Source organism: Trematomus bernacchii, unplaced genomic scaffold (genome assembly GCF_902827165.1).
Source record: "Trematomus bernacchii unplaced genomic scaffold, fTreBer1.1, whole genome shotgun sequence".
Lineage (NCBI taxonomy): Eukaryota > Metazoa > Chordata > Actinopteri > Perciformes > Nototheniidae > Trematomus > Trematomus bernacchii.
The window spans coordinates 3,065,951-3,129,288 of NW_022987625.1; the positions used below are offsets into that span (position 1 = coordinate 3,065,951).

General features: G+C 42.2%; 4 protein-coding genes across 4 annotated transcripts; 2 read left to right on the forward strand and 2 right to left on the reverse strand.

Moving 5' to 3' along the window:
* Positions 1 to 2,777: 2,777 nt before the first annotated feature.
* On the reverse strand, positions 2,778 to 23,702 carry LOC117484427. Its single transcript, XM_034132889.1, has 7 exons — positions 23,157 to 23,702; positions 15,367 to 15,590; positions 15,172 to 15,273; positions 14,634 to 14,735; positions 6,599 to 6,712; positions 5,025 to 5,133; positions 2,778 to 4,433 (listed from the first exon to the last, which is right to left on the reverse strand). Exons 1-7 carry the CDS (start codon positions 23,278 to 23,280, stop codon positions 3,109 to 3,111), a joined length of 2,100 nt encoding a protein of 699 aa, XP_033988780.1. The 5' UTR covers positions 23,281 to 23,702; the 3' UTR covers positions 2,778 to 3,108.
* Positions 23,703 to 23,759: 57 nt separating this feature from the next.
* On the forward strand, positions 23,760 to 28,164 carry pdf (peptide deformylase, mitochondrial). The gene is given in 5 exon segments (XM_034132890.1): positions 23,760 to 23,889; positions 24,803 to 24,995; positions 24,997 to 25,494; positions 26,458 to 26,461; positions 27,602 to 28,164. Coding segments are annotated over 4 exon segments (786 nt in total). The 5' UTR covers positions 23,760 to 23,889; positions 24,803 to 24,857; the 3' UTR covers positions 27,748 to 28,164.
* A 12,197-nt stretch (positions 28,165 to 40,361) lies between these two features.
* On the reverse strand, positions 40,362 to 46,999 carry spata2l (spermatogenesis associated 2-like). Its single transcript, XM_034132904.1, has 5 exons — positions 46,934 to 46,999; positions 45,908 to 46,021; positions 44,053 to 44,409; positions 42,719 to 43,003; positions 40,362 to 41,813 (listed from the first exon to the last, which is right to left on the reverse strand). The coding sequence occupies exons 3-5, from the start codon at positions 44,395 to 44,397 to the stop codon at positions 40,827 to 40,829; spliced, it is 1,617 nt and encodes a 538-aa protein (XP_033988795.1). The 5' UTR covers positions 44,398 to 44,409; positions 45,908 to 46,021; positions 46,934 to 46,999; the 3' UTR covers positions 40,362 to 40,826.
* A 537-nt stretch (positions 47,000 to 47,536) lies between these two features.
* si:dkey-238o13.4 (uncharacterized protein LOC560780 homolog) lies at positions 47,537 to 53,365 on the forward strand. Its single transcript, XM_034132936.1, has 6 exons — positions 47,537 to 47,713; positions 48,725 to 48,832; positions 50,051 to 50,190; positions 50,280 to 50,376; positions 51,194 to 51,318; positions 52,926 to 53,365. The coding sequence occupies exons 1-6, from the start codon at positions 47,629 to 47,631 to the stop codon at positions 53,100 to 53,102; spliced, it is 732 nt and encodes a 243-aa protein (XP_033988827.1). The 5' UTR covers positions 47,537 to 47,628; the 3' UTR covers positions 53,103 to 53,365.
* Positions 53,366 to 63,338: the final 9,973 nt, after the last annotated feature.

Sequence of the window (63,338 nt, forward strand, 5' to 3'; positions counted from 1 at the left end):
TCCTACGCAAGGCGTTATAAATGAGGCCCCTGGAAGGTATTGAAGCAATATGCTCATTTTTCCATCAAAATATTAATATAAAAATATTTAGAGGGTGAAAATGCAATAAAAAGAGGTGTGTCCTATGCATCAAGTGTAGTTATTTAATTCATAGCTGATTTTGAGTGATTAGGTCACATGACCTGGAAGGTATTGAAGCAATATGCTAGATTTCCCATAAAAATATGAATATAAAAATATTTAAAGTATTAAAATGCAATAAAAAGAGGTGTTTTATACAGCACTGATTTTGAGTCATTAGGTCACATGATCTAGAAGTTATTGAAGAAATATGCAAATGTTTCCATCAAAATATTAATAAAACGTATTTAAAGTATTAAAATGCAATAAAAAGAGGTGTGTTCAACAAATGTATGCTCTAGAGTGAATTTGCTTCACATTCACACGATCGGGAAGCTGTCGATTTATTAAAAAGAACATTTTTCTTGTGTAATTGAAAAGTCTGTTGATGAAAGTGAAAGCCTCGTTTCGCGGAGAAGATCTCCCCGTCGTAATACAGCCAGCAGCAGGGGAAACTGACGCTGCTGGCTGGTCCGCGAATGTCTGTCGAATATTCAACCTAAAACTAACTTCACCACGGTCAATGGAGTAAGAAAAAAACAAGAAGGCTCGGCCAAAATGCCAGACCTTGAAGCTTCAAAACCGTAGTCCAGAAACCAATGGGTGGTGTCGTATTGTATACAGTCTATCTGATACGTTTATTTTTAACTGGTAATGTATTTAAATTGTGTAACATGTGTGAGGAATGATTTAAATGCTAATGTGAAAATGGTTTACATGCTTAGGAAGTAGCTTCTATGTACTTTGTTTAAAATAGAATTTAAAATGATGACAAAGTGTTGGTATTCTGATTCTGATCTGTGATCTACTAGATTGTCTTAATCAAGGGTCCTGAGATCCATTGCTTTTGACTACAACCACATATAAGGATTTGTGGTTTCTCTGTGGGTGTTTCTCAATCGCGAGTAAAGCTGCTGCAGAGCCACTATTTCAAGCATACTACGTCATCGAGTGCCGCCGAAGTACTGTTCCAATCTCCAGCATACTTGGAAATCTACCGAGCCCGGCGTACTCCGTTTGGAGAAATATCGAGGCTGCACATGAGTAGACTCCGCGGTCTTAAAATCCCCACAATGCTTTGCGCACGGACCAATTTCCAAAATCTGTGGCGGAAGATGTAAGGCGGGGGCCTCTCATATGACGCACACCTGCACACTTGCTAGCCTGTTCCACTCTTCGTTTTCCGAATGTCAGGAAGTATTCTTGGCTCGCTTCTGAAGCAAGATGCTCGGCAGACATGTGCTACCAAGCAAGCGTACTCGCGAATGAGAAACACCCAGTATTTCCCTCACTGGAGTAAATGTTTTCGCTGAGGAAACGCCATTTTGAATCTTGATTATTCCTCCCAATATAAAAGGGACATGTACAGTATAGATCCAATAGAGTGGCGAAGTCCCTCCCACTTACTTCCGGGGTATGGGACCTTATTCCGGAAAAGTTATGCATTGAAGTCAATGGGGAGAGAAAACTTATCTTTCGATCCCGTTTGAATTGTGCCATGAATTACACATATGATGTTTGTCAATCTTAAAAAATCATTTCCATGTCAAAAAAGTCACAGTTTGTCGTAAAACTGTTGAAATATAAGACTATGAAAAATACGTAACTAGAAAGACTACAAATCCCAGAGTCGCGTAAGTGATGTCACAATTGTTTACCTCCACCATTCAGATACCTAAGATCAGCGCAATATAGATATAATCTATCTATATGGCGCTGGCTAAGATAAGATAACTTTAACAAGATGCCTGTGTGCTTAGTACCAGGTTGTTATTATACCAGCAATGGGTCTTGCTCGTTCTTTTGCTTCCCGTCTGATGAAACGACCAGGAGTGGCTTGATCAAGTTAGCTACCTAGCTAGTAGCTAGCACGTTAGTTAGCATTACAGCCTTGTCATTTTTATTAGCCTTAACATGAAGTAACATTAAGTAACCCAAAATGTTAAACAGTAAGAGTAGTAGTCATATTTCGTGAACCCTTTGAATAGTACTGTCACCGGTGTGATCATTCTATAATACACCATTTAATTCCGGGGGAGAAATGCTAACGCTAACGTTAGCATCGGCGATCTTTTCTACTTCATGCTATCTGCACAAATGGTTGACATTAAACATTAAAACGACCAGGCAGTTCAGAGAGAATCAAAGGAAGGCAGGCTTTGCATGACATTCTTCAGGACGTGTTTCATTGTGGTGATAGTGAGAGTAGTCAATCGTTTGTTGACAAGACAGTAGTGACGGCCATCTTGGTGACGTGTGTGGTTGACCAGAGATGTAGTTCATTGAGCGTTTCACACAAACAAATGTGTTACTTCACAGTTTTACGACACATTTTAATTTTTTTGACTTGCAAATTATCTTTTAAATTGACAAACATCATATGTGTAATTCGTGGCACAATTCAAACGGGATCGAAAGATAATCTTTCTCTCTCCATTGACTTCAATGCATAACTTTTCCGAAATAAGGTCCCATGGGGCTCAACCGGAAGGGGAGGGACTTCGCCACTCTATGCTGCCTGACAGTGCGCAAATGGCTTTATATAAATCAATCATTTTTATTTTTAATTCACAGAACAGCCATACTTTTATAAATGTCATCAATCCATTCAACACTTTTAGTCTGGAGTTGGAAGACTGAAAAACAAAAGTCACATCTCTGGCCCCACTGGATTATTTATTCTAATTTGTCAACAGATCAACACCATTTTCTGTTGTCACAAAACACCCACACATTTCAGACACATCTGCCAGAGGGATATGCTACAATAATAATTAACAAAGAATTAAGAAACAGTGTCACCATTTCATATTTTATACAAAGGATGTTGATATTTACAGTGTAAAATGTACAAAGTCACAATTTTGTTTATGTTAAAAATGTACTCTTTGCTAATATTTTGTTGCTTTTTTAAAAGTCAAAATATTGATATCATTAATGTCAAAAAGCAAGTTTGCATCCGGCTATAGTCCATATATTTAAATGTGTTTAAGTATGATCCATGGTCCTTGCAGTTTCATATTCTAAGAGCAGTCTTCTCTTCTTCAAGCAAGGTTTGTAATCAGGGTCGCAGTCCATGGAGTCGTCAGCACTACTTGAAGAATAACTGGAATAAAGAATGTTCGGATCAAAGGAACCTTCATCTTCTTCTTCCTCCTCCCCGTCCTCCTCCTCCCTCCTGTTTTCATCATTTCTGCCTCGTACCCCCGGCTCTGACCCTCTGCTGGAGGATCTCCACCCTGTCATTCTGTAGCACTCCTGAGCGCTCAGTCTGCTCAGAGGCACAAAGGGCTGCAGCAGCCTGGACTGCAGCAGCACGGCCTGGCTGTGCAGAGACAACCTCAGCCCGTCTCTCCGGACCCTGCTGCTCTCCACCCTGACCACCGGGGCCTCAGAGGGGGAGGGAGAGGAGACGACAGTGGAATATGATGGTTGAAAATGAATGGTGTTTTGTGCAGGAGGTTTGAAGGAGTTCTGAGGGACAACTGGTTGAGATGATGAAGTAGATAAAGGGAATTTGTAGGAAAGAGTCCCTGAAGGGGACGCAGCGGTAGAAGCATCTTCTGTAGGAGGCAGAGGAACGCTGAGTTCTGGTACGGTCAAACAAGTGTTTTGATTCAATAAACTTGATTCGACCGGCGTCAAATGGGGGGGCAGCTGAGTGTCTCTGGGCGACGGCAGCAGAACTGGATCCGCTGATGATCCCGGTGATGCAGAACTCTGCTCAGGGTTTGCTGGCTGAGAAGCTGTCTGAAGATGGGTGAAGGTCTCTGAAGGTGGTAGTTGTTGGTCAAAGGGGGAGGGGATGAGACCAGAGGGGGTGAAGTCCTGTGATGTAGTGGTGGATGAGGGCGACTGGAACAGTAAAGGAGACAAAGAGACGTTGTCCTGGAGCTCCTCTGAGCACTCCTCAGGACACTGCTGCAGGATGCTCTCCACCCAGCGCCGGTGCTTGGAGCAGAACTGAGGGGAGGGGGGGGCTTCCTGAACGCCTCCTCTGCTGCTCCAACTCATTTCCCTGTCACTGATGTCTTCACCCACCCTCATGACGAACTCAACACTCTCCTCTGTTTGTCGTCTGCTAACATCTGTATCATCTTCATTCTTCAACGACACAGCGCTGTCTTCTTCAGCCCCCCCTCGCTGAAGAACCACTGGAGGGTTCTGAAGGGACGTTTTGGCCTCCATGGACTCGTGGAGATCTTTTGAAGCACTGACATGCAGAACAGACCCTGAGAGTTTGGAGCTTTCCATCCCATTCTTTCCATGTGCTGAGGACTGAGGAATCGTGGCCCGACGACACAAAGCAACATCTAAAGGAACAGAGAGGAAGTGCATAGTGAGTAACAAATATGTCATTATCATCAGAAGATTTGATTAGTTGCTAAATATAAAAGCAATCTTTCTTTGCTAATGCTTCAAAGACAGCATTTTTAAAATACAAGGACAAACAAAGTACAAGTCAGAGTAGATAGATCCAGCCCTATCTTGAATAAGAAGAAATATGTGCACATACAAAGACAATTATTTCAAATAATTTCACTTGAGCTGCCATTTGCTGACGCTTTATGTCTGTATGTTACTGTATATTGATATTTTAAGGGATTATTCAAACAATACTGTGCTTAGAGGTGTCCTAATATTAGAAAATAGGGGATAAGATGCCTTGTTCATTACTTTCATACATCACGACAAATCATGTCATGAAAGACCTCCGATGATTATTTAATACTCAGAATGCAGTTTGATGAAACTGCAGTGCTGTTGAAGGTGAAAAACAAACAATTGAAACAGTAAATAAATAAAGGTAAGACTCTAATTCAAAGCAAAGAGATATGCTCCAGCTCTCCATACATACATGAGTTGATTAGGGGAATAAACATGTACGCTGTTTTTGGAGTTACCACAGTGCAGCAGTTTCTTCAGAGTTGCTGCGATGTTCTTGGAGTCAGAGGTTATCACTTCCAACAGCAGCTTCTCCTCCTCGGTCACAGGGCTTTCTTTCTTCAGAATCTGCCTCACACATTAGAATATGGAAAAAAATCAATCACTGAGTGAAGTATTCCTGATATCAGAGGCGATTCAGGTGAGTCATCCGTGCAGTCCTTAAAGTTCTACTAGCTAGATTGTGATAGTTTGTGACTACTAGAGGCAACACTGCGGAGCAAATTCACAAAGAATCCTTTCCATCAGTGTCGTGTCAAGGTCTGATTCACAAAACTCTAATGACATTAGAGCAAAAACTGTCGAGTTTTGCAGGTCACTGCAATTTGGATTTTTTTGCAGAAAGAAAAAGGGAAATAAATGTATTTTATTATAAAAACCTTTTTTTAATTCTCATATCATTTCAGAAAAAGGACATGGTGTTTTTGTGCCTTATTATTCATTATACCACTGTCCTTTCCACTGTCCCCTCCATGTGAGGTCGGCCCAGACCCTAGGGGTTTTTAAATCTACACTAAAAACACACTTCTTCTCTCTGGCCTTCTAGTTAGAGCGGAGCACGACTCCTGACTTTTCCTTGTGTTTTATTTTTAATTTTGTTTTTTTATATATATCTGTTGTAATTTATTGTCGTTTATTGTGATTGTAGTAATGTGTTTTTATTACATGTACAGCACTTTGGCTCGACCAAAAATCGCTTTTAAATGTGCTATATAAATAAAACCTGATTTGATTTGATTTGATTTGATTTGAATGCTTCCCAAATCAAATCATTCCACCGGCTACAATCACTGCTACCGTGATCACTGGGAAGTCATGGCCACCTTATAAATGTCTTCAGTTACCACCAACTCTCTAAGGACGCTCACTATTTCACTGGTACTGCATCAGGTCATGAGCACATCTTTATGAGTTACACTGTTTTTAGCAATTAGGCACATTTGCACAGAAATGGGCTGATTATACAGGAAACATCGGTATGCTACCCATATGTACGTGCAAATAGCAAACTTATATTCAAAGCGTCCTCTTTGAATTTCTGCACAGCTTTCCACTTTTCGTAACAATACTGCACATATTTTATTTTATTTTATTTTATATTAATATAACGAGTTTTTTGCATATTATACTGTGCGTAGTTTTTTGGTATATCTATATTTAATGTAAATATTTCTCTATATTTAAATGTTATAATAGTTATTTTTGTTATAGTTAAAAAACTTTTGTAGTCCTTTTCTTACAATGTATCTTCTTGAACTGTGTTTACGTCTGCACCACATACACCAATTCCTCGTCTGTGTAAACCTACTTCCCGTTAAACCGGATTCTGATTCTGGTATAGTTATTGCAGGAATGATTGAACTACTTCTTAGATAAGATATTATCCAGGTTTCACGTTTGATAAAACTGAGTGTAAAAAAAATTATCACAACATTTTGTGCATCTCATCTACCAATTCATGTTGAAGAAAACTCTGAACACGGGACCAAACAGCGAGCACACATTGAAGCAGTAGCTGCCATAGAACACACACCTTATCAATGTGTGTGTCTCCTGGTAACACGGTCTCCAGCTGCTGGAGGTAGTGCAGCAGTCTGTCCTCTACTTTCTGAGCGTAGTGTTCTCCGTACTGCTCCTCCATGTGATTCTGAAACAGTGAAACATCCTCAGTCAGACTTTCTACAGGTGGCACGCAGTTCAATACTTTGGCTTTCATTTCATTTCAAAATCTAGAAAGACCTAAAGTTCAAGTATCATTATTAAATGATAAATTGGGTTATGTTATCAAGGCTTGTTTAATGTAGTGCACAGAATAAATCAGTCATGGTGTCCAATTGTTTGTTCACTTTTTGGCAGAGTGGACTTAAATCCTGAGTTCCAGAGGTTTCTAACTCCCCAGCACCATCTAAACCCTCTCTGAAGAACTTTCGAGCATGTTCCCTCAAAGTGTACAGCTTTATTTGATCTGGTTGACCACAAGGAGAAAAGGTGCTGCATTCACCATTCCTCGTGACATCACTTTAGGCTCTTCTGAGTACTTATACAGCTCCATATGTGTATGGTATGCATAGCGTTTATAAACAGTTGCAATCAAAATTATTCAACCCCCATTGCACATTAGATTTATTGGCAAAATAAACAATTTCCCAGCTGTTTGCAATAAACATATTACACAAGAACTGTTTAAGTAGCTCAATTAAACTAATATTACAGGGTGTTTTGTGTTCTGTATTAGGCGCGTTCACACCGGAGTACTTTTCCCACAATAGTTCATCAGAACTACGATATATTTGCGTTCACACCAAAAAGCCCCAGGAACTAAAGTAGTTCAAATTAGTTCATCTGACCTGCTTTTCAGTCCCTGCTAGAGAGCAGGGACTGTCGTGGGAGAAAATAGTTCATACGTCTGATTGGCTGTGCGGAACGCAAACAACGCCCCGTGAATCTCTCGAATCTTTTTTGAAGGCCGCCATTGTATTTGCTCGCATTAAGCTCAGCACAGCCCACCAACGAGTGGATTACTTTTGTGAAAGCAGTTATTATGGCAACACTAAATAAATCATCGGAGCGGTGGAGTGATGAGGATGTGTCGGCGCTTCTGGCGATTTACTTGGAGGACGCGAAGCGCCGCATTCAGAAGCTTCTACTGAATGCAGTTTCCGTGGCTCAGCAAAGTTAGCAGACCTAGCAAAGTCATGACGAAGGTAAACTAAAATACATGCACTGCACTGTTTTAATCTGCACAATACTGGTCTCAGATGTTATCTTTTATTTGCTCAGTAGATCGAGCTAGCCATGCTAGAACTGGCTAACATAGGTCCAAGTTGGCTAACAACATCTAGCTAGCTAGCTAGCTATTCTCAGCCGTGCCCACTATGAACACGTTTTGACTTGTGAATAAGTGTGCAATGTTCTGTAATTTGCTTCACTAACTCATGGCACTAATCGTGTGTTTCAGGCGAGGTGTTTCTCTCTGGATTAGAAACTAGTTTTCCCCTCTGGGATAAAACGATAATATAACGTTAGCAATTAGCATGCTAGCTGGACATAATGCTACCTCTAACAATACATTGTAGTTGCTATAATTTCATCATTTGCAACATTCATTCTACATGTTAATGGTAAAAGCTTAAACAGTTGATTACCTGCATGCCACAAAGACTGATGTTCTAATATTTTGCACATTTAAGTAGAAATGTAATTGAAATTCAATTTATTTTTCCTTTTTTTTTTATTGATTGTTATAATTGTACTCAGCCATGTTATGTTAGATGTCAATCCACTTACACTGTAACTACTCTGGCCTTGAAAGAAGGCTACGCATCTAACTGATGTCCACTAATCCCTATAAAACAAAGTTCAAGCATACATTAAGCACAAAACAATAAATAAGGGCACTTTGATATTTATTTGATATTATTTGATCCTATCTTATCTTCTACTTTACACATGCATTGTGTACACTGTCCCTGCCTGCCCCATGTCCTATGTTGTCTCTGTTGACAACCTACTAGGCGATTAAACTGATCTTGTATCTTGCTTATTTCTCCTTAGGAAAGCGGGCACGGGATGACAGCTTCCTTGACACCATCATGGCGATGGACCGCCGTGCCATGGTCAGCAAGGAGAATGAGGACCTGCGTGCCAAGGAGCTGCACGACGAACGGCTGCTGCATTCACACAAGGCCAAGGAATCGAGGCCCACTGCTTCTGGCAGTGCTAAGCGAGCTGATTAAATCCAACAGGCCTTCAATAAAAAAATAAAGAAAAACTTGTCGTCGTTGATAAACTGTACAATGACTTGTTGGGAGGCGTGTGGTGCAGTGGTCTGGTGCGTTAGTGTTCGGATCAGGGGAGCACAGGTTCAAACCCCACTGCAGTCAGCATGTCGTTGTGTCCCTGGGCAAGACACTTCACCCCAAATTGCCTACACCTGGGACAGTTCATTTTGTATTATTGTGATTATATATATGCCACTGTTATTAATACTGACACTTCACTTTGCACTAAGGTGTGTCTGCTGCTGAGCCTACCTATTGTTATTATATTGTTATTATATATATATATATGTTTTGATACTACTGACACTTTATTTTATATTGAGAATATATCTATTTACATGCATACGACACACCTGGGACAGCGTGATGCTGTTATTGATATTGTCTTGAGTGTGCAATAAAAGAGAACCTACATGGCGATTAAACAGAGCCTGTATCTTACATTTTTCATTACATTTCATGTAACTAAGCTTGCTTATTTCTCCTCTGACACTTTATCTTTACAGTGACCTGTGTAGCATCCTATACATCACATGTAAGTGATTATTCTGATACCATCATGTTTCATCGGTTATAAACTGGCGAAGCTTTATTTATTGTGGCTTTCAAAAAGATAATTTCATTGTATTTCAAAATGGCGTCCAACACAAGCACTATTTATTTATAGAAAGAGAAATGGTTAAGTTTGTTATTACCAGTGTTGTGAGTTCAATATTTTTAATTAATTATAGTAAGGGAACATCTTAGGAGTTAGTGTAGTGAGTTTCAGAGCAGTGTAATAATTATTTGACCTAAAACTAAATGTTTTTATGAACATGGGGATTTGCTAACTTTTGATTTCCCCCATTTTACACGACACAAATGGAGGCCACTATGGGCCACAACTAACACGTAGGTTTCTGTAGGGTTCATGGCAGACGGATGCAGTTGCACTCAGGAGGATATATAATAAAGGTGTGTTAGCTGCTGAGCCTATTTAGTGTGCATACGACACACCTGGCACAGTTTATTCATTTCACACGTAGCGTAGCGCGTGCATGTCGTCGTCCAATCCTTTTGTCAATCCTTCTTAACCGCCTTCGCTTCCGAATCAGCATTGCTATTGCATTTGACTGGTCGACGATCTGTATTTGTGTTTGCTTAAATAACGCAGACGAAGCTCATGTCTGAGGTCGGAAGGTAAACAGACGCCTCATTTACAGCAAGTGGGCGCGGGAGGTTTTTCTTCTTCTTTTTCTCTCGGTTTTTTGGCGGATTGCAACTTTAAGGTGCATACCGCCACCTACTGTACTCGCCGTGAAGTTGTTTGCGGCCTGCCAGTAAACCCAAAGCAGAAGAAGAAGAAGTGACGTCAGCGGCTTCATTTTCCTAATCCACCCCCAGGAACTCATTTTGGTGTGAACGCGATCTGCTTTAGTTCATCAGAACTAAAAGAGCTCTCATGAACTAAAGTTCTCATGAACTATTGTGGGAAAAGTACTTGGTGTGAACGCGCCTATTGTCTCTTTGCACTGCTAATAGCTTTCCGGAGTTCATACCTAGATTTCTTGTACTCATCTGAATCTCCACCTCTGTGTGCGATTGTGCGCGCTTTCAGCTTGGTACGCACCTCGCTGTTTATCCAGGGCTTTTGATTTGGGAATGTTCGTACAGTAACCTTCGGTTCCACGTCATCGATGCATTTCCCAATGTAGCAGATGACCGTGTCCGTGTTTGTGTTGATATTGTTGTCCTCAAACACACTCCACTCAGTAGATTCGAAGCAGTGCTGCAGAGCTGAGTCTGACTCCTCACTCTAGCGCTGTATAGTCCGTGTCACCGGTCTGTCCCGTTTCAGTTTCTGCTTGTCAGCAGGCAGCAGCAGCAGAGAGATGTGCTCTGATTTGCTGAAGGGAGGGCGAGGGAGAGCTTTATATCCATGTTGAAAAGGGGAATAAACATGGTCCAGTGTATTTCCGCCTTTGAGGTGTGCTTGGGATCATTGTCCTGTGGGAAGGTCCAATGACGCCCAAGCTTCAGCTTCCTCACAGACGTTTTTTTCCTAAGATCTCCTGACACTGAATCGTGCCCTGCACACGCTGCAGGTTTCCAGTGTGTGCAGCCCCAGAGCATCACTGAGCCACCGCCATGCTTCACTGGAGGCAGGTTGTTCTTTTCAGCATGTGCTTCATTCTTCTTCCTCCACACATACCGCTGATCCATAGGCCCCAAAAGTTCCAGTTTTGTTTCATCGCTCCACAGAACAGAATTCCAAAACTTCTCTGGCATATTTCTATGGTTTTGAGCATATTAGACCCAAAAAGCAGTCAGTTCAGTCGTGGGGCACGTCTTGGAGTCCGGGCATGGAGCCCTTCAGGGTCTTGCTGCAGGGGTTTTGCAGTCACTCGAGGGTTTTGGACCACTTGCCTCCTCGGTGGCAGTCGCTGATAGCTTCCTCTTTCTGCCACGTCCAGGAAGTGTAGCCACTGTTCCTTTAACTTTGAACTGGCAAACTATGCTTCCACCTGTATCTCTAGGAACATTCTGTGCTTTTGCTATCTTTTTCTTTTCTTTTCCTTGTTTGTGCAACCAATGATCTCTTTGAACTTTTTAGACAATTATTTTGCATGCAATCGAAGGTCACTCAACTAACCCCTAGCCAGTCCAGGGGCCTCATTTATAAAGGGATATACGCTCAAAAAATGGCGTACGCCAGTTTCTACGCAATGTTTGCGATTTATAAAATACTAACTTGACGGGAAAATGTGCGGTCCTCCACGCAAACTCTAACCCATGCGTACGCACTAAGCACAACAACGGGAGAGACGAGAAACTGCGACACCGTTGGCAGAAGGAAGAATGGAGAGAAATATGTGGAAATAAATAAAATGTTACCTCTCATTTATCATATGAAGAATTCATTTTCAAACATTGATTAAAGCCAATCTTAAAATGATTAAACAAACGCCTGTTTGAGACTCCTCAGTGCACACAAAAACATAACTTGGAGAAATAAATAAATACGGATATGTTATTTAAAACCACCTCGAATATGTTGTGTTAATGTTATGAAATGTTTTCTCATAAATGATGCGGTAAGCAGGGGGACAGAATTACGTCTAAACTGACGCCGTTTTGCATTTCTATAGGTTGTAGATACGAGCATGGTTTTATATACTATCACGTTTAATCGTGTTTTATGCCGTTTGCCAAGACTTGATAAGTCGCTCGTAAAACACAGGAGGTATGGAAACTAAGAACACCTATGTGGTAAATTGTACAGCTAATATAACACAACACATTAGTTGTATTTCCTTTAACTGGTGGATTATGGATATATAGTTGCTGATCGACAGCTGGAACACAAACCACCAAATATAACAAAATAATTCAGATCCAGTCGTCATGACTCCACTCCGGAGGGATTCCCCGATCATTTCTTAGAGTTTCTCATCAAGGGGGGGTCTCCTGTCCCCGGGACAAACACACTGCATGAAGAAGGTTATGTGTATTTTTTTTGTCATTAACTTTTTTCGGACCACTTATTTATTTATTTTGGTGACGATCCGACCTCCATGCTGCTACTCTGGTTCAAACTGCATCCACCAAACAATATGATTTATCTCAAGCTCCCCAAAATAACCTAAATCTGACACGGTGTGAGATGTCTTTTTTAGCTGTTCGGTCGTAATTTCCTGCGATCTTCTTCATGCAGTCAGTCAAAATGAATGAATGAATGGGCGTTTCTTTGACTATTTATAGGCAAATATGGGCGTTACGTGAAGCCTGCAAAAGCTGCGCCGCATTTCGAGTCGATTGTGATTTATAAAGGGAAACAGGCGTAGGAAGTGCCGGTACGCACTTCCCTCGCCGGTACGCAATGTTTTGTGAATCGGAAAATGTCGGAAAATTTCTGTACCTATTTTTTTGCTTTGTACTACGTAAGCAACCTTCTCACGTCAATCCTACGCAAGGCGTTATAAATGAGGCCCCAGGTATTTAAGTGTTCTGTCTCAAGCCCACCTGAACTAATGAAGCCCTTGATTAGTTGCACCAGGTGTGCTTGAGACAGGGGGCAGAATCATTTTGAGACTGGAGTAGTCATTACAAATAGCATTTTGTGTTGAATTTGTATTAAAAAAACCTTGTAATATTAGTTTCATTGAACTACTTTCATTGAAATAGTTCTTGTGTAATTTGTTTATTGCAAACAGCTGAGAAATGTATATTTTGCCAATAAACCTAATGTGCAATGGGGGTTGAATAATGTTTGATTGCAACACTATAAATGTGGACCTGCAGCGCCCTCTGCTGGAGGGCGCTGCAGAGAGAAACCTGCTGTGTTTTATTCTCACTGACTACATGCATGATAACTTGAGACAACAGTGACTCAGCATCCTCTCATCATCCATACGACTGTTTTCATCACCCGTTTGATTTATTCCACTTTGAACTGCAAAAGAGAGAGCCAGCAAAAATGTAATTGCACAAGAGTATAATTTACCTTCAGTAAATAATTGACCTTGTATATATTGAACAAACAATATTGAGAAGATGTGGAATAATGTCTTTCTTTTTTTTTTTTAAAGAATAACTGAAGTTCATATATTGGAACATATTAAAATATGAGTCACACTTTCTTTTGTTCTGTAAATACTAAGATGATCTAGAATGTCAATGTCCATGACATTTCAATACAACTCATGATCCCAGGATGAAACATTTGAATGGGTGCTTGATTTTAAAGGTGGGGTAGGTAATTTTGGAGAAACCAGCTTGAGTGTGCTAGAATTAGAAAATACACAACCGGAAAAAATCTGCCACTTCCTTACAGAGCCCCTCCTCCAACACACACGAACGCGCACATGACCAATGAGGGCACGAGATAAGTTTGTGCACAGATGGAAGGCTGACAGGCAGGTAGGCCATCCAGTTATTTTAGCCGGGCCGGCTCAATTTAACTATTTTAACCTGCTTTATTTGGGGGTGGACCTCACCTCCTCTAGGGGGGTCCGGGGGCATGCACCCCTGGGAAGATCTTTTTTAAATGTTGAAGTTAAATGCATCAATCTGGTGCACTTTGAGCACAACATGAATTGATGGATACAGCTCTCAAAACTCAAAGGGAGCTGTATACTTTTCAATAATCCAAACATCTTTAGAATATGATCACAACCAATAACAAATCATTTAAACTTGTTTATTCTTATCTTATGTTACCTAGTTAGCATTCTTTCTTTTTGCTTAACTTCCCGACTGCAACGCTGGTGTGTGTGTGTGTGTGTATGTGTGTGAGCATTTCACATGTGTGTATGAGAGATTTTTACATAATTTATGTCTGTAAATGATTTTGGTTTCAGTTGTGTGTGTGAGCAGGCTCGGATTGGCCATTGGGAGATTCGGGACTTTGGTAGGCCGCTGGCTCTGGCATAGGTGGGCAGTGGACTTTCACAGCGCTGCGGTCCAAAAAATGTATTTAAAAAAAAAAATAATAATAATAATAATCTCCCGTTCATCGCGACCCACCTATCACATATCTGCGCCCCGCCCCACACTTTGAGAAACGCTGCAGTTGGGCAACATTTTGGATAGAAAGCCGATTAGAGAGGTGAGCCAAAAACAGGGCAAATAACACAATTTCACGGCTCTCAGGATACACATTAAACCTGACAAGTTTTACAGCAGCTTAACCCTAATCATGCATCACCTACTGAGGAGAGGTCAGTGTGAGCCGGCTCTTTGAACACACTCGTATCCTCTCATGCACCGGCTGTTACTGTGTTAGACACTGTGTGGAGGGAAACATACCTTAATGTGATCTTCACGTTTGTCCTTGTCCATAGCAAGAGTCTGAGCCAGAGCCTTGAACTCCACATGGTTCTTCCTCATGAGGAACATCTCATGTTGGCTCTGTGCAAGATGCAGGACACAAAACATGGTAAACAAATGTTTTTCATATAAATGTTAGTCAGGCACAGAGCAGCCAGACTTAACTGGACAATGATGTAAAATACATGCTTTTATGATTATTTTAATGAATTAAATGTAACAATTTATTAATGAGACATAATAAATAATAGCTGATTAATAACAATATCCAGACAGTTATTGCTAAATGTTGCCCTCCAATATTTAGGTGAAATAACACTCTCTCACCTCATACATCTAAAATGGCTAATGTTAGCAGCTGTCTGTTTTGTGTTGCTCTACTCACTAATCAGTGAATTGTGCAGCTTTAGATGAAATGGTTGCCTCTGAATGAATACCACACAAGACTGAAATCAACTGAGCAAAAGTAAAAAGTGTTCACAATATATGTTTTAATCCCAGAGCAGATTACACTTACACACTGATCCTGGTACTGAGGGAGTTTACTTGGAAAGAATTTGCTGATTTTACACACAGTTTCAACCATTCCTCGCCTCTCTCTGAGCATCCACATGATGAGCTGGAAGAAGAGACATTCAAAGAGATGGAGATTAACATAAACAACTGGAGATGGATTTCCCTTGCATGTTGAATGATGCGACTCGTCTCTTACCAGGGTCTTGAGGCCGAACATGACCTTCATGTGTTTGATGGGAGCCACCAGGCTGGGGAGAAGTCTGTGTGTGTCTTCCAGAAAGTTCAGCACTCTCTCAAAGTGCTGCATGTCTCTGCTCTTCACGATGGAATAAACCTGAGCAGAGGAAACACGCAGCCTCCACGGGTCCTCCACGCTCAGAGGCTGAGAGCCCACATCCGGCCAAGAGGAGGGGTCCACAACTGTGAGGAACATCAGAATCAGATTCAGAAACAGGTTTGTTACCAGGTTGACACGTACGAGGAATTTGACTTGGTGTCGTGGTGCATACATAAAAGTAAAACAAAAATTAAAAACACAGATAGGGAACTATTTTAAGAAAACTATAATAACATTAAAAAATAATAAAACTATAGCAGTATTTACATTGCGGTGCCCCCACAAATAGAATCAAATTCTGTGGGAAACACTGGTATCACAACACACACAGTCCCACACACACACACACACACACAGTCCCACACACACACACACACACACAGTCCCCCACACACACACACACACACACACACACCACACACACACACACACACCCACACACACAGCACACACAACACCACACACACACACACACACACACACACACACACACACACACACACACACACACACACACACACACACACACACACACACACACACACACACACACACACACACACACACACACACACACACACACACACACACACACACACACACACACACACACACACACACTCCAGAGTTGGGTGTAACGCGTTACTGTAATAATATTACTTTTGTCGGTAACGGAGTAGTGTAACGCGTTTACTTTTATAATTCAGTAATCACACTACAGTTACTAACATTGCCCCGACACGCGTTACTTTGTTACTTTTATAAAATCAGTCATAATCACACTGACAGACAAGAGGGGTTTCCGCCGCAGGTTTATATGTACGTAATCTGCGCGACTTGCACGTCCACATCTCCTGCAGTGCTGCATAAACATGGCTAAGTCAGCGATAACTTTCGAGGGGTGGAGGTATGCCCATTATTTTGAGTTCGTCCGAAGAATAGACAGGAATGTGACGGTGAGGTGCAAACTGTGTCCAGGCCAGAAGCTGTTATCCACTGCTGTAAACACCACGTCAAACCTCAACAAACACCTGCAAAGAACACATGCTAAGCTGTCTTGCAAGCTTGTTGTGGTAGGCTGGTAGCCTATTTGATTAAAGAGCATATAAAAAGAAAGACTTGTGTTATGTCTTCCTTATTGTAATAGTAATTGGGGGTGCAGGTGGAGTCTCGCAGAGGCAAAACTGTGGCGCGCTTACACTGTAGGTGCACCGCAGTCTGCGTGATCTGCCTGTAGGGAGGGGCGGGCCGGCCCTGCGAGTAAAGTAACGAGTTACTTTATGTAGAGAGTAACGAAGTAGTGTAATATATTACTTTTTTAAAAAAAAGTAATATATTACTATATTACTTTTATTTAGTAACGACCCCATCTCTGACAGTCTCACACACACAATCTCACACAATCTCACACAGTCTCACAGTCTCACAGTCTCACACACACACACACACACACACACACACACACACACACACACACACACACACACACACACAACACACACACACCAGCACACACACACACACACACACACACACACACACACACACACACACACACACACACACACACACACACACACACACACACACACACACACTACACACACACACACACACACACACACACACACACACACACAATGTATATATATATATATATAGTTACTTTTTAATCACTGAATGCATCATTGATCTGTTTTTATTTATTTATTTATTTTATTGCTTTTTATTAATTTTGTTCATGCTCACTGCTTGTAGCACTTCGGGATTTGAAATCAAATATGAAGTGCTTTATAAATGGAACCCATTATTATTATTATTATGATCTTTTGATAAATCAACAAAACACATACTACATCTACTACAAACAATCATCACCATATCTGAACGTCTTTGTTTGATTTGCATCTGCATTTATGCTACATATACGAACGGTTGATATCATTTTAATGGTACAAAACGATACGGAACAAGCCCTATACAGTCAAAGCGTTGAGGTAACAGGAGAACAGAGGCCAGAGGCCTGTACTACGAAGCCAGATTTTCTCTTAGCCGGCTGACTTCAGGGAAAACTCGGGCTTTCCGGTCCTACGACGCTGGTTCTCTTTTTAGCAGGCTAGATCTCCATGGTAACTTATGCTGGACGGCTAACCTCCTCGGGAGGAGGTTAGGTTGCAGGCTAAGAGATCAACTCAGTGAAAGCACCGCCTGCTGACCAATCAGAGCTCCGTGTGCGGAGTTTAAAGCGATCAAGTCATATTACAGGATAGAGGAAATACAGAAAAACTGCCGTTGCAGGAAAGACGGCCGGCCAAAATCAACTGACTGTGTGAACGTGAAAATGAATAGAATATCCCCTCCCATCTTCAGAGCAATCTGACTATTATAACATTAGCGTTAAGAAAGCTTACTTAAATATCTGCCACAACATAAGTAACCGGATCAGAGTAACATTAAGTACAGTCCGCGGCACTGTGAGTGCAGACGTCGATGTGTCCCATTATCATTCATATCATATCACATCATAATGTATCATATATTTCCTTATCTGAGTCAGCTGAGCCGTATCTGGCCGTGCAACACTCACAGTGTCACATACTGTATGCAGAAGTATTATTTTAAGCAACACATTAAGTTGACGAAACACTCGAGTCAAATGTAATTAAAGTCAGATCGTGTCTTGGACGGGGCAGTGATTTCATAAACCTGTTAATGTACGCATTCAAACGCTTTTTCTTTTACCAGCTGTATTCACCTTGCAGGTGCAGCTATGTGGCTTTGATCCTGGATAAAGTGTTTAAGTCATGGATGTTTAAAGTTTAACTTCTTCATATTTGACTAATATTAAAGTTCACTTTTCATTCAGGAAGTATGACGCTGCGCTGTCAGTACGCTTGTCCATGTTTGTGATTGGTAGAATGCTCCAAATACCTCCCCTTTCATGTGAACGCGCACCTAACTAGATAGGACACGGCTGGCTTGAGCGATCCACTTGATAACCAGCGTCGTAGTACAGTTTAGCCAGAGCGCGTATGTTTTGGATTAGGCCAACCGGCTAACTCAAACATATCCAGGTTAGGAAAATCCGGCTTCGTAGTACAGGCCTCCGGTCTGTTGAATTATGAAATGTAATATATGAATTTGTTTATTTAATACTCTTATACTAATCACTTCCTGTATTCCCGTGATAAAAGGGACATGCGCAATAAAACGTGTCACTTCCGGTTGAAGCACAGCGTGCTTCAGGTGTATGTGTGTATTTATTCCTCTGTCACGTTAAACTATGTTCACGGTATTCCTGCCCTAAGATCATGGCATCGCTAACAGGTTATGGGCCCAGGAGGGACCATGGAAGCCGGTGGAACCGTTTGTGTTTCGACGGAGATGAGAAGAACTACGAGTTATGGGAGACAACGTTTTTGGGTCACCTGCGACTGCTAGGATTGAAGGCTGCCATCCTAGAGGAGCCAGGTGAAGAGGATGAGGCTGATGATCAGAAAAACGAAGAAGCCTATGCGGAATTGATCCAGGTACTGGACGATAAAAGCCTTTCACTGATCATGAGAGAAGCAGCGGACAACGGAAGAAAAGCGTTACAAATATTGAGGGACCACTACGCTGGGAAAGGGAAACCACGGGTGATCAGCCTCTACACTGAACTAACGTCGCTGCAGAAAGCCGCTAATGAGAGCGTCACTGACTATTATTCGTGCCGAAACGGCAATTACAGCACTGAGAAATGCTGAAGAGACTCTTAGCGACGGGCTGCTGATAGCCATGATTTTAAAGGGACTGCCAATCTGTTTTAGGCCGTTTGCCATCCACATTACACAAGGGGATGAGAAGCTAACTTTTGGTGAGTTCAAAACAAAGTTGAGGAGCTATGAAAGCACCGAAAAATACAATGCCAACTTGAGTGAGGAATCTGATCATATTATGAAAGCGAGTGGCTGGGTGAAGTGGAGAGATGGCCCCAATATCACCTGCTACAACTGCGGTCAGAAAGGGCACCGGGCTCGTGAGTGTCGAAGTGCGAGTAGCAGCAACAACAAAGACCAGAGACAGTGGTGCAGTTTTTGCAAAGATTCCACACATATAGATGCAAACTGCAGACGCAAAGAGAGAGACAATGCTAAACAAGCAACTGACGTTGAGGACCACTCATTTGTTTTTAAAGTACGTGACAGTCCAGTAACCGGAGTTACACATAAAGGGCTGATGGTCGACACCGGAGCAACGTCACACATAATAACGAACATCGACAAGTTTAAAAGGTTTGATGAGACTTTTCAACCGAAAGACCACTTTGTTGAATTGGCTGACGGGACAAGAACAAGTGGTGTCGCTTTGAAGAAAGGAGAGGCGGAGGTCTGCCTGCAAGACACGGAGGGACGACGAGTGACAGCGATGCTGAAGGACGCGCTCTACATACGGTCCTATCCACAAGACATTTTCTCTGTTAAAGCAGCGACAGCCAACGGAGCATCAGTGAACTTTCGTCAGGGTTGTAACCAGCTGATTCACCAGAGAGGTAAAATATTTGACATCAAGGAATATGAGACTTCATTTTGTAAACACTGTGGACTGTGAAGCTGAGGACGATGCATGTTATGGATGTTATGACATTCAAACATGGCACGAAATACATGGTCACTGTAACTATGATGATGTGTCACAACTGGAAAAAGTCACTGAGGGGATGAAAATGAAGGGTGGGATTGATAAATCTAACCTTAACTGTGAAGTGTGTACTCGAGGTAAATTTGCTCAGAGTAGGAACAGACAACCAGATGCAAGAGCTAAAGCAGCGCTTAATCTTGTGCACACTGATTTAGCAGGTCCCATTGAGCCAGAGGCTAAGGAGGGATTCAGATACACATTGGCTTTTACAGATGACTTTTCAGGGGCAGTATTTGTGTATTTCCTAAAAGCTAAAAGTGATACTTTCAAAGCCACAGAGAAATTCATTGCTGATGTCGCACCTTATGGTAAAATCAAATGTATAAGGTCTGATAACGGTACAGAATTCACCGGGACAAACTTTCAATCGCTCCTTAGACAACATGCAATACGACATGAAACTTCAGCACCTTACTCACCCCATCAAAATGGGACAGCTGAGAGAAACTGGAGAACACTTTTTGAAATGGCAAGATGCATGCTTCTTGAGAGAAATTTACCAAAGAAGCTATGGACATATGCCGTCATGACTGCAGCTGTAATACGTAACAGATGTTACAACAGACGTGTAGGACAGACGCCTTATTATATGCTGACAGGACGTAAGCCGAACCTCTCGAAAATGAATATATTTGGATCTGTATGATATGCATACAAGCAGGAAAAGAAAAAGTTAGACTCGAGGTGTGAGAAGGGTATTTTTGTAGGGTATGATAAAAACAGCCCAGCATACCTAGTCTACAACCCAGACACTGGTAGTGTTCGAAAACACAGGCAAGTGAAGTTTGTCACAAAAAGTATAGTCGAGCGACATACACAGACTGATTTTGAGGCAAGTGATGACGATTTATATGAGAAAATGTTTGTATCCACCAAGCCAGAAACCCAGGGGACTGACTCGTGTCCAAAAGAGACACAGGAGGCTCGAACTGAGACAGATGACACAAACACTCAGACAGGAAAGGGAGCAGAAGGTCAAAATAGAAGCTATCCCCAAAGAGAAAGGAGGAGACCTCAGTATTTAGAGGACTATGAATGTAAAGTACAGTGTGACGATCAGAAGTTTGTAAATATTGACTACTGCTACAGAGTAATGTGTAATGTACCAAACACCTTTAAAGAGGCCATGAATTCAGCAGAGTCAAAACTCTGGACTGATGCTATGCAGGAGGAAATTAATTCTCTTAAGGAAAATGACACATTTACATTGACCACACTACCAGAGGGCAAAAATGCAGTGGGGGGTAGATGGGTCTATACAATCAAAGAAAACACAGAAAAGACTGAGATATATAAAGCCAGATATGTTGCAAAGGGATATAGTCAAGTGGCAGGAATAGACTATAAGGAGACATTTTCCCCGACTGCAAACATGACATCAGTACGAAGCTTGATGCAACTGGCAGCTCAACATGACTTACACCTACATCAGATGGATGTTAAAACTGCATATTTACACGCTCCAATTGATTGTGAGCTCTATGTACAGCAACCTGAAGGTTATGAGGTCAAGTCAGACACAGATGAAAAGCTAGTCTGCAAGCTGAATAAATCACTGTATGGGTTAAAACAATCTGGAAGAAACTGGAAGAAAATGTTGCATGATCATCTCTGTGAGAACGGTTTTGCACAAAACCCAGCTGATCACTGTGTCTACAGTAAAGGAATAGAAAATGAGAGGATCATTCTGATTATTTGGGTGGATGACTTAGTTATCGCAGCTAATGATATTCACACAATTAATACTGTGAAAGAAATGTTGAGCACAAAATTCAAAATGAAGGATCTTGGGAAACTTAAACATTTCCTAGGCATTGACTTTACTCAGGAAAAAGGAGAAATAAAGATGGGTCAAAAGAAATTCATTGCAAAAATAGTGGAAAAGTTTGGTATGAATGACTGTAAGCCAAGGTCCACCCCGTGTGAACAGAAACAACACTTTGATGATGATGGTGAAGCTGTTGATGCAACACAATATCGTGAAGTGGTAGGCAGCTTAATATATTTAATGACATCTCCACGGCCTGATCTAAGTTGGATAGTCAGTAAACTGTCACAGTATTTTTCAGAGCCAAAAGAACAACACTGGTTAACTGCTAAACATGTATTGAGGTACTTAAAGGGCACAATTAATCAGGAGCTATGTTTTAAACAACAAGATGAAAAACTGAAACTTGTTGCATACTGTGATGCGGATTGGGCAACAGATCAAAATGACAGACGGAGTATAACAGGGTACTGTTTTAGTCTAACTAGCAATGGGCCTGTTATTTCTTGGAGATCAAAGAAACAGCAAACAGTAGCTTTGTCGACATGTGAGGCAGAGTACATGGCACTGGCTGCCACCGCACAAGAGAGTTTGTATCTTGTGCAGCTAATAGAGAGCATGGACAGTGAGGGTCAATATACTCCTGTGAACATCTTTGAAGATAACCAGGGTGCAATTGCTCTATCCAAGAACCCAGTATGTCGTCAACGATGTAAACATGTGGATATCAAGTATCATTTTGTTCCAACTGTACTGAGTGATAACATGATAACCATTGACTATTGCCCTACAGCGGATATGGTTGCTGATATTTTCACTAAGCCTGCAACAAAGGTCAAAAGTGAGACATTTGTAAAGTATTTGTTTGGAATGTAAATAACCCCAGAAGTTTCAAACACTGTGTTATTGTGAAGGTGTATAAGGTGTTTACATTTGAATTCATGTTGAGAAATTGTGCAGTATAAGAGTAAGTGGGGGTGTTGAATTATGAAATGTAATATATGAATTTGTTTATTTAATACTCTTATACTAATCACTTCCTGTATTCCCGTGATAAAAGGGACATGCGCAATAAAACGTGTCACTTCCGGTTGAAGCAAAGCTGATGGTGTATGTGTGTATTTATTCCTCTGTCACGTTAAACTATGTTCACGGTATTCCTGCCCTAAAATCATGGCATCGTTAACATGGTCAAACTAACCTTGCTGTATGTCCATCATCCTGTGAGCCCAGACAAACTCTATGATCCACAGCGGTCCTCTGGGGCAGGTCAGTGAACATGGATCTCTTCCTTCCATCAGTGAACATGGAGCTCTTCCTTCCATCAGTGAACATGGACCTCTTCAATCCATCAGTGAACATGGAGCTCTTCCTTCCATCAGTGAACATGGACCTCTTCAATCCATCAGTGAACATGGACCTCTTCAATCCATCAGTGAACATGGAGCTCTTCCTTCCATCAGTGAACATGGACCTCTTCAATCCATCAGTAAACATGGATCTCCTCCTTCCATCGGAGGCTCAGCGAAAGAGCGGCCGACTGCTCCTCTTTAACCCCCTTCATGAATGGGCTGCTCCCACCCCCCGAGCTGGACCTCAGGACATGTAGCGGCAAGTCTACGATGTGAAGGATGTATAATAAGTGTGAAGTTGTGAACGTCCCGGTTCTGCGACTGTTTGCATATCGTTCCGTTTTTGAAAACATTACAAATGACTTCCTTGTCAATCTCACTGGCAGTCAAAATAAAGGTTCGTAAATAAACAGTTCTATACGATAAGGTTGTGATACAACATGTATACTTTTATTTTGAAGTTTGCTGTTCTGTTGCTGACCCGGAAGTAGTTAAACCGCGCTGTGAACATCTCTTTCCCTGCTTTCATCTTCAGCTCTGAATATGTGCTGCTTTTTAGTCAGTATGGAAGCCTAACACTTTGTAAGGTAACGAACATATGCAAGTATTCTAATGTGCAACTAATGTGCTCGGCTTGTATAATGAGTAGTGTGTCGCAAATACTAACATTGTAGCTTGTGTCTGGTTGTAGCGGTCAAAGGGGCGCGCATGATTCATTGCACCTGCGTACACCTTCGGCAGTGTTTGACGTGCTGCGAAGATGAAGCGTTATCTGTAGAACGGAATAAACGTCAATCAACACACCACATACAGTGCTAAACCTTTGTGCTAAACCCCGTTGGTAGTAGACAGTGTGGAACTCCATTGTGTTTGTGTTTTATCTAAAAAGGCCTATACCATCTGTCAAATTTGAAATATGTTATATTTTCACACCTTTGAGTAATTGAATCAATAATGAAAGTACAAAACGTTTAGATGAAACTACACCCTGGTTGAGGTTCATCATACTGACATACTTATGCTCTGGACCTTCTTCAGGGTTTGTGCAAACCCTTTAGTTCTAAGTAAATGAAAGGATAATGCTACAGGATGCAATAATATTTAGCACAGTAGTGTAATTGCAACTGTCAACAGTTTGGAAATGTCCTTCTCCTGTTTCAACAACACATTGACTTTGTCCACACGCCAGGCCATGGAGAAATGCTTTTCTAAGATTGTCATGAGATCATTCTGGAGATATCACCCCAGCCCACCCATACCGCTGTGAGGCTGTTCTAACAGCAGATCAAGGCTTATTGTTTAGGAATAATGGGTTCTACATTCACTTATAGCTGTTTTATTTGTCTGCCCATATACTTTGGAATATTTGGTGTATCAAAGTTTGGTCCTGAATATAAACTCCTCTTGTCATCAAAACTCATAGATCTCATAAAAAAATGGCACTATGTCTTAATGACAACCAAATTATTTGTTCTTGTTTTATGTTTTCCTACAGCACTGTATCACCCACCCCCCTTCATGTGAAACGTCATCCCAGCTGCAGCCTCTCCATGAACACCACATCATGTGTGTTTCTGCTCCAACTGTCCAGGAGGGGGTTCAGGCTTTGTGCGTCCAAAGCCCCCCGCTGCAGTTCCGGGGCCCCGAGGTTAACAACAATGACTTCCTCTTGGCGTCCACATATGTCCCCCCCCCTCTCACGTCTCTTGCAGCCGCTCTCACTCCAGCAGCATCAAGGTGCGCCCCTATCTCCAGTACATGAAGCGCAAGATCATAGCCCCCCCTTGTCCTCCATACAGTCACGTGTGCCAGGTGGGGGACCCGGTGCTGCGTTCACATGCAGCTGCTGTGGACCCTGCAGCTGTACCCGGCGCTGAGGTCCAGCAGGTCATCAGGACTCTGGTGAAGGTAATGCGGAGACTGGAGTGTGTGGGGATGAGCGCGCCTCAGATCGGTGTGCCCCTCCGCATCCTGGCCCTGGAGTACCCCGAGCAGATGTTGAAGGACAGTTCCCCCTCATCCAGGGAGGCCCGGGGTATCTCCGTCCAGCCGCTGAGGGTCTTTGTCAACCCCACGCTGAGGGTCCTGGATGGACGCACGACGCTCTTTCAGGAGGCCTGTGAGAGCCTCTCAGGCTTCTCTGCCACCGTGCCTCGCTACCTGTCTGTGGAAGTCTCCGGTACGCATGTTTCACTGATCTGTGAAGTTAGATACTGTAGATCCGGGGGGTCCAAACTTTTTTCACTGAGGGCCACTTACAGAAAAATAAACGAAGGGCTGGGCCCCTCACTAAAGGTGAGGTATAATGCCTCGTAAGTTAAGTCATGAGTTAGCAAAATCAATCAAATATAGCTAAATTATGGTTGATAATTGAATATATGAAAAAAATATGTATTGAACACGTCACCAGTTTTCTCAGTAAATATATTTCTAAAGGTGCTATTGACATGAAATGTTCACCAGATGTTGGTAACAACCCATGCAATCCACACATACAAAGACATCAAAACAAATACGTTCATAAATTAAGTTAGGTGTAATAAAATGGAATGACACAGGGAAAAAGTATCAAACACGCTTACTGAAATATATGTAATACTTCGTACAAAAGCCTTTGTTGTAATGGCAGCTTCAAGACGCCTCCTGTATGGAGAAACTCGTCTCACGCATTGCTCAGGTGGGATTTTGGCCCATTCTTTCACACAGTCTTCAAATGAAGGTTCCGTGGGCCTCTTCTATGAACTCTCTTTAGTTCTTTCCATAGATTTTCTATTGGATTCCAGTCAGGTGATTGGCTGGGCCGTTCTAGCAGCTTTACTTTTTTTCTCTGAAACCAAATGAGAGTTTCGTTGTCTGTGTGTTTGAGATCATCGTCTTGCTGAAATGTCCACCCTCGCTCGTCTTCATCCTCCTGGTAGATGGCAGCAGATTTTTATCAAGAATCTGTTGGTACATTTTTCCATTCTCCGCCCTATGCTGAAAAACAGCCCCCCACCACGATGTTCCCACCTCCAAACTTCTCCGTTGGTATGGTGCTTTTGGGGTGATGTGCAGTGCCATTTGACCTCCAAACATGGTGTGTTTTATGGCATCCAAAGAGTTCAGTTTTGGACTCATCTGGCCAGACTATATTCTCCCAGTATTTCACAGGCTCGTCTAAATGTTGAGCAGCAAACTTTAAACGAGCTTCAACATGCTTTCTCTTCATCAATGGAGTCTTGTGTGGTGAGCGTGCATACAGGCCATGGTGGTGAGTGCATTACTTATTGTTCTCTTTGAAACAATTGTACCTGCTAATTCCAGGTCTTTCTGAAGCTCTCCACAAGTGCTCCTTGGCTCTTGGACAACTCTTCTGATAATTATTTTCACTCCTCTGTCAGAAACCTTGCGAGGAGCACCTGGTCGTGGATGGTTTATGGTGAAATGATGTTCTTTCCACTTCCGGATTATGGCCCCAACAGTGCTGTCTGGAACATTCAGAAGTTCCGAAATCCTTCTGTAACCAATGCCATCAGTGTGTTTTGCAATAAGCTTGCGAAGGTCTTGAGAGCGCTCTTTGCTTTTCCCCACCATGAGAGCTTTCTTGTGTGACTTCTTTTTATAGGCCATCAGTTGGGACTGAACCAGCTGATATTAATTTGCCTCTTCAAGGGACAGGATTGCTTTCTGATTACTGATAGATTTCAGCTGGTGTCTTGGCTTTCCATGCCTTTTTGCACCTCCCTTTCTTCATGTGTTCAATACTTTTTCCCTGTGTCATTCCATTTTATTACACGTAACTCAATTTATAGACATCTATGGTTTTATTTATTTGCATGGGTTGTTACCGACACCTGGGGAAAATGTCATGTCAATAGCACTTCAGAAATATATTCACTGAGAAAAATGGTGACGTGTTCAATACTTTTCCCCCCCCGCTGTATATATGATAGTTTATTAATTATTGTTGTGTAAAGAAGTAGTTGTGCAAAATGAAAAAAAAACATAACATAATTTTATTTTTTTATCTTACTAAAATAAAAAAGTATTAACATTAATATATACTTAAAGTCCCAAAAGTAAACATTTTGTAGAATTGACAGCTATTAATAATCTAAATCTGCAATGTAACTAGTGACTCATTGTTTAAAATGAATGTAGTAGAGATATACAGATACATAAAGTGTTAATGCGGATGCTGAACTTCACTGCATGCATGAAGGGGAAAACATTCATTTTTCTTTAATTAGGGTACTGTAACATCAGAATGCTTGCTAATGCTTTCTTCCCCTCCCCCTGCAGGTCTGGATGAGAGGGGGGGGGGCGGTGACGTGGCAGGCCAGCGGCTGGCCGGCTCGGATCCTCCAGCACGAGATGGACCACCTGGAGGGGGTCCTCTACATCGACCGCATGGACAGCAAGACCTTCATCAACATCCACTGGCAGGAACACAACGAGTAGAAGATCCTCAGGACACAAACACTGTGTGGAGCTGAAGACGTGCAGTGATTTGATCTGATTCTCCATCATCTGTGTTGCTGTGTCTGCGCCATCTTTCATGTGAACAATGTCCTGACATACAGAATGTGGTACAACCTGGATTCTGTTTGTGATTGGATTAAGAGCTCAAAGTCAATATCAATGACCTTAACCACTGTTTGTGTTGCTAGAAGCTGCCGGACAGAAACAGCAATGATCGTGCAGATTATCACTTTAGGAAGAGAGTCATGTTGTGTGGACCTCTGGTCCATTTGATGAATAAAGAGGCCAATATGTTCGGAATAAAATGAGTGAATGTCTGCTCACATTGCAATGAATAAATAAAACAATTGGCAAAAAACAGATAAAAAAAGAACAAAGGATATTGTTAGAGCCAGTATTTAGATTTTATAAGAAAGGCCACCTAATTGTGACGTCTGTAGTCAACGCACTATAAAGGACTACAATTCCCACGGCGCCTGTGCTAAAGCCACAGTGATGGGCAACCTGTTGAGAGACGCCGTCGAGGAACAGTTTTTAACCGTACACGTACACGTACACGTACACGTACATACAAATCGTACAAGTACCCTTTAAGTTATGAAGTTATAAGCATTATCAAGAAAGAAAGAATACCTAAGTTGTTTGTTATTTTATTTGAGTTTTGCCTATTTCTTTTGAATATCGTAAAGGCCTATTTTCTTTGTTGCATGTGCAAAAGTTTGTTATTTTATTTTGAGCAAACACATCGCAACCAGAGTTCCCGTTAGCCGGTAATTACCGGACTATGACCGGTAAAATATGCTGAAGACCGGTAAATCTAAATCTCTCCGGTCAAAATGTCCGGTCAAAATAATTTCCCCTTTAGCGCAATACCGCTTCAGTTGCGCCACTTATGTGACAGACAAGAAGAGTATGTGACAGACAAGAATAGTCAATTATAATGTCTAACACTTACGGAGCGTCCACACAGCAGCGTTAAAAAAATCTTGGAGGTGGGCTGAAGCTTGGGGATTTTTTGCGAGCAACGCGACGAAAAAAAAGCCCGAAGTAAACTGGATATAAACTCCCCAAACAGGCGAAAACATACCACTGTCTCTGCCACCTCCCTCCATGCCTGGCTCCTCCGGTTTATATCCCGGTAGGTAAATAGGGACTGGTCATAAAGCACCGGGTGATTCCCTACCGCTAATTTCTGCGGTATGTCTCTCCCAGCATACACGCGGTTTGATTGGCTAGCGCTTGAACTGTCAGATTTGCATAAACGGGATTTGATTGGCTGACGCTTCCACCTCAGCTTCAAAAGTTGAACATTGCTCAACTTTTGAATCCTGAAAATCCTGAAAATCTCAGCTCTGCTGCCCACAATGCAGTTCGGCGAAAAGTGAGGCAAAGTGACGTCACCCCATTCAAAGTGAATGGGCAGAAGCATTGGAAGATTTTTTTAACGCTGCTGTGTGGACGGGCCGTTAGGCCCAATCCCAAACCACTCCCTCGACCCTACCCCTCCGGGACGGAGTGAACTCCGTCTGTAGCCACACTCGCAGCTGAATGAAGTTCCCTCCATTAAGGGTTAAGGGTATAAATACAGCGCACCGCATTGGGACGGCCTCCCCTCTCCGGCAGAAACAGGAAATGCCGCAACTGTATGTAACAACGGTTTCAAATCAGCATCTCTTGACCAAACATTTAAAGTGGACCTATCATTCTATATTTTAATAATATAGTGTAGGACCATACCTATATAAGGCATATTTATACTTTTTTCAAAATACCAAACAGATCATGCATTTTAGCCATGCCTCATTTCGCTCAATTTGCACTTTTGTAGCTCTGTTTTTGCAAGGGCTGATTCTGTGAGAACAGCACTACCTACAGGCCTGGCATATGTACTACAGCGTCTCCAGCGCTTTCGAACGGCAATGGCCGTGGCCAGGGGTTAAATTGGGCCGGGGCTGTCCGGGGCTCAGCCCCGGCACATAGGACGATGCTCTGACGTCATCACCCTCGCTCATTTGTCATTTGTTTAAGCCATATGTTAAAACATCTCTCGTTCTTAATATAGACTTTATTTAGGGTCGATATGTGTTGACTTTACTTTAAAATAGCAGATCTCTGTGAGGATATAGTTTTTCCGCTTAGTGAACGTGTGTCTCTGCTCCGATCAGGAGCTGCAGCACCGCGGCTCCTTCGTGCAGAGAGTCTGCAGCGGTGTGTGCGTGTGTGTGTGCAGAGAGTCTGCAGCGAGTCTGCAGCGGTACCGCCAAACCCCCGACCCGTCTTGTAACACGGAGCCCGTTTCCTACACCATCAGGGCCGGTTATAACCAATTTGCTGCCCTAGGCGAGATTTTAGCTGGTGCACTTTAAGCACACATTACTAGAGACTAGATCTAGGGGGTACAACTCTAAACACCCATATGAAAAAGATCAGTTTACATTTTAATAACCAAATATGTGAACATAACCAATAACCTACCATAGCCAATAACAAATAAATGTAACTTATTTTATTTTTGTTGTTCATTCATATCTTATTTTACCTAGTTAACATTTATTTATGCATATTTTTATATCTCTCAAGTTTTAAACGATATTTCTGGTTTACTGTCCTATAGTATACATTGAAATGATTTCAAACCTGTTTATCCAAATAATTATAAAGGAGTGCCTTGGAAATATTTGTTTACATAAATTGCATTTATCTCTCTCGCTCGCTCCCACGCCCACTTTGGCTGTGAGCTGCGGATGCCTGATAAGCCAACACCCCCCACTTTCATCACTTTCAGCGCCCATCGTACAGGGCAAATGAAAAGTGTAACCGGGGTGAAAAGGGTGTTACATTTACTTAATTATGAATGTTGTTACATCAAGGCCGAAAATTAGGATGAGCGCAAACGGTCAAAAATGTTTTTTTCCCTCCCAGAGCTGCCAGCGCAGCGCCCCCCAGATCTGGCGCCCTAGGCAACCGCTTATGCCAAAAACCGGCCCTGTAGACCATGCTAAATGTATGTCTACATAAAGCTGAGTTATGATCAGTCATAATAACACAGAATTTGGTGATGATTAAATAGCTTACAGTGAGATTTACTCCCATACTTTTGGCCATACTCACGCAGCCCTACAAATGAATTGAGATTTCCACACAAATGTTCTTTAGCAAGTGTGCAGAGCAGTGTTGATTTAAAAAAGCAGTTTGAAGGTTGGATATTTGTAAACCTTTTTTTGTGTATATATATTAATAATTTAAGATGTAAATTAATTCCAGTTTATTTGTAGTACTTTCTATTTGTATTGTGACATTTGGTGGCATCAATGTGTGCATTTGATACAGATAATGGAGCAGTTGCTTTAGGGCCACAGTGTATATCCCTTAAGGTCAAATAATGAGATCCTCGACCTCCGCCCCCCTCTCGCACCTCCACACAGAGCCCCCCCCACATATCAAATCCCAACTTAACCCCTGGCCGTGGCTGTCTCCTCCTGATTGGTGGAGTTGGCCCAATAGCCGTAGCGCCACCGTCCTGACGTCAGGACAGTGTTCAAATCTGGATCAGTTTTTATCAGATCCGTTGCAGCCCCTTTTTTTGAGATTTGGGTATGGAGGAAAATAGAGAGGGTTGTGTTTTCTGACACTTGGTGAGTTCCCTGGAACACCGGGGACACATATTCATGTATAAAAGACGTACAAAAGTGCATTTTGCGTGATAGGTCCCCTTTAAATTAAGAACTCAAATAAAACTCCAAACATCTTTAATTGTGTTACTTTTTCTGTAAAGCTCTATTAGTTTTAAACCTGATTTGTATAGGCTTCTTAGTTTTTGCAACAATCTGTAAATATACACAACTTTATAATAAAATGCACACATTTACCTTTTTCTAGACTAAACACAGGTACGATCCTAAGTTAAAAAAATATGAGGTTATCATGAGGTTGTTTATCCAACACACTCTCACTCGCTAGCGGCCCGTCCACACAGCAGCGTTAAAAGATCTTGGAACGCTTCTGCCCATTCACTTTGAATGGGATGACGTCACTTTGCCTCACTTTTCGCCGAACTGCATTGTGGGAAGCAGAGCGGAGATTTTCAGGATTTTCAGGATTCAAAGTTGAGCAATGTTCAACTTTTGAAGCTGAGGTGGAAGCGTCAGCCAATCAAATCCCGTATATGCAAATCTGACAGTTCAAGCGCTAGCCAATCAAACTGCGTGTATGCTGGGAGAGACAGACCGCAGGTCATTTCCTCATATTCCAAAAAATGGAGGAGAAATGAGCGGTAGGGAATCACCCGGTGCTTTATGACCAGTCCCTATTTACCTACCGGGATACAAACCGGAGGAGCCAGGCATGGAGGGAGGTGGCAGAGACAGTGGTATGTTTTCGCCTGTTTGGGGAGTTTATATCCAGTTTACTTCGGGCTTTTTTGCTTCGTATGTCGGGGGCGGGAGATTCATGTGATTGGTTGTTGGTGCCTTGCTCGCAAAAAATCCTCAAGCTTCAGATACGCCCACCTCCAAGATTTTTTTAACGCTGCTGTGTGGACGGTCCGTAAGCGTCCAGGAGCGACGCTTGGTCAGGGTCCCGTGGCGTCCAGTTGCAATAGTATGAAGCTGCAGCGTCGGAGGCGGCACTCTCAGGACCGCACTCGCAGGACCCCACTCACAGGACCCTAGTGGTTTTGCAACATCGCCACCTAGCGGATTGGATGACCGCAAAAGTAGACATTGTAATGCTTGTTATTAACCATCTAAAAATGCATGAAAATCGCAAAAGTAGACATTTACATGCATGAAAATATGTTTTTATTATTATTATTATATTTATTATTGTTTATTTTTTACAACAACAATTTGTTGTTAATATCAAATGTATTTTGTATGTCAGATGTAAAAAGATAGTCTTTTATATTTGTCTTATCAAATTTGACATACAACGTAAATATATATATATATTGTAGTAATAATGATATCATCTATTTATAATTGTAAATGTATATTGTATGTAGACATACATTTATTATATATATTTTTTTATTGTATTACACGTTCAAAATAAATCAAATCAAATGTGTCTTTGAAGAGGTGCTAGATTACTGAAAAACAACTGTTAGTGTGTTTATGCACCAGGCTGCAAAAGATAAACATGCAATTTGACCGAGAGGCATTTCAGTGCAGAATACATTTATTGGGCACAATTTCCACACTGGATTCTTCAATCTGCTGTTGGTCTGCTGTTGACCACCTTCTCCTGGGAGATATCCATTCTGGCACTCTGAACACTGGCTGAAGGGTTCCCTCGAGCAAGCTTCTGGCCTCCAGAGTCCAGAAGGCAAACCTTTGGCCATGCCTTTGAAACAATAAGAACAAGATGTAATCTAAAGTATTGCATAGGGAAAGGCTAAGGCATTGGTGCACAATTGATATGCATTAATAATCTCAACAGATATTGCCATCCAGAGTCTTACAGCTCTTGTTACTGATGGTCAACTGATCTGTAGATGGTTAACCTAATATAACTAACAGATGTTCTATTGACATGCTCCTGAGTTTGTTGAGAGATTGTAGATAATCTACAAGTGACCCTCAAAAGAAAGTGTTACTGAAATTAAAACACACATATTGTTAAGGGCTTTCATACCCTTGTATTTCAAAACGCTCCATGAGAATAATAATAACTGACTAAAACACCTCATGCAATATATTGCAAAACATGTCAGAATGATGAGACTGTCTGATAAACAGTAAACAGGCAGTCAGCACAGTTAAGGTTATTTACAATGAATTCAAATAGTAATACAATGACTATTAAAGAAGCATTTACACTGAAGACAGAACTTAGGCTACTGCTGATTTAATGTAGCGGACAGACAGATCATATTGACATGCTTTTGTCATCCTTTGAAGTTTAATTAATTAGCTGACTATAATTAATGATCAGGGTTGGGAAGTTTACTTTTTTTTAAATGTAGTAGTTTACAGATGACTAATTACCCTGTTAAAAATGTAATAAGTAATGTAACTGACTATGTAACTATTTGTATTGATATTCTAATGTTAATTATGGTTATTTTATGTTTTTTGTGAGTCACTTTGGATAAAAGCCTCTGCTAAATAACATAACCATAACATACGGTTTCATTAAACAAATAAACAAAAAGGCTAACAGTTGGTTTTGCAGCGAGTCATCATAGGCTAACAGATGACATTTAGCACGTGTTGCTTGTATTGCTGTCCAATTGAATACACCAGAATAGTTGTTAACTTTAAACAAACAACATGATTCACATTACTCACACTCTTACTGTAATTAGTGATTAAATCAACAATTAATGTAGGACACCTAGTTGGGCTTGCCAAAATCACACTACAGTTTCATTAAACAAATAATCAAATATGCTAACAAAACTAATGCTTTTGCTAATAATGCTTTTACCGAAAGCTATAGCTAACGAATAATTGTTTTTAGTGCCTTTAATACTGTTAGAAGCTATCATAAGCTAACAGATGTTTGTTTGTATTGCCTTAAGACTATCATAGTTAATGTTAGCTAATCACACTTCATTTCAAGACACCGTAATTGTTATTAATGTTAAACAAATAAAACTTTAAAAGCACTTCACATTACTCACACTCTCTGCGTTGTCATTCATATTCAGGTCTCCTGCTCGCTAGGTGGCAGTGTCACGAAAAACTAGGGTCCTGGGAGTGCGGTCCTGAGAGTGCGGTCTCCGACGCTGCAGCTTCATGCTACTCTCCAGTTGTGACGCGCCGAGGCTCCTTTAGCTTCATAAACGGACGCAAAGAGCTTTCAACTGATTGCAATGTATTCCCATCGGCGTCGGTATTTGACGCTTAGGGAAGCACAGCATTCGTTTGTGTCGGAGGCTGTTAAAGGCAATGTGAGCGTCCATTCCCATTGGATAACGGAGAATTGTACGCCCGGAAGTAAGTATTCCCCTTACTGTATTGATTTGACAGTGATATCTCCACTACTCATCAACTCAAAAACACCAGATTATCCTTGTTAATTAAACGACATTGATAGGTTTAAGTGTGTGTACAATGCTTTTGTCACGTTTTCCCCTTCAATTCTGAGAAACAAGTAGTTTTCTATGAGTTTTGGATGGCCGAAGACATTACATTACCCACAATCCTCTGTAGCAACCATAGACTGTATACAAAAATTAAATAATACATTATTGCGAGTGTGCTTGCTTTTCTCTTTGAAAGTCATCACATAACGGCATTGTAATACACGTTTCGGCTGCATTAAATATGACATATCTGCCGTAGTTAACTCTATTTATAGAGCCCTGATGACAAGACTTCTAGACAAACAGGAACTGCCGCCAAAACTGAAAACTTGACGTGGATCTTAAATATATCAGCAATTAAACAACATCTTACATTTCTTTTCACACAATACGTCTCCTTGCAGTATCAATACTAATTCGGCTGACTTTTATATTTGATCCAATTGGTAGATAGGCTGTATTTACGCCATAACGGTGCACAGCTGATAGAAAGGGACACCTACTGGTTAAAGCACGTTATTGCATTTTATAATTTTATTATTAGATATTAATAGGATCCCTATAAAGTATATTCTTTACTCCTCGTTATTCTCTACTAATAGTTAATTAAAGACTGTATATAATGACGATTTTGCACATCCCTTTCAAGATTTCAAGATTTTCTAAGGTTTATTGACATATCATATTATACACAACTACGGTGTAGTTATGCAATGAATGAAAAACTTGGATCGCAGGTTCCTCAACAGTGCATTATAAGACATCTATCAATATGTGTGTACCTCCACCATTACATTGTCATATTCTGCACATTTCTTATACTATCTACATACATCTTATAAGAGTATAATACATATGTATAATATCAGTTAAAATAAGTGCTTAAACATAGTTAACATTGCAGGAAAGCAATATATTAGACGTTAAGTACTTTGTCAGGCTTAATATTTATCTGTAGATACAAATGTCACTGTGTGTGCTGTGTGCTCTGCATGTGTGACCATCAAAGAGGGTTTCATCCCTCCATATTCATCTTCTATACCCCCAAAGCTTTTTTCTTATTCAAAATAAGACCTGAACCTAAAGTATTCTTTAATGTTTAAATAAAGCCTTATTAGTTTGTCTGTTTTGCACATCCTCCTATTAATATCTAATAATAAAATTATAAAATGCAATAACGTGCTTTAACCAGTAGGTGTCCCTTTCTATCAGCTGTGCTACGTTATGGCGTCACAACTGGACGCCACGGGACCCTGACCAATCGTCGCTCCTGGACGCTTAGGGAGTGAGAGTGTGTTGGTTTATCAGTGGATGTTTGCTGGAACTGTTTGTAAACAGCGTGTTTCCTGACGGACACACACAGCGTGACTCCGGTCAGGTAGAGACCGGTCTCAAGTCAGCACCGATGCAGACTCGCTGTTTGAGGGCTTGATAACCCACTCCCCCTCCACACCGCTCCACACTCGTTGGTTTGGAACAGCACTTAATGTGGCGGACCCTCCGAGCGAACGCGCAAACGGAGGGGTAGTGTGTAGGGGTAGGGTGTAGGGGGCGGTTTGGGATTGGGCCTTAATGTGGAGAAAGAGATGTCCTGTATGGGTTGATTGTGCGTTGATCTGCTGGTAATGCCCTATGGTAATGCCTCAGGGTTCCGGTGGGCAGGGGCGGACTGGCCATCGGGACGTTCGGGACGAATCCCGATGGGCCGGTACTGAAGTGGGCCGGTCGGACGATGTGGGCCGGTCGGATAAGTCACTAGCAGCCCCCCCCCCAAACACACACTTCAGGTTAGAATATCACACGTAGCTATTTTAATGACCTCTCAAACTACCTAAACTAGTTATAGATATGTTTACTTTTACTGTCGGGTCACTCATTACTGGATCCGCGAGCTGCATGATACTGGCGGGCTGTCAGGAGAGGGAGAGAGCGCTCCGTTTATTATTCCCGTGTTATTGTAAATGACTGTACACTTTTGAATAATGTAGTTAATCTACTATAATTAGTTTGTTTAATATGGAATTATATCAATTTGTTTTAAAGCTCAATAAATAACAAAGAAGACCTTTGACCGGCACTTTTCTACTTTTGTCCGGAAGATTTCAGCTTTAACGGACATGTTGACCGGCGAAAAAATATTCTAACGGGAACTCTGATCGCAACATCATCTAAAACCATCGGAGGCCAAGCAACACTTCAAACTGTGAGTAATTTAAAGGAAAGAAACGAGTTAGAACTGTCTGTTTAAAGGCCCTGACACACCAGGCCGAAATCGGCCGTTTTCGTTAGTCGGACGACGAAGCATGCCCTGTCGCCCAAACTCAATTTGGTGATTGGCTGTTCAGCTAGCGAATCAGTGCATGAGAAGCGAAACAGTTGCTTGAGAATGTCTTCCACAAGCAACACTCCAATGGCTGATAGCTCCAGTACCGCACCAAACATGTTTTCGATGGACGACAGTGAAAATGGAACGCACACGCTATTTGTTGTTTGTTTAGATCATCGCAGTCTGTTCTTCTTCTCTGTCTTCCGGTTGTTGCCTCTTTTGAATGACGAATACACACTACCGCCGCCTGCTGGTAAGGAGAGTTATTGCCACTCACGCATGCGCAGTTCGTACGTGCTACTTGGCCGTCGGCTGAAGTCTTTGCGGTGTGTTCCAGTGCGACACATGGCCAAGACGCAGGAGAACACGGCGACGCAACAGTCGACGTCGGCGTCGGCGAGTTCTCTGGTGACTGCTTGGTGTGTCAGGGCCTTAATAGCTGAAGTGGCTTTTCAAAGATTACTCTTGATGCTTGGTCATTTAAAGAATAGAAGTGTCACTGCGAGTCGGGGGGACATTTCTAAATTAAATTGCAAGTGTAGGTAAAAGGAGTGTGAAACATCACGCATATTTGTGAAATGGTTCTGTAGTGGCCTTCACTTGGTTTCTACACTGCCCCCCTCTCATTTCTCAAACAACCATGTCAGAAAATCCTGTGGTTGTGGAAAGGAGGGCAATCAGTTTCAGGAGGGTCAAATTATTGGCCTGCATCAAGCAAAGAAAACAACTAAGGAGATTGCTGAAACTACTTAAATCAATCCATCCATCTGGTCCACCATGCCTAGTGCCTATTGTACAATCCTATGGGGGCAGTATTATGGTCTGGGGCAGCTGCAGTTGACCAGGTCTAGGTTCAGCTACATTATGTTCCCAAAGAATGAGGTCAGCTGACTACCTGAATATACTGAATGACCGGGGGTGTTTCTCAATGTCGAGTAAAGCTGCTCCAGAGCCACTATTTCAAGCATACTACGTCATCGAGTGCCGCCGAAGGACTGTTCCAATGTCCAGCATACTTGGAATTCTACCGAGCCCGGCGTACTTCGTAGCGAGAAATTTCGAGGCTGCACATGTGTGGACTCCTAGGTCTTAAAATCCCCACAATGCTTTGCGCACGGACCAATTTCCCCAAATCTGTGGCGGAAGATGTAAGGCGGGGCCTCTCATATGACGCACTCCTGCACACTTGCTCGCCTGTTCCACTCTTCGTTTTCCAAATGCCAGGAAGGATTCTTGCCTCGCTTCTGAAGCAAGTGACTCGGAAGACATGTGCTACCAAGCAAGCGTACTCGACATTGAGAAACACCTTCAATGTCGAGGAAAGCTGCTCCAGAGCCACTATTTCAAGGATGCTACGTCATCGAGTCCTGCCGAAGGACTGTTCCAATGTCCAGGATGCTTGGAATTCTACCGAGGCCGGCGTCCTTCGTTGTGGACAATTTCGAGGCTGCACATGTGTATCCTCCGCTGTCTTAAAATCCCCACAATGCTTTGCGCACGGACCAATTTCCAAATCTTTGGTGGAAATCGCGCTCCATTTAAGGCGGGGCCTCGCATATGACGCACACCTGTTAGCCTGTTCCACAATGCTAGGAAGGATTCTTGCCTCGCTTCTGAGGCAACTGACTCAGAGGTACATGTGCTACCAAGCAAGCCTCCTCGACATTGAGAAACACCCCGGGTCTAACATCAATGGAGTTTGTATTCTCTGATGGGGGCTCACATTGTGAATGAGTGCTTCAGGGAGCAGGAGACATCCTTTCCACACATGGATTGGCCCCCACAGAGTCCAGACCTCAGCCACTGAGAGTCTTTGGGATGTGCTGGAGAAGACTCTGCGCAGCGGTGCAACTCTCCCGTCATCGATACAAGATGTTTGTGGAAAATTAATGCAACTCTGGACAGAAATAAATGTTGTAACATTGCAGAAGCTTATCGAAATGATGCCACGCCGACTGCGTGCCGTACTCAAAGCTAAAGGCGGTCCAACATAAGAAGGGCAGTGTATAAGCCATTTAAAACAAACATTTCCAGTGTATATCTTTATTTATTTTATAACCATTAAGAACTGTAGCCTCATCCCAATACCCCTCCTCGACTCCTCTCTTCCCCTCCTCCGGGACTTGACCCGGAAATCGATCAAGACACGCCATTTTGAAGGACGTCCCAATAGCTGAAATGCACACGGAGGAGTCGAGGAGGGGTGAGGGAGGAGACGAAAGGGAGGATACACGAGAGCAGACTACGCGGAAGTGTTTTCACTACTCGCGTATAAAAGCCCCGCCCCCACCTTCACAGCTGGTCGATTTCAAGAGAGGAAAACGGAGAACTGGAAGAATGAGTGGAAAAGCGTCACATAAATGTATAAGTGCTCACAGCTCCGTGGGAATTATTATGTGCAATTCATTTCTTAAGGTTATACTAACAATTTAAGTCATGTTTAATGATCTTGAACGTCACTAAAACATAGCTATTAAGAAAGCTATTTCATGAATGGCTAGATCTGGATAAATAACAATTATTTGTATTGTTTTGTGTTAAGATATTCAGGAGTTAAATTATTTAAAATTCACACTCCTGAATGTGGGTTTGTGGTGAATGTGGGGATCTACAGGACACACATGTTCAGAGTAAAGGATTTCACATTACTATAATTATATTTGTATTTAAATGTAGGCTACATTTTACACCACAACGGAACACAAAAGCAGGACCAACCATCATACATTGAATTCCTTGACTAACAAGAGAAAGATTCATTCATTTAAATAACTATTTAACAACAAATGGGCCGGTTCTAAAGGTTATTCAGTTAAGCCCGATGAGAGGGGATACAGCTGTGCACATGTCATCATTAACAGACGTCGTTTAAAAGTGACGTTTGAGTGAACGAGGACGTCCCAATTAATACCTGAGGACTCCTCTGTCCTAGCGTCTCCTCCTCGTGTCTCTCGCTCGCATCTTACGGAGGCGGAGCTAAGACGCAAGGAAGGGACGCGAGTGAGGGAAAGGAGGAGTCGAGGAGGGGTATTGAGATGAGGCTTGTGTCTTGTCAACGTCTTCCAAACAGGTTGCCTGTCTCTTAACAATCTGGCGGGAATTGTAGTCTTTTGTCGCTACTTTGGGGGCAGATAGCCAAATACTCAGCAGGAATAAAATAATAAGTTTTGTTTTCAATGTAATAAAGAAAGGGCTTGATGAGTGTATGTAATGAGTCAATACAATTACTTGAGCCAGTACTTTTTCAGAGTTTTATTGGTACATAACTCCACTTTCACCAAAGTGAGTTCCTCTTGTATCATAAAAACATCACACACAGACAACTGGCTCATTGACCTTTTTTTTTTTTGTCTCCTGTGCAGGAAGCATACATGTAAAAGCAGACATTCTTGTGCTTGACACTTAATTACATTTTGGGGACCCAAGAGCACAAACTATATCACAACTTCATGTTTGACAATATACAACACTTCCAAAATGGCGATTATGGTTCATATGGCACTTACAGAATAACTGGATGATCGAGTGATGAGTCTCAGAGAGAAGACCATAATACAAAAACAGACACACTCAATACTACATGTCGGTTCTGTGTCAAGGCAACATTTTTATTTGATTTTAATTCTGTTTATAGTATGCAGATTTAAGGCACTGTGATTTTGCTAATTGTGCCTGATAAGTGCAATACTTTTCAAATACAAATCACACAGAAGATGATTGGTCAAAGGTTTGGCCACAATCACAGGTTACAGGATTTCTGTACCAGCAATCGCTACAATACTCATTTCCACAATATCTGCAGAGAACCAGAGGCTTCCTGAAGCAGGTCCTCCCACAGGAACACAGACCCAGGGGCCGCAGGTCGTGATCTCTCCGGCAATACTCTATCCCTTTGCAGGAACCAGAGTGAAAGACGCTGCAGCTGAGACACAGGAACTGGGGGTCCGGCTTGGCCATGTCGCAGCAGTCATGGTAGGTGATCCGATGAAGAGGTTGACTTATTGATTTATGCTCATCACGCAGAGCTAAGGAGGACATGGCTGCGTTGCTGCTGAGAGTTAGCGATGCGCTCATATCACTCACTCTGAGGCTCTGTCCCTGGGGAGACGAAGCTCTCAATTCTTCCACTCGGTGCTTCATCCTGAAGCAGAGCTCAAGCTTGGTGCAGTCAATGTCGTGCAAGGCATTGCATTCAGTGCAGACTTGAGGACAGAGATGAGCCGATTGGAGGCAGAGGCAGCTGTGGTCGACTTCAGCCTCGCTGTGACGGTGACCACTCATGTCTAACTGCAGACTGCGGGACTGGGAGTCCACTCTGTCAAACCGGGGCTCTCTGCAGGGACGCCGGCCCTGCCTCCCGCAGGCTGAGGAGCTCCTGGGAGGGTCCGCCTCCAGGGGGGAGGTCTTGCTCAGCTGGCAGTTGAGTGTAGAGATGCAGACCTGCTCTCTGGCAGAAAGAGAGGTGGCCGTGGCAGACAAGGACACCACTCCGTTGCTGTGTGTTTTGACAGCGGGGGGGGAGGCACTGCTTTGAGTCACCCAGGTTAAAGAGCGGGGACTCTCGTCGTCAATGAGAACCGTCTCCCTTCGCCCCCCTTTAACGTACTCATCCGTGTAGAGATCTATCTCCCCTTCTCCATCAAACGGCTGATTGACATCTAGGGTCTTCTTGGTGTTGTCCAGGGCAACCTGTTGGGATGCATGTCAAATGAACCCTCAGTGTGAACATTTTTACTGTTTTCCAGGAATAGAACGAGATGATGGTTTAGCAAAGTATAACATCAGCACAGCTGCTCAGTAAATAAGGTTCAAAGATGTGTATATATGACGCAAAAATGTAGTGTGAATGCTTAGCTCTGAAGCTAATATGGAATTAATATGGTGGAATTAAACTAAGTTCATTAAGTTAAATAATGTACTAAAGCATACTTTTTAAGTACTGGTAGTTTAATTATTTCCATATTATGGTACCCAAAGCACTTACTCCACTTCATCTCAGAGGGAAGAATTATACTTTCAACTCTGACAGCTTTAGCTACTTGCAGATTTTGATAATAAAAAAAATATATAATCAAAAAATAAATGTTGCATGTACTATTACAGATTAAGCTAGCCTGCGGTAAATACAATAATTAAAATTAGCTTCACATTAAGCAGCTGCAATATTTAAGAGATGAAAACATCAATCCATCCATAACAATAATCCAAAACAAATATTTAATAGTATGTGATGTGGCATAATTATTAAACAATTTAAAGATCACATTACTCAAATCTGTTTTTCAGCTCTTCGTTTAAACTACATGATGGCATTAAAGAGTTCTGTGGCAGCACTTGTCCATTAAAAGGAATATTGGACACGTCTAGAGAGCACTACTGTACGCACATTCCCCTGAAAAACATCAAATATGACCCATCTCTGGAAATTGTGGGAACTACTCCAACATAAATACAATGTCTGTCAGCACAGCATGAGATTGGTTGAACAGAGCAAGAGAGGACAGATTCCATCTCCACCAGAGAGCTGAACGACTTCATTAGAAAATAAAGACCTCACCCCAAAAGAATATAGATTTTAGAGACAGCAGACGTACCTGTAGGCTGTGTCCCCTCTGCCTCTCCCTCACCACCCCCAGCTCCCACTGGGCCTCGCCAGCGTGCCGCCCCAGAGCCGCCAGCAGGAGGCGACACTCGCAGCGGGCCAGGAAGAAGGCGCAGGACAGAGCCAGGAGGCGGTCCAGGGAGGCAGCGGAGACCCGGGCCAGGCGCAGCTGCTCCGCGCGGGGGCTGGGCTGGTACCCCAGCAGCCCGAACAGCTCCTCTATCTGAGGAAGGGACAGCACCGGCCTGATGTAGTGGGTGAACAGACCGGAGTACATCTGGGACACGAGACAAGAAGAAAATGAGTTTATATTTTTGCACAACTGTTATTTGATTGATATACCCCCTTATGTGTATATGTGATGTCTACATTTCTACTGCTGTAGTATATTGGTCTTTTAGAGAAGATTCTAATTTATTCAGAATATGTTATATTGTGTCTTTTGTGATTCATGTATTTTCTACTGTAGACATGGATATATTTGCTGTTTATGTTCTATTTGATTTTATTATGTTTAGACTTTATTCCATCTCTTAAATATTTTAATACCTGAACACATTGCTGCTGTAACAAAGGAATCAATAAAGTATCTATCAATCTATCTTCATCTGGCATGCGAAAAGACAAGTGCCATTAAAGATTTCACTCTTGTCAGTGTTGAAAAGACATTGGACTAATAAATAATAAGTGAATAGAAGGGTGCAGTGATTTGTGCAGGCCATCCCAGATGTTAGCATGACAAAAACCAATGGGACTTCTCCTTTTTGGAATATTGCAACATATAAGATCTTTGGCAAACACACGTTTACTATGAAACTTACACATTTTGTTCAGCAGGATAACCTCCACAAATTAAAACCACTTTGTCATTTACGCCTAAAATATCATATAGTCAGAAGCAAAAAGCTAACATTAGTCTATAAAGGAACTACAGCATGGTCACATGACTTCAAAGCACGACTGCTAAAGCTAAAGGTGGCTAATGTTCAGCGTGATGGCTTATTTAGTCATTCTTTAGCAACCGTTGTTTTTAATAAGACGTAAAAGACATTCACCACTGGGGTATTTACGGACCTATTTTATGTCACGGAAAAAAACGCCAAAATCTCTTCAGCTTGTGTTAATCACAGACCTTATTTCAGGCATCGAAAAAAACACCTTCAAATATCGGTTGAGTTCTCACACGAGGTGCTAAAATGCTTACTCATTTCATGGCTTTAGGACTCATTCCTGCACCACTGTATAAATAATCATGGAGTGGTGGGACATTTTAAGAAACAAATGCAGAAATGAACTACATGACTCCATTGTTTCCTCAGATCTAACCTTGACTACTTTGTACTCGGCCCTCCAGTGACCGAGGTACAGGTTCAGGGCCGCCTGCTCCAGGACCTCGAAGGCTTTGGCCAGGCCCTTCAGCCCTGCTCTGGCTCTGAGTCGCGCCGCCCCGCCTGCTGGTGCTGCTGTGAGCGACTCCTCCATCACCCTCAGCGGGTCCACCCCCAGGCAGTGTGTCTCCTGAGCCTCTCCGTCCTTCAGCAGGGCCTCCACCTGCCTCCACAGGTCCTCATCTCCACAGGCCAGGCTGGAGCCTTGACCCACGATCTGCTGCTCCAAACTCTGATCATAGATGCTCACCAGGTCTCCGGCTCGCTGTCTGGAGAGGCTCATCTCTTTTATCAGCTGAGAGGGAGACATACAGGACATTGACATTAAAGATAAAACTCTGGCACGTTCTCTCTTCTTAAGCAAAATAACTGTTTCTACATAATTAGCTAAAAGTGATCCAAACTATTGTTTTAAAGTTGTTTGATTTTTTCATTTATCTTTCTAAATTCTACAATTTACCTAAAACTTAATTTCAGATTCAGAATACTTCATTATCCATTTCATTTACAAAAAATGGAAATGTGTCTTTGACACTAGCAAATAAGATAAAATGACACACAGTACAACATACAATTCATACACAGAAATAAAGCGGAGTTGCAAGTGACTAAGAGGTATTCTTAATAGAAGTGGTTTGTTATTCCAGTAGCTTGGGTCCATTACAAGATCAGATGTATTAAAAATGTATAATTGACTATACATTAAAAGTGGGTGATGGTGTTGGTGGCAGAATCTCCAAAGAAGGATCCTTAGGATTTAAAATCTGAATCAGAATATGCCTTTATTCCTCCCACAGAGGGGAAATGTACATTGTTACGGCACAAAGAAGATAGACAATACAAATACAAATAAAACACTATTAGATAAATGGGCATGCAGAAAAAATATTAAATGTACAATAGGAAAAATGTAAAAGTCATTCGAATGTACAAGTTACGTTCAAGTAGATTCTACTAATTTACAAACTGCACATAAGTGTTATTGCACAAGAGTGGCGTCGTAGTCTTGTTGTAGTCAATTTGTGTGTGTGTGGGGGTCTACCAGGGGCCTGCTGTATCCGCGGTGCAGCAGCCTGTCACCGAAGGAGCTGCACAGTGAGGACAGGGTGTCCTGGGGGGTGGGGGGACAGGGTGTCCTGGGGGGTGGGGGGACAGGGTGTCCTGGGGGGTGGGGGGACACATTGTCCAGCAGTCCATTCTTGTAGAGAATAGTGAAGTAAATCGTCCAGTCCAGTTTATTGTTCAGATGAACACCCAGGTACTTGTAAGATTCCACAGTCTCTATGTCCGCTCCCTGTTCACTGGTGTCGGGGGGACTGGTCAAATATGTTCAGAAAATGTTCAGGTTGTTTGCCTACTGATGGTCTGAGAGTCTGGCTCTTTGTAGCCAGAGATGGTCTTCAGGCCTCCAGACTCTGCTGCAGCTGCTCCTCCACCACCCTCCACCAGATCTACTTACTACAGACATGCTGCATCAGAGCTCTGCAGTGCCTAGAACGATGCACCCAGTCACAACACACACATCACCTTCACACACTGTAGACTACTCTGATGGTGTAGTAACCACAGTAGCAATATATGTTTACTACAACCATGATTAACAGCAGAAGCACCTTCAGTACAGAACGGGTTAATGACTTGTCAGCCCCCCCACCCTGAAAGAATCAGGTTTGTTCAAAAGGACAAACTTCAGGATTTCAGGAAAATGTAGTATGAATTCTAATGCTAACTCACACTTTATCTCATCATATTCATTTCCTTCTGAATGAATTCATGTGTGCCCTGATCCTCACCTGTCTTTTGGTTTGTCTCCCCGGTGTCCCATGTGTACAAGTGTGTAAACATGGAGCTCCTCTAAAATAAGAAGTATGTATTGTTCAGTGTTGGGAGGATTACTCAGAGTCATTCTGGAGTAAAGGAAAAATATGTCAAAAAAGTACTGAGCGATTTTGAGGGATTGATTGAAAATAAGGGAAATATAGACACTGGAAACGTTTAATATTACAATATTCTGTTGAATGTGTTATTACAAACTACGCAAGCTGAGTTATAAGGTTCATTATTTTTAGCGTGTAAACACGTATTACAAAACCGAAAGTAAAACTTATGACATCTTGGCCCAAGTGAAAGTGAAAAATAATGTAAACATATTGTGTTTGTAATTAACCAACTACATTGTTGATTATCGTCGCTTAACCCTACAGAAATAGCTCGCAGACAGTACGTGGCTTTAAATCCATGACAACAAGTGATAATAATCTATAATGGACTGTCAGCACGTTAGCATTAGCTCAACCTGTTCCCACTGAGACTAGCTACTTTGCTAAGTCACCTGTAGCTTTTGCGTTTCAGTGTTTTTTAATTGCGAGACAATTACATTTGTAATAAAATACCGTTTTGTTACAGAAATGTTAGCTGCTCTTCAATTCGGTTGACATACAATCCACCAAACAGAGAAAGGTCGACATTAATAAGACTGTTTCCACCGCCAACCACTGTGTTTAATGATTGGAGAAAGACCCCGGAAGTAACAGCGAAAAGTTAAATTACTATTTGAATCGGAGTTTCATCTTGTTTTAGAAATATGCCGAATTAAAGGCGTACTGTTTTTGATTTGGAAACAGTTTTGTCCATGGTTGAAAAGGTATGTGTTTCTGTCGAAACGCAAGTCAACATTAAATGACTAAAATTACGATTGACATTTCACACCGAGAGAGCTACTAGAGATACTAGCGAGGAGCTAAGCTAACGTTAGCTGGCAACTGAAACCTGATCAAAGTATAAGCTTTGACTGACACATTAGATTCACACTCACTCACCTGTGTCTGGTTAACAGGCCAGGTAACTAAAACATTTCCGGCCTCAGCGGTCGGTGTGCAGCTGACTGTTGCTGCTGTTGATTGTCTAGATAGAACAAAGTAAACATTGTCACGTGGCACGGATTTTCCCAGACGGGTGCGTCTGGTAGTAGTACCGGGGCGGGCCGGCCGGGCGGGGAAGTGTAGTTCTGCAGTGGAAGGATTTCTTTGAACTTTGAGGGGTCAAAATTAAACTATTTCACAGAAAATTGACTGAAATTAAACTGTGAGCGTTGCAAAATTAAACTATATAAAAGAAAATGGACTAAAATTCATTCTAAAAGTAACTAATTTACCTGTATAGTTGGCATGTTATATTGTAACAAGCGCATCCTCCACTAGATGGCAGCATTTAATATGTTAAGCGCTCTACTGGCCTCTGCATGAACCGGTTGCCCTGTCGTTATCAACAGTGTATTTATACACAGTGGTTTTAATAAGCGAGGCACCCATACACTGTCCCGGGTGAAATGGGGATCATCTTTTGTTTATCTGCAGGCGGGGCCTCAATGACACCGATAGAAGGGCGGAACTGTGGCCCCTGTCTGTAGTTTAAAGCTACCAGGGTTGGCCAAGATGCTTTGCACAAGTCCCCAGCTTCAGTCCAGCACTCACGCAGACAGTCATCCTCCACAGGCCGGTCAGCTGCAGCCAGCATGTCGAACTCGGAGAGGGTTGTGTTGGCTCTGGGAGGAGCGGGCACCGTGGGCTCCGGGGTGGTTAAAGCCCTGCTGGACAAAGGTAAACTGGACTTGGAGAAGCAAAGAAAAACCCTCTCTCCTGTTAGGAGGATATACAGTATACAGGGAATATTCTCATTATTCTCTTTGAAGAAGATGGGTATATCTCTCACATACACATTTATTTGGAGACTGTCTAAAGAGTTTTACGCGCAGATGACTGTCTCGCTGTTTTTCCGCAGGGGTCATTTCAACCCTATTAACTGCAGAGTAGATATTTTATAACAATTTTCCTACTTAATGCGCGTTTTCAGATTTGTTTAATGACTCACTATTAATTTGATGTTGAAGGCGCGTTTGCCTGCGTAAAGTTGTTCATTGTGGGCAGTGCACTGCTACATCCAAACGCTGTACATTCGGGTGCGCAGTGTACAGGTCCGATTGTAAAACTTTAAATAATATTCATAAATGTGTTTAATTAAGTGGGTTTCGTAAGTTTAAGATAACTTGTTTTTGACTTTTCTTCTGTGTGTCTCATTTCTGCTGGTGGTCTGATCAACAGATTCCTTTCCAACGCTTTTATATTTTCTGATCTAAACTCGGAACTGTTTTTATTTATTTTGTATTCAATGTCATGGTTGGACGTGGTTAAGAGTTATTTCGGATCTTCCTCCTTATTTAGAGGTTGTTTATGTCCCCTACCATACTATCTGTGTTTTGATTTATTGGACCATTGAAAGAGACAGGGCAGCACTCTGTGATGAGAGTGCATTACTTAGGGATTTACATTGCACCTCTACAGCTTTACTGTTTGGTGTTACCATCTGCTCTGTCACATGTAACCCTCTGATGGCCTTGATAAACAGATCTGTACAAACAGGCCTGCTAATGTTAATGTTCCTTTTCATGTGAAAGGGATTAGTACCACTGTACGTGTTAAAGGTACTGGTTTATGTCTGTCTGAATTTAATGTAGTGTGTGTGTGTGTGTGTGTGTGTGTGTGTGTGTGTGTGTGCGTGTGTGCGTGCGTGCGTGCGTGCGTGCGTGCGTGCGTGCGTGCGTGTGTGTTTAGGTTTCAAAGTGGCAGTGATCTCCAGGGAAAGCAGTCGGCTGGAGAGGCTCCAATCATTCGTCTCTCCCAGCACTAAGGAGAACCTCACCACTCTGGTGGGGGATGTGGGTAAGCTGGGTTAGCAGGGCCGGTCCTAGACTCTGGGGGGTCCGCGACAAGATTCTCATGGCTTTTTTATTTAAACTTTTTTGAGAGCGTTGCACATGACAGTTACAGCCGACTGTCCTAATGGTATCTGGCTGTCTTACGATAGCTGTTGATGTCTATACCACATTTTATTTTAGTCCGACATTTTGATCTGAGCCACAAATGGTAACCGGCTGGTGGTGCTAGAGACAAATGGTACCCATATTTGTTTGGAGAATTTAGGTTGGATCGAAATGTGATAGACTGACCGTAAGTCACCTGTCACTGCTAGCATGGCAAAACATGACAAGGTGGAAATCAGTAGGCTCTATGGCTGAAACGCTTATGATGCTAAATCAGGGCCAAATCGTTACAGAGACAGTTAGTTGTAGTGACTATAATGCAAATGTCTTCAGTGATCCCATTAATATATGTTCTCAAAGCATATGGAAGTAGCATATCACATGACTTGGTTAAACACATGGAGACAAGTCATTGTGGATTGCTTGAATTTAATAAACTGAATATTATTATCGTGCTATTCTTCAACAGTGTTATTTTGTTATCAATGTTTCTTTGTTACAAAAACCAGACCTAGGGTTAGACCCTATGACATGAACACGTCCACAGCCTCATGTAGGTCTAACAGGAAACAGAATTATAGCTTTCCTGCTTTAGCGTCCTCCTGGCCGGGATTTGTTTAACCTGCAGGTCTGATTCTCAGCGCTTAGATAACTTTAGATCAACATTATTTGTTGCGAATCAAATAATACGATATTTAATGCTAAAAGTTGTCATTTAGTTGTTTGTTGAAGAAAGCTTTCGGTGGCCATATTGGTAAGGCTTCATCCTCTTGGGTTCATAAATGTGTTTAAATGTTTTTGATGACCTGCTGTGAACATGTGACTGACCGTTTTCATCCTCTGGGGACCATGGAAGACATCCAGCTACATGTATCTTTTTCAGATGAGCTAACCTTTCATTGACTTATGAATATGTCTAGACTCTAGAGGAAACAGTGAACGAGGGGTTACCAAAAGTTATAAATCATACTCCAAATTTGAATGGTATGTTATAGCAGCTTCAAGCAAAAACAATCAATATCAGCCAGTGCAATCACTTGTGAGTCTACATTGGTCTCAAATGTCTCCACCTGCAGGAGGGTCTCAGCTGACCTGGATCCTCTGTTCTGTGTTCTAGGCTCAGAGGGGGGGGCAGAGACGGTGAAGCAGGCGCTGCTGAAGGCGGTGGGGAAGGTGACAGATGTTGTGTCCTCTCTGGGCTTCAGCTGGTGGCAGGGAGGACCCCCCCACACACAGTCCCTCAAAGACCTGCACTGGGTATGCACACACACACATAAACCTGACACCTGTTACATCCTGTCTATTCTGATTCTTGTCTGATTGTTTTTTGTTTGATCTCCCTCCAGGTAGTTGAGACATTACTTTTCAGTACATTTGTGTCATGGAAGGCCTTCTTCCCCTTGGTGAGGGACGACTCCAACTCTACCTACACCTTCATCACAGGTGAATAGTCATTGGATTTACTTTTACTCCAACCGATAGATGGCCTCCTTCAAACAACTCAAACTGGCCCTTTAGCTGATTACCTAGGGTCAGCAAGACAAATGCTATATTATTATGGACATAACCTATCAAGATGATGTGGCAAATGTGTTATTAAACTATTAAAAAATCTTGATAATTTCAACGTTTACACAGTATTGTATAGAGCTTTTCATTGGAAGTGCATTAGGGCCGGAAAACAGAAACATTCAACTTAAAGATGATAAATTAGCTCAAACAAGTTGCTCAATCTATTTTTATTTAAAAAAATAAATAATTGTGAAACATTTACTTCGAAAATTAGCATATTCAAAATGTTATAACAACAGTTATTGTGGGTGAAGGCAGTCCAAACAGAAGGACCCGAGGGGGGCTAAACACGAGATACTGTTAGGAGACTAATTGCAAATGCAATGGTGATTGCGACTGTTAGTGTTAGGGGGGGGGGGGGGGAGTGACAGCATGGACAGCATCTCTGTCCATGCAAAAAACACAGTTAATACAGTCAGGTAAAAAAACACCACTAACTCCACCCCAAGCTCCAGGGAACACGCCCACCACCAATAAATATTGAAAAAAGAACACATGATAAATGAAAAGAGACATCCTTACATGTGGATACTACAAAATGTTCACTAATTGTTAACCATTTTTACCGATTGTAACAAGACCAATTCAGGAGATGTTTTTAATAGAGGAGTGTGTTGTGGTCTTAGTTCCCAGCCGCACAGACCTGTCCTGGTGTCTGAGTGACTGCAGTGTGTTGATGTGTTCTCAGGGGGAGCGGGGGAGAAGCTGCTGATGCCTGGGACCGGCTTCCTGACCGTCGGCGCTGCCAGCACCCTGGCCTTCTGTCAGGTTCTGCGGGAGGAGTATCCTGAGGTGCCCTGCAAACTCAACCAGGTCAGACTCTCCATAATCACACAGCAAGACTTCTATAAAAGCTCAAAGCTAATGATATATTCACCTGACCTCCGTTTACAGTCTCAGATCTGCTGCAGCTCAGCATTGGATTTAAATGTCATCAAGTGGAGAGATCCTAGAGAGAACTAGAAAATGCATTTCCTGCTGAAAATGCGTGTGCATGCTGTAAACTGTGAACATTTGTTGCTGAATTGAGCTGAAAATGCAGAAAAAGCTGAATATGTTATTAGCTGAATGGTAGCTGCTTGTAGCTACAGAGACCAAGTCAGTGTGTTGCTGAACTTAGCGGAGAAATGCAGAAAAGTGAAATGATTTGAATCAAATTGTTACAGCTCAAATGCATTGCAATGACTGTTGAAAACTTGAAAGTGAAATGTTAAACTGGAAGAGTAGGAAAAATAGTGAAGAAGATTCATATTTAAAAGAAAATGTTTAAAAAAGGTATAAACAACAACATGTATAGCCTCAATGTCCTGAAATAGCTGAATAATGTAATAGTTGAATGGTTTCTGCAGCTGAAAGTAGGCTGAAGGAGTTACATATCAGATATCAGTAGTGAATGCATGTTTACAAACACCTGTGTGTGTAAACCCAGAGATCAGAGGTTACCACGGTGACGACGTTATCAAAGATCTATGTACGTGAGCCCAGAGATCAAAGGTTCCCATGGAGATGTGCAGTGAAAGGAGAGCCTTTCCAACTTTTGTTGAAAAAATAATAATGTGTGTGCGTGTACCAGTCTGTCTGTGGGCGTGTCTGCTCTGATTAGATGATGTCACTCAGGTGTGTGGCCCCAATCTGCCCAGCAACACCATGGTTACCAACTGCAGCACTGAGTCCCATTAAGAATGCATTGAGGATTATATCTGACAATTTTGCCACCTGTTCAAAAACTATGGCTCCTATAAAAAAATGCCCAGAAAGTGAGCATCAGGGAACCCCAATGAACTGATATATGGTTGTTTTTTTGCCAGTGCGACACATGGCCAAAACGCAGAGACGCGAGACAACGCAACAGTCGGGGTCCGTCTGTGTCAGTTCTTTGTTGTCAGATTGGTGTGTCCGGGCCTTAAGCCTTAACGAGCTGCTCAACACACACTAATGTTAAAATCTGAAGAAGGCCGCTTAACAGCTTCAGATGCGATTGTCAACTTTGAGCACTTTACATGTGGAGCACTTTACATTCAGGAGAATGATTCGAATAAAGTGTGGAGCAGTGGAGACTAACCTCTCTAAGGAAGGCTTATAATGAACCCATCACAGCGCTGTGCCTGCACCCAGCTGCGGAAATTAAGCAGAATTTCGACATTCTGTAATCAGCACAGTTCACAAACGCTGTTTTTTGTGCAATGATGAACAATTAGCCACAATGATAATATTAGCACATTAAGTAATTTTACTTATCTGGATTAAATGTTGAGTTGTTTAGAACCTGTCCTGTTGCACATCCTGCTGCAGAGATGTCTCTGTGTCCCCATCAATTACTTCATGTCCCTCTTTCCCTCTTAGTTTTTCTCTCTATTTACCCATTCTCTCATGTGTCCTCCCCCCTCTCCTCACCTCTTCCTCCACACGGGGCCCTGCAGGTGAAGATCAATGCAGGTGTAGGCACTCCAGGGCGCATGGCCCCCGGGTTCCTGAACCACCTGGAGCTGGGCGAGGCTGTGGCCACCCTCGTGGAAAGACGAAGCCCCTCCCACTCCGTGGTCACTGTCAACTGCCCGGCAGACCTAAAGACTGTGTGTCTGGAGAGGAGCCTTTAGACACAGAACCCCCAGTGAGATCAGCCTGCCCCCCCGGTCTGAACTCTGCACCAACACAGTCACAGTGCTCCATTTGATTCCTTTCTTAAAAATCCATGCCCAACTTTGTCTGTTGTTAGTGTATGCTGTATATTAATTTCTCTGTTCTCAGACGATGAGCATTGCATGTGCTGTTGTGTTATATGTTGGTTAAAAAAAAGCTAAGTATTTGTAATATTTACTTCTTATTCTTTCCTGCTTTTGTATAAATATTATCACACTTGTTCTGTCTTTTGCATTGTTGGAATACATGATACCCAATGTAATGCTTCCATTTCTCCATGGATCAACAAAACATCATTTTTATATAAAACTAAACCTCTTATCAACTGTTCTAAAAAGAAGAGGGCGTTAGCTTGAATTTAAGGTACTCTGTGGAGTAATTATTGATGCATGCTTTGTTCTGTATAAGCAAAAAAGCAACAATCCAGGAAGAACAAGATTGTTAGCCAGTAAACATTTTGTAAATAGTGCAGGTTTTTAATACTAGCAACAATCGACTCATGACATGTTAAATGGCATTTAACATGTTTGTTAGCCTGTTGAACCCCATCCGCCCGCCGGCGGGGGAAAAAACGCATCATCTGCAGGAAACAGCGTCTGAGGGCTTCTTAATATTTAATAAACTAGGAATGTTTCATATCCATGTAACGGGAAGAAACTCAGCTAACTGATGATATGAACAATTTTTTGCAAAAAAAAACACAAGACTAACGCTGGGTTAGTGCTAGATCATATACCTCCTGGGTTTTAGGCGGAAGTGACGTAACCTGCCACCCAGGATAAGAGACAAGCATGAATACATAATTTTTCCACAAAAATATCATAAATATAATATTTTGAGAATTCATAACTTTGGAGGACAGCAGGCTATTACTAATATTTAAAAAAATGACATCTCACAAGAAGAAAAGCACAGATGGGATTTAACACTCAGAAAGCCACTGAGTGCGTTTGATTTCGGATTACAGTGACACACACAGTACAAGGTTTATTTAAAAAAAGGGGGGAGATTTTTTATGTGTGCTTCCTCTCACTCCTGTTCACTGTCCTCCGGATTCCTGCAGGACTCCAGAGTCGCGAAGAGCCCATGCAAATTTAAATTAAATGTGCCTTCTCATCCACGATTACGTCACTTCCGCCGCCTAAAACCCAGGAGGTATACGATCTAGCACTAACCCTAACGCTGAGCCTCTGAATTAGCCCTGAGTGAAAAAATGCTAACGCCGTTAGCACAGAACTCACGGTACAAAACCCTTATTACTTATCGTAAATGCAAATCCAAACCATCGATTAGCATCGTGAGATTACACAGATTCGATAGGTATCTGTATCATCACTCCATGATCAGAACTCGCGACATTAGAAACAAAAACAGACATCACAACACGTGGCATTAGGTAGCCAACACGGCAATATGTCTTACCTTTGTTGTTGTCTGATCAAAAGTTGTCTTCAATGGCATTAAAACGATAAAAACGCTGCTGAAGGTTAATCCATAGGTTAATCCAATGTGTCTGTGTCACTTTGAAATGATTCTGATAATCCATAAGCAATAAACCTACTATTACGTTTTCACAGTTCAGAGCGTAAAATAGGTTTCGCTTTGGGCAAACTGCGTGCGCATAGCCCCCACTTCTCAATGGTAACGTTGGTGTGTATGTGGATTCTATTGGCTCTAACGGTTCAAAAGAGATGTCAATCATCAAAATCGACCAATGGGTTCCAGAGAAACGGCAAAAACGCCCATTTCCACCCAAATCACCTCAGAGGTGGAGTCTTTTTTTCTAAACCTCTCTAAAAAGGTCAAATGTCACTTGTTTTGCATCAATCTTGATACAGGGTACTTATTATATGTTGTACTTTGGATTCCTAAAGCTTTTAGTCTACCTTACCATCATCCAAGGGTATGGTATACACTATAAGTAAAAAAGAATTTTTGGACGGACACTATAATTTACAGTTTTTTACTATGTAAAATCTGAATTTTCTTTAAAATAAAAAACATCTATATTGATTCTGACTTTTCTACATCCAACTCACAGGTTTATCATTACTTTGAGAAAAAAGATTATTAATTTAACCCTTTTAGAAGGGAAGATATGGTCATTTGTTCTGGGAATGTCATTTTCGAGCCTGAGACCTGAAAAACAGGCTCAGGGCTTAAGAGGTTAAGGAAGCTCTTAATGGTGTAACAGTGGTGTAACAGTTCACTTTAACTGTAACAGGGTACTTTCATTCTTGGACATAAATGTGCAACATGGTCAAAGAATGATAGAGATACGACATTTACAAAATGGTCGGTAAAATTTGGTACAACATGTTGAAGTAGTTGTGGAAAGTACCTCAAATTCCAAATACTTTCTCACCTGGACAATGCATGAAGTGGGTGGGATTGTGTCCGTTTTAGAAAGTGATATAAATAGTAAAATTAGGTTCCCCATATTCCATTGTTTGTTGGAAATGTTTCATAAACAGACGACCTCATGGATGGAGATCATGGCTCTGAATAGTGAGAATCATTGGCATGGCATGATGAGCACCCTGTTAGAACCTGTTTCATCAAATGCATTCAGACTTTGTTATGGCTTCTCCTTTCATTTCTACTGTGACGTCACCAGGGCTTTTCTGTAAAGTTGAAATATTTGGGATTTGAAGCGCTCTCAGTGCACCACAAATAAAACGCTAGGTGCTTTGCTGTTTCTCAAGGCGTCTGCATACGATGACTGCGTTCTGACCTCATTGCAAACAATTATAAAAAGATGCTGAGGCCCTTACATTTGTTTATGTGGACAGTGAAGCACTGATATGAAATGAATGCAGACAATACAGAGCATGAGGTTGATCCCTCACTGCGGTTTGACACGTACAATGTACACAAAGTTCATCCCCTTTGCGTGACACCGTCTTGTTCATGAGCACCAGCCCTGACCCCCTATAGGACCCTTTATCTGGCCCCCCGTTATTAAGGCCAGCATGCCCCTTAGATAAACTGAACAGAAGTTTGGAGGTCACAGCAGACTGCAGGATCAGAGGGGCTTTGTTGTCTGTTTGCAGTCCACTTAATGCATACGTGCTTCAACAACAACAACAATGTAGATCTGTCATTGTAATGCCTGCACTAAAGCTGCATTTGGCCCCTCATGGGAGGGTGACTGGGATCAGACAGATCAGAGCAGAAAAACAACAGTAGGAGTAGTGTGGGGGGGTTAGGGTTTGTCAGAGTTTTTGTTTTGGACTTGTTGGCTGACGGCTCAATTAGGCCAAATTATAATTAAGACCCTAGCCACACGGAAACGATAATGAAAACGAACTGAATTCGATATCAAAAAAGTCTTCCGTCCACACGCAATCGGCACCAGAAACATGTCCGTCCACACGAGACCGCTCGACCCGCTGGAGGCGCTGTAGTACATATGCCGGGCCTGTAAGTGGCGCTGTACTTCCACCACAAAATACACCAAAAGCAGCGAATAAGACCCGAGCATGGTTGCCATGGTTGCCTGGTTGCCCTTCTGTTTATTCTCTGCGGTGGATTTAGCAACATGTAGTTCATGTAGTTCTCCATGTCCACTTGTTGCTGATGGTTGTGGTAGAGGAGCTGTAGATTTTGCACTAACATCTGTAGCATGGTCAGTAGCGTCTGGAGCACAAAAGCAACCCTGTGATCTGCCATTGTTGTTTTTGCGAAGTGGTGGGGAGATTGTAGCCTTTGCAGACCAATTACATGCAAAACAACCTATAGAACACACTACAGGAGAGGGAAGACAGGCCTCTCATTTAATAGGATGCCACAAAAGCAAACATTCATGGTGACCCCTTGACTTTCCTGGCGTCATGTCTTGACAACTATTTGAAGGATTGTCTGAACATGTTTGGGTCAGATATTCTTGTTTCCCTCAGAATTATTTTTTATCACTGTACACTGACTTTTCATAAAGTGCAACCATTATCCAAAAACGTAGGGGCCCACCCTTTGGTTTATTACCAAATACCTGCAAAACTGACGACACTGACATCAGTCCAAACTCTACTTTGTTAACTGCTCCTCAGCTTTTGATTATAAACTGGAGTGACTGAGACGAAAGGGATTCAAATGTTAAGAAGATTAATACAACCTCTGTTCTTGGCAGTTAGATGCTGTGCCTCTCACGAGAGCAGGGAGACCTCACTGTGTGTGTGTGTGTGTGTGTGTGTGTGTGTGTGTGTGTGTGTGTGTGTGTGTGTGTGTGTGTGTGTGTGTGTGTGTGTGTGTGTGTGTGTGTGGTCCCTTGTGAGATATCAATTTTCCCTGGCCTACAGAGTCACTACGAGTTATGAAGCTCAGCCTTAGTTTGATCAGGAAGGCTACCTTTATGTTAATTCTACTTTCAACAGCCTCTCCTTCTTAAAGGAGAGGTGTCATGGCCATTTCCACTGATCATAATTCCATTGTTGAGGTCTACTAGAATAGATTTATATTGTGCATTTTTCCAAACTCACATTGGTTTCTCATACAGCATCTCTGTAAACTACGTGTATTCACTGAATTTCACACTCTGCCTCGTTGTAGCTCCAGCCCCCACCCTCCCTCATTAAACTGAGCGCCCTCAACCCTAACAAGGCCACTGGCCACGACAATATCCCCTCCAAATTCCTCAGAGACACAGCAACCGCCATCTCACCAGTCATAGCTCACATAATTAACCTCTCCATAAAACAGGGAAAAGTACCCAAAGACTTCAAAATTGCAAGAGTAACCCCCCTGCACAAAAAGGGCAGCAAATTGGACCCAGACAACTACCGCCCTGTTTCTATACTTACCTCCATCTCGAAAGTCATGGAAAAGATAGTATATGAACAGGTCGAAAAGTACCTCGCGGAAAAGAATCTAATCTATGAATTTCAATCTGGCTTTAGAACATCCCACTCCACTGACACATGCCTTCTTTATTTGAACGACCACATCAAACAAGAGGTGGACGAGGGTAAATACTGCGGCATGGTGATGCTGGACCTACAAAAGGCTTTCGACACTGTCAATCACCCCATTCTGATTGACAAGCTAAAAGCAATTGGTTTTGATAAACTATCGGTGAGCTGGATGCAATCCTACCTGGAGGGGAGGGAACAGATGGTGGAGGTAAACGGTACTCTGTCCCCCCCCCTCCCAGTGAGCTGTGGTGTTCCACAAGGAAGCATATTAGGTCCGTTACTGTTCCTAATTTATGCAAATGACATGTCATCAGCATGTGACTGCAACTTGTTCCTGTTCGCGGACGACTCAGCCCTGCTGGTCTCTGACAGGAGCAGATTGCAGGTTGAAAAAACCCTCAGCTCCGAGCTCGGCAGAATCTGCACCTGGCTCGCCGATAATAAATTATCATTACACCTGGGTAAAACAGAGTCCATTCTCTTCGGTTCGAAACATAATCTCAGCAAATCCGACAACTTCTCAGTTGCAGTGGGTGACATTATTGTCACTAGTAAGAAGGAAATTACATACCTAGGATCTATTCTTGAGGCAAACCTCTCCTGTGACAAAATGGCATCCAATGTAATAAAAAAGGTCAATCTAAGAACTAGATTCCTATACCGGATCTCCTCTCTGGTAAACAAAAACACCCTGAAAACTCTGGCAGGAGCACTCATTCAAGGGTACTATGACTATGCCTGCACGTCATGGTACCATAGCACCTCCAAGGCGCTAAAAATAAAACTTCAAACATCGCAAAATAAACTGGTCAGACTACTGCTTGACCTTTCATCTAGAACTCACCTCACCTCTGCCCACTTTGACAACCTATATGGCTTAGAGTAGACGACAGAGTACAGCTACTTGCAATGGGCCTGGTCTACAAGATCCACTACACCTCTATGGTACCCATGTACATGTCAAAATTCTTCCCAAAGGTCAAGGAATACCATGATCATAACACCAGAGGGAGCTCCACAAATCATGTAAAACCCAGATTTGGCACAAAAAAGGGGGAATACACGTTTCTATGCCACATCAAGGTGGAACGCTCTTCCCACAACTGTAAAGGAAAGTAAAACTATACTTACCTTCAAAACCTCTCTTAAAGAGCACCTTCGGGGGAAAGCATTGCAAAACTGGCCCCGGTAATGGTACAAATCTCAACCTGTCGTACAATGGACAGCTTCCCCCCTCATCTATGTATATACTCGCATTTTAGACTCTGTTACTAACTGTATATCTGTAGACTTGGTATGTCTTAAATGTCCGGTTAGGATGTATTAGAACGAAATCTAAAATGTAAATTGTAAATAAGCCATCTGTATGTAAAAAACCACCTGTATGTAAATTGTAAATAAGCCATCTGTATGTCAAATATGTCTTATATGTCTTAAATGATATGATGAATTGGAAATGGGGGACCCTGATGTAAACAAGACGAAAGTCTTTCTCTGGTCTGCATCCCCTTAACAATTGTATGTTTTGAGCTGTACTGTACTGTACCCAATATACAAGCTGTTAATAAACTTTTCAATCAATCAATCAAGCACAGTGTGCTCTGATTAGTCGGGACGTTGTGAATCGCGCTGAGATCCTTGTTTAGGATACATAGCGAAACACAGCCAAACTCATCCTGAGCACACAAAGTCACAGCCGAAGTAAAAACAATAAGTGTGGCTTGATATTGAGTAAGAAAAAGGTTGATAAACGCTGTGAGAATGGGTCTGCAGATAACTGTCTGTTATCAGCCTGCAGCCAGGGAGGAGAAATCAGCCGAGCTGCCTGCTCCATGCACACAGATGTGTGTGTGAGGAAGTCCGTGGATTGGTCAATTTGGACCAATCAGCGGGGGCTTAACGTAACGGCTCCACGGACGTAACGTAACGGCTCCACGGATTGGTCCATTTCGTTCCGGGTACGGCTTGACATCATGCCGTACCCGGAACGAAATGGAAGAATCAAATGGACAGTGACGTATCTCCAACGAGGCGTTTAGGGGAGGTATTTTCTGTGTTAGAGTTTTACTCGCTACAGGGTGTACTTTAAGGGTTTGTGACTCTGCACACCGTTTACATGCATAAAAACCTTCATAACACACAAGGGGACGGAAAAGCATGACACCTCTCCTTTAAGATATATAATATCATGAATGGGTCACCAAAGACCATACACACCTTTATCAAAACTTTGTCTCTCCAGATTGAAATAGCGTTTTGTAAAAAGAGGATAGATAAATGATCACCACATGAATGCAGTATTTAGGAACAGCTGCTTACACACTTGTTGCTTTGGTAATGATTGATACACACTCCAGAGGCTTGAGTTGTGTCGGCAGCCAGCTTTGAGGTCAGGGAAGCAGAGTCAGAACTCTTCAGTCACGCTATCTCTGAGAGGGTGTTCCCCACAATCTGACCCTGCAGTAAAACACTCTAGTAAACACAGTCGTATGCCAGCATGTCACACAGAGTAGTCAATTATGAAAGTAATTGGTTTAAAATGTGGTCTTGTTAAGGGTTTAGGGCAAACTGGTGAACGAACAGTCTACCACACCATGTTTGGAGGAAACAGCACTCGTTCCTTTCCTCCAATATGAAGCTACAGCTAGCATGGGATTATCTTAGCCTAGCAGCTAGCCTGGGTTTGTCCAAAGGAAAAATACAGGTGCAGCTACCAACACCACTCACAATTTAACATGTCAAACCTGATCTGTTTATTACTTAAAGGGGACCTATCATGCAAAATGCACTTTTGTACGTCTTTTATACATGAATATGTGTCCCCGGTGTTCCAGGGAACTCACCAAGTGTCAGAAAACACAACCCTCTCTATTTTCCTCCATACCCAAATTTCTAAAAAAGGGGCTGCAACGGATCTGATAAAAACTGATCCAGATTTGAACACTGTCCTGACGTCAGGACGGTGGCGCTACGGCTATTGGGCCAACTCTCCACCTATCAGGGGAATGTGGGGTTGGGCCACAGCCGGCCATTGCCGCTCGAAAGCGCTGGAGACGCTGTAGTACATATGCCAGGCCTGTAAGTGGCGCTGCCACAAAAAGCAGCGAAGAAGACTTCCTGCCCATAGTTACCATGGTTACCCTTCTGTTTATTCTCCGCTGTGGCCCATCCGGGGCCCAAAAACTTTTTCTGTGCTTTGCAAATAGTAACAGTTCTATTGGCAACTTGATGAAAATGGAGTAAGAGTTTAGGGAAGACGTCTACAAACAATTTGTTTCCCAACAAGTTAATAATCTCATTTCAAGCTGACTCTTTACCTGCATTCAACTAAATCCCGCTCAAACAGGGCTGATCAATACCACCCAAACCTCAAACTGATATCAGATAGCTCCCTACACCAACATATTGTCCATTACAGATTCTGCAAATATGTGTTGGAAGAGATTACTCACCTGCTATATTCCATCTGATGATAACTGTCAGTATGCAACACAGTCTCACGGCATTTCGTGTTATAGTCACGAAATTAATCTATTGATTTGTGTTCACCAACACGATTTCGCCATTTTTTTCGTGTCACACAGAACGATTTTAAAAGCAATGTAAATAATAACAAATAAGAAGGAAAAACAGATTTAAAAAATACAGATTTCAGTAATCTGACACAGAACGATTTTAGAAGCAATGTATTTCTATTGGTAGTATGTTTCGTGCTCCGACATTATACAATTTAAAATAAAAGGGATAGGGTTAGGCTTAGGGTAAGATATTGAGTAAGAAAATGTTTTTATGAACCACACAGCTTCTGGTATTCCAAGACCCGACCGGACAAAAAGACGTGTTGCAGGCACGAAACATACTACCAATAGAAATACATTGCTTTTAAAATCGTTCTGTGTGACACGAAAAAAAGGGGGAAGTCGTGTTGGTGAACACGAATCAATAGATTAAATGTTGTGACTATAACACGAAATGCCGTGACACTGGGTTGCAGAATGATGATGGGTGCAGCTGCTAGACCATTCTCCAGCACTGACACAGCGTTGTGGAGAGAGGTCTGGCTCTACAAGATTACTCATGAACCAAGGCACTCGGACACTTTTTTTAATACTTAGATTGCATTTTGTTAGTGCTTGGAATGTGTTTAAGATATATGTCACTACAAAATGTAGTCATATTATAGTGTATACTTTACTGTATCATGCTTGGTGTTGAAACCTAAAGCAAAAGGCAATCACCTCACTGACCTGAAATGGACCCAAGGAACTCGAAAGTACAGTTCAGTTGGTTTGGGAGCGACAAGGTAAGTGAACTGGAAAGAGAGAAAAAGAACACTCAGTGCGACAGGAACATTGAGAGAAAGGAGCCCAGGCCCGGGGAGGATGATGACATGCTGGGTGGTGTTGTGGCTCTTGGTGATGTTCCGACTGATTCAGAGTGGCATGTTGTTTTTTCATCACGTTCACAGGCTTCTGCTGCTATTCCTCCATGTGCCCATCAGTGCCTCCTGTATCCTCCAGGAATCAAACCTGACAGCCGAGGAAAACACAACAAAGTAAAACATGTCACAGCAGATCCTGTTACCGCAGGGTGTGAAGAGGCAGGGCCTGTCTCTTCTGTGTTGAACTGTTTCCTCGAGCATCCTAATGATTTCCTGTCCAAATGCTTATCTTCTGTCTGTTGCTAACCGAACAGAGGCTGAAGCTTCTGTCTTTGTTGTCAACTAGAAGTTATCAAACCTCAGGAAGAAAGATTATTTATTATGTATGAAAGAGCTAGCAAAAAACCTAGCAAAACATTACAAGAACTGTAGAACCCAGTTATCAGTTATTTGATTTTTTTCTGGTTTGCATAGGCCGTGTTTCCACATAACGTACATATTTTACGTATCCTTCATTATAGGATTCTTGAGAATACATTTTAAATATATACATGTTTAAAGCTGCAGAAGGTGCAGTTATTTAGTGAGAAATAAACACGAGGCACATATTGCATCGGGGGGTAAATTGGCTACTTATGAATTAGCAGTTAACAGATTAGTACATTTCTGCCAGCATTCCTTTCTTGTTTTTAGCAACAGGTTGCCTCAAGCTGTAATATGTTCTTTATTCTTAGAAGGCAATAGTTGGCAGCCATCAATCTAGTTCTTGTATGGAAGAAGAGTCAAATGACGGACCAAACGCCTCCTTTTTTAAGCCTGATGAAGGAAGTCTGGGTTGACACAGACAGATGATTACCACCTCTGTAGTAGCGGTTATCAAGAAACTGCCCAACCCCCCCCCG

Excerpts from the sequence above, each read along its gene's own strand:
- LOC117484427 (XM_034132889.1), bottom strand. The coding sequence starts at position 23,280 with ATGGAAGGAAGAGCTCCATGTTCACTGATGGAAGGAAGAGATCCATGT. Across the intron at positions 6,713-14,633 it reads AACGTGAAGATCACATTAAG|AATCACATGGAGGAGCAGTA; the intron begins GTATGTTTCCCT and ends TCACTGTTTCAG. Across the intron at positions 4,434-5,024 it reads GAAGAAACTGCTGCACTGTG|ATGTTGCTTTGTGTCGTCGG; the intron begins GTAACTCCAAAA and ends CTGTTCCTTTAG.
- si:dkey-238o13.4 (XM_034132936.1), top strand. The coding sequence starts at position 47,629 with ATGTCGAACTCGGAGAGGGTTGTGTTGGCTCTGGGAGGAGCGGGCACC. Across the intron at positions 47,714-48,724 it reads TAAAGCCCTGCTGGACAAAG|GTTTCAAAGTGGCAGTGATC; the intron begins GTAAACTGGACT and ends GTGTGTGTTTAG. Across the intron at positions 50,377-51,193 it reads TACCTACACCTTCATCACAG|GGGGAGCGGGGGAGAAGCTG; the intron begins GTGAATAGTCAT and ends ATGTGTTCTCAG.
- spata2l (XM_034132904.1), bottom strand. The coding sequence starts at position 44,397 with ATGAGCCTCTCCAGACAGCGAGCCGGAGACCTGGTGAGCATCTATGAT. Across the intron at positions 43,004-44,052 it reads CCGAGTACAAAGTAGTCAAG|ATGTACTCCGGTCTGTTCAC; the intron begins GTTAGATCTGAG and ends CTCGTGTCCCAG. Across the intron at positions 41,814-42,718 it reads AGAGGGGACACAGCCTACAG|GTTGCCCTGGACAACACCAA; the intron begins GTACGTCTGCTG and ends GCATCCCAACAG.